Below are 72,089 nucleotides of genomic sequence, written 5' to 3'. Positions count from 1 at the left end.
ATTCCAACAAGCCTACGATGGAATTACTCATGCACGATGGTGAGCATCATAAATTAGGGATGGAGGAAGGTTGATGATGACGATGGCGACGGATTCCCCTCTCCGGAGCCCCGAACGGACTCCACATCAGCCCTCCAGAGAGAGATTAGGGCTTGGCGGTGGCTCCGTATTGTAAAGCGTGATGAATCCTTCTCCTTGATATTTTCTCCCTGAACATGAATATATAGAGTTGGAGTTGAAGTCGGTGGAGCCTCAGGGGGCGCACCCCAGGGTGGTGGGCGTGCCCCCCACCCTCGTGGACAAGGTGTGGGCCCCCTGATGTTGATTCTTTCACTAGTGTTCTTTATATATTCCAAAAATATTCTCCGTGAAGTTTCATGTCATTCCGAGAGCTTTCATTTCTTCAGAAAAATAATACCATGGCAAATTCTGCTGAAAACAACGTCAGTACAGGTTAGTTCCATTCAAATCATGCAAGTTAGAGTCCAAAACCAGGTCAAAAGTGGATGGAAAAGTAGATACGATGGAGATGTATCATTTATCCAAATCCAACGAAACCAATGCCACATTCTTTGTTATGTTCTCCTCTGTCTAGATAATCAACATGAACATGTTTTTGAAAATCTAAAATTTGCTTTCATACAGATTTGAATTTGAATTTATTTTGATCATAACTTGAGTTTCGTATCTCCGATTTGATTGATTCTTTTTGCAAATCAGTGCTCTTCACTTGAACTTTCGGTTAGATCTTTTTATTTGGTTTTACCTTTGCATGTTATTCTTGAGAGCTTATGTATGCTATTGTTTGTCTATGATAGATTTTTTCGGAGTGCGAAGCTTGCTACTACGAATATCTAGGGTTTTCCGATTGTCAGCAAGGCAAGTTACACTTTGATCATATCCCTGTGTTACCCAGTTTTTATGCATTAGTTTCAACCCTCAAACATTGCATGAGTAGGATTGGGAAACATGTGGTTGTTGCTAAGTAGTTGATGAGGTAGGAACCTAATACCTTTTATCACCCCGGGAATATACGTTATGCTCATATTGCTTAGCCATGGTCGTAGACGGGGATTGGTATGTGTGATTCATGAAAGTTGCGAGAGTAATAACTAAGGGAAACTTATTGTGGCTACTTTAATACACATCTGGGTGGATTGGTTGCGGGCATCTGGAGAATCCAGTATTGTCCTAGGATATCCCGGAGTACCCGTGTGATCATCCTATGGAATGCGACCCAGGCTCAAAGGTGTCATGAGATAATTCTTGCTAGAAACTTCCGTGTGCAGCCACAAGCCATTATGGGCTCTAGCATAGTTGAGTAAGTTGTGTGACCTCTTTTAGTGGTAGGCTAGCAGATGTAGGGGAAAGTCGGTGTAACTGTCTACCCAGAGTAAAGAGTTAATGCTTCAGAAAGACTATGTCTCAATCTTCCGATCATGGATGTGGTCGAGTCTTGTGGGGAAAGTGCGCAAACCTCTGCAGAGTGTATAAACTAATCATGGTTAGCCGTATCCCTAGTTATGGACATCTTGAGTATCTTGTATTTGAATTATTGGTTGATCTCATCACTTTAGTTAATGAATTTGTTGGGTTATTAATATTATTTTGGGATTGAGTTGGGGGGAACCTTCTCAATAATGGCATAAACTTGGTAGTTAAATAAAAAATCTATTCCTTTTGTTGTAGGAAAAAAATATCTTTATGCAAATATTAAACTTAGAGACTCCACCAGCCAAATATGCATGTAGTGGTAGCCATTATTTTATCATTTTCTCTATAGTGTGATCTTGCCAGCATATTCCATGTGCTGACCTACACGGCTACAACGTATCATGTTGCAGAATTTTCAGACGAAGAGTAAGGTGCAATAGGTCATTGTCATCCACTCAGTTTTCCCGTGGAGTTGGATGGACTCATTTATCTTCGAAGCTTCCATAGTTGTTTAGATGGCCTTCAGCCATATTATTGTAATAAGTACTCTTTATGAGACACTCGATGTAATAAGTGTGTGATTGAACTTTGTTATAAATCCTTGACTACTGTGTGTCAGCAATACTGATCCAGGGATGACACTTAAGCACTGAGACTTCGATCCATTCGGGTCAGGTCGCTACACATAGCATATTTTGTAAAAATTTCATAATTTTATCATGTTCTGACTTTCCAGAAGAATTCAGACAATTATAGCAAACTTTCTATTTTTAAAGAGCAACATGTAGGCTTGCAAAATAAGCATGGAAAAGGCTATAATTGACAGTTTTATTGAAATAAAAGATACAGAACATTATTCTAAATAACAGAAAGAAAATCCTAGCAAAATAAAATGATGCTCCAAGAAAAACACATATCATGTGACGAATGAAAATATAGCTCCAATTGAGGTTACTGATAATGTTGAACATGGAAGACGGGATGCCTTCCGGGGCATCCCCAAGCTTAGTTGCTTGGATTTTCCATGAATATTACCTTGGGGTGCCTTGGGCATCCCCAAACTTAGGGTCTTTTCACTCATTATTCTCCTGATTCCGATGTCTCACCCAAAACATGAAAACTTCAATCACACAAAACTTAACGGAACTTCGTGGGATACGTTAGTATGATAAAGAGCAAACCATTCACTTTTGGTACTATCAAAGACAGGATTCATAATTGTTCTTACACAATGCCTATTGTATCTTATCATTTCTACAATTTATATTCAGCAATATAAGCCATAGACACTAGAAAACAAGCAAACTATGCATTGAAAATGAAATCTGTCAAAAACAGAACAGTCTGTAATGATTTGGACAACGGTCATACTTCTATGAATCCAAAAATTCTGAAAAATTAGGACGATTTAGTATATCAATCATACGTAAACAATTCAGAAGCTTTCGTCACTTCTGTGATTTTTTAAAATTGTTTTACTGGATGCAAAAGTTTCTGTTTTCCAACAAGATCAAATCAACTATCACCAAACATAATCCCAAAGGCTGTACTTGGCACTTAAGTCAAACAAAAGATATAAAACATGATTACTCAAGTAGCCTAATCATGTGAACACAGAAAAATAGTAGGTATAAATATTGGGTTGTCTCCCAACAACTGCTTTTCTTTAATGCCTTTTATCTAGGCATGATGATTTCAATGATGCTCACATAAAAGTAAAGATTTGAAACATAACAAGAGCATCATGAAACACATGACAAGCACATTTAAGCCTAACCCACTTCTTGTGCATAGGGATTTTGTGAGCAAACAATTATGGGAACAAGAATCAGCTAGCATTGGAAGGCAAAACAAGTGTAACTTCAAAACTTTCAACACGTAGAGAGGGAGCTTGATATTATTGCAATATGTAAAAGCATATGTTCCTCTCTCATAGTAATTTTCAGTAGCATCATGAATGAATTCCACAATATAACTATCACATAAAGCATTATTTTCATGATCCACAAGCATAGAAATTTTATTATTCTCCACATAAGCAAATTTATTCTCATGAATAGTAGTGGGAGCAAACTCAACAAAATAACTATCATGGGATTGAAAATTAAAATCATGATGACAAGTTTCATGGTTATCATTATTCATTATAGCATAGCAACTTTGTTGTCATAATCAATTGTAACCTCTTCCAAAATAGTAGATTCATCACTAAATAAAGTTTTGAACTCTCCAAATCCACTTTCATAATTATTAAAATAAGATTCAACACCCTCCAAAATAGTGGGATCATTAATACCTAGAGTTGACACTCTTCCAAACCAACTTTCATCATTGTAATCATCATAAATAGGAGGCATGCAATCATCATAATAAATATTCTGAACAAAACTTGGGGGAGTAAAAATATCATCTTCATCAAACTTAGCATCCCCAAGCTTATGGATTTGCATATCATTAGCATCATGGATATTCAAAGAATTCATAATAACAATATTGCAATCATGCTCATCATTCAAACATTCAATGCCAAACATTTTATTGAATTCTTCTTCTATCAATTGAGCACAATTTCCTTTCCATCATTTTTACGAAAGACACTATAATTGGATCCTATAATATGATGCAACCTCAATTCCATTTTTAGTTTTCTTTTATAAACCAAACTAGTGATAAGACAAGAAACTAAAAGATTCAATTGCAAGATCTACAGATATACCTTCAAGCACTCACCTCCCCAGCAACGGCACCAGAAAAGAGCTTGATGTCTACTACACAACTTTATTCTTGTAGACTCGTGTTGGGCCTCCAAGCGCAGATTTTTGTTGGACAGTAGCAATTTTCCCTCAAGTGAATGACCTAAGGTTTATCAATCTGTGGGAGGTGTAGGATGAAGATGGTCTCTCTCAAACAACCATACAACCAAATAGCAAAAAGTCTCTTGTGTCCCCAACACACCAAATACAATGGTAAATTGTATAGGTGCACTAGTTCGGCGAAGAGATGGTGATACAAGTGTAGTAATGATAGTAGATATTGATTTTTGTAATGGTAAAAATAAAGAAAGCAAGGTAACGGGTAGAAAAAGAGAGCACAAACGGTATTGCAATGCTTGAAAATGAGGCCTAGCTAGGGTTTGTACTTTCGCTACTGCAATCAACAATGCTAATCTAATTGGATCATATAACCATCCTTCGACGTGCGATGAAGAATCACTCCAAAGTTCCTATCTAGCGGAGAACATAAGACAAAATTGTCTGTAGGGTACGAAACCACCTCAAATCTATTCTTTCTGATCAATATATCTTAGACTTCATACTAAAATAACACCAAGCTATTCTTTCTGATCGATTTATCCAAAAGTTCATGCTAAAATAACACCATATGATACACATCAGCCAACTCTAATGTCACCTAGATACTCCAATGTCACTGTGAGTATCCTTGAGTTGATTATACGATATAAATCGAACAATTTCAGATTTATAATATTGAATCCAACACAAAGAACCTCAAAGAGTGCCCCAAGATTTCTACCAGAGAAACAAAGACGAGAACGTTCATCAACCCCTATGCATAGATTACCCCAATGTACCTCGGGGATCCGCGAGTTGAGTGCCAAAACACATATCAAGTGAATCAATATGATACCCCATTGTCACCATGGGTATTCATAGCAAGAGATACATCAAGTGTTCTCAGATCCATAAAAGTATTCAATCCGATAAAACGAAATCTTAAAGGGAAAACTCAATTCATCACAAAAAGATAGAGGGGGGGGGGACACCATATGATCCAACTATATTAACAAAGCCCGCGATACATCAAGATCATACCATCTCAAGAACACGAGAGAGGGGGAGAGAGATTAAACACATAGCTACTGGTACAAACCCTCCACCCGAGGGTGGACTACTCCATCCTCATCATGATGGGCATAGGGATGATGAAGATGGCCACTGATGATGATTTCCCCCTCCGACGGAGTGCCAGAACGGGGTCTAGATTGGTTTTACGTGGCTACAAAGGCTTGCGGTGGCTGAACTTGTGACCTATCTACTCCCCTAGTGTTTTTGGGATATTTGCGAATTTATAGGGCGAAGAGGCGGTGCGGGAGGCCATCGCGGTGGGCACAACCTGCCAGGGCACGCCTGGGCCCCCAAGGGCGCCCAGGTGGGTTGTGCCCCCCTCGGGGCACCCCTCTGGTACTTCTTTGGCCCAAGTTTTGTCTTCTGGTCCATAAAGAGAAAGGCATAACACTAACACAAGCTCGTAAATCACATAAAGCAGTTTTGACATAATTTCTTTTAATAGAGCATGGTATAGTTGGTATTCCGGGATCTCCAAGTTTTTTAGGTACTCCATCCTTCAAAGAATAATTATCAAGCATGGTGGAGATTTCATCTTCAAGTATTTTTCTTTTATTAGTAACAATTTCTTTCATATATTTAGCATAAGGGGCCATCATTAAAATATCAGTTAGACGGGTACGCAAAAAGATTCACCTAAGCATTTCAGTAAAGCGTTCAAATTCTTCAGCATCTTTTTCTTAGATGGTTTAGGTGGAAATGGCATGGGTTTATGAACCCACGGTTCTCTTTCTTTACCATGTTTTCTAGCAACAAAGTCTCTTTTATTATATCGTTTATTTTTAGGTTGTGGGTTATCGAGATCAACAACAGGTTCAATCTAAACATCATTGTCTGGTTCTTTTTCATTTTTTGATTGAGCATCTTCATGAACATCATCATTGTCATTTTCATTATCACTATGTGAATGTTCAATACAGATTGAGTTTCAGCATCTGAGATAGAGACATCATTGTTATCTTCAGAAGGATTTTCAATTTCAGGTTCACGAGAGGTTTTTCCTATTAGAGGGACTAGGTACATCAGAATTAATTGTTTGAGAGTCTTATTTAATCCTTTTAGGGTGTCCCTTAGGATAAAGAGGTTCCTGAGTCATTCTACCTCCTCTAGTCATTACTCTAACACCATGATCATTCACATTATTGTTCATTTCACTAAGCAATTATCTTTGAGATTTAGCAACTTGTTCTAACTGGGTTTGAACCATAAATGCATGTTTTCCTACACCTCGAACATCATTACCGATTCTAAATAACAATTCACTCAAACAAGCAATCATATCAGAATTTTGTCTCAATTGTTTTGTAACATTTGCATTGAAGTTATCTTCCTTCATTACATAATTATCAAATTCATATATGCATCAACTAGGATGTTTATTATAAGGGGTGTCACCTTCATCAAACTTTAATAAATAATTTAGCTGTACCACCTATTGTGGTGGTGTGTCAAGTCCATGTATCTCTTCAATAGGTGGTAATTCTAACATCTTCACCTTTAATACCTTTTCCTTCATACATTTCTTTACCTCTTGCATATCTTCAGGACTGAGAAATAAGATACGCCTCTTCTTCGGAGTGTGTTTAGGCAGTGGTTCATGACGAGTTCAATCATCATAATTCTTTAATATGTTATTCAATAATTCATCGGCTTGTTCAACAGTTCGATCGTTCCCTTAAAACACAACTAACATAACTATCTAGGAAATCCCTAGAAGCATCGGTTAGTCCATTATAGAAGATATCAGGTATTTCATTTTTCTTGAGAGGATGATCAGGCAAAGCATTAAGTAATTGGGGAAGCCTCCCCCATGCTTGTGGAAGATGGTCTCTTCTTCAATTTGCACAATGTTAAATATTTCTTGTAAGGCATCTTGTTTCTTATGAGCAGGAAAATATTTTTTAGAGAAGCAATAAATCATATCCTGGGGATTACATACACAACCAGGAGTAAGAGTATTTTACCATATCTTAGCATCACCCTTTAATGAGAACTGAAATAACTTAAGAATATAGTAGTAGCGAATTTTCTCATCATGAGAAAATAGGGAGGTTATATCATTTAGTTTAGTAAGATGTGCCACAATAATTTGAGTTTCATAGCCATGGAAAGGATCAGATTCTACCAAAGTAATTAACTCTGGCCGACAGAGAAGTCATAATCCATATATGCATTGACGAGCAATCATATCAGAATTTTGTTTCAATTGTTTCGTAACATTTGCACCGAAGTGATCTTGCTTCATAACATAATTATCAAATTCATATATGCATTGAATTGGATGTTTATTATAAGGGGTGTGACCTTCATCAAACTTTAATAAAGAATTTACCTCTACCACCTATTGTGGTGGTGTGTCAATTCCATGTATTTCTTCAATAGGTGGTAATTCTTAACATCTTCACCTTTAATACCTTTTTCCTTCATACATTTCTTTGCCTCTTGCATATCTTCAGGTCCGAGAAATAAGATACGCCTCTTCTTAGGAGTGGGTTTAGGCGGTGGTTCATGAAGAGTTCAATCATCATAATTCTTCAATATGTTATTCAATAATTCCTCGACTTGTTCGACAGTTTGATCGTTCCCTTAAAACACAACTAGTACAACTATCTAGGAAATCCCTAGAAGCATCGGTTAGTCCATTATAGAAGATATCAAGTATTTCATTTTTCTTGAGTGGATGATCAGGAAAAGCATTAAGTAATTGGGGAAGACTCCCCCAAGCTTGTAGGAGATGATCTCTTCTTCAATTTGCACAGAGTTAAATATTTCCTATAAGGCAGCTTGTTTCTTATGAGCAGGAACATATTTTTTACAGAAGTAATAAATCATATCCTGGAGACTACGTACACAACCAGGAGTAAGAGTATTGTACCATATCTTAGCATCACCCTTTAATGAGAACAGAAATAACTTAAGAATATAGTAGTAGCAAATTTTCTCATCTTGACAAAATAGGGAGGCTATATCATTTAGTTTAGTAAGATGTGGGAGAGTATTGTGCCATATCTTAGCATCACCCTTTAATGAGAACGGAAATAACGTTAGAATATAGTAGTATCGAATTTTCTCATCATGAGAAAATAGGGTGGCTATATCACTTGGTTTAGTAAGATGTGAAACAACAGTTTCAGTTTCATAGCCATGGAAAGGATCAGATTTAACCGAAGTAATTAACTCTGGGTCGATGAAGAATTCATAATCCTTATCAACAATAAAGATAGGTGAAGTACCAAACATAGGATCACATTTCATTTGAGCATTTATAGATTTTTCTTTCAACTTGCATAATTATTTCCTAAGATCTTATCTATCCTTACAAGCAAGCACTACAAAAAAAGACACATCCGTGACATTTTGGGCCGAATGAAATTTTTTTCTGTCATACATATGACACTTATCATAGATGTGGTGGGCTCCTACTTCTATGACAAAAAATCATGACAAAAATGGGCATTTCGTCCTGGGCGGGCCAGAGACACAGCTGCATGACATTCTTTGGGCCGTCCATGACGGAAAAAACCGTGGTAGAAGGGAGGGTGAGGAAAATTTCGGGGAGTTCCCTGTTACGGTGGAAGGTCGGGGGCCGAGCGATGCGCGTTTCTCTCGTACATGTACGCGCATGTATGCGAGGCGTTGGCTCTAACTGAACCCGAGCGAGGCGTTGGGCTCTAACTGAACCCGAGCGATTGCATTGCAGGCTACGCGTTACTGAACCCAAGCGATCGATCGATGGCTGTTAACTAAACCCGATCGAGCGATTCCTTCGCTACTGCTACTAACTGAAGCCGATCGATTGGATGAACAGTGAGAATTGCACGCGGGGGGGGGGGGGGCTGGCTGAACAGTGAGCGGTGGCGTTGCCTCTGGATGAACAGGACCCCGTGGTGTGGAGGGCTGGATGAATAGTAGACGGTGGAGGGGTGTCCGTGGAGGGGTGGTTGAACAGGACCCCTTGGTGTGGAGGGCTAGATGAACAGTAGACGGTGGATGGATGGTTGAACAGTAGCCGGTGGAGTAGCGTGTGGTGGAGGCTGGATGAACAGGAGCCCGTGGAGGCTGGAGGAGGTCGACGGTGGAGATGAACAGTATCCCGTGGAGTCCCGTTTTGCGGTACGCCACACCCCTCCCGATGAACAGGACCCCCGTTTCGACCGTAGCGCTCCAACACAAGTCCGTTTCGTCCGTTTTGCGGTACGCCACACTCCTCCCGATCAACAGGACCCCCGTTTCGACCGTAGGAGGTCCGTTTCGTCCGTTCTGAAGTACACCACACCCCCCCGATCAATAGGACCCCCGTTTCGACCGTAGGAGGTCCGTTTCCTCCATTTTGTGGTACGCCTCACCCCTCCCGATCAACAAGACCCCCGTTTTGACCGTAGGAGGTCCGTTTCCTCCGTTTTGCGGTGCGCCACACTCCTCCCGATCAACAGGACCTCCGTTTCGACCGTAGGTGGTCCGTTTCCTCCATTTTGCGGTACGCCACACCCCTCCCCATGAACACGAGGCATTCCGTTGCCTCCCCATGAACACGACGCATTCCGTTGCCTCCCCATGAACACGACGCCGACGTTGTTTCTCCGTTCCCACACAGTCATGTACACGAGCCCTCGCCATACGTATGCGCGAGTAGGCGTTCGAGACCCTGCCCGTATGTACGTACATCGCCGTATTTTCTTTCTTGCACCCTGGCCGATGTACGTACGTGTACATGCTATGTGCGCGCCTCTACTACGACACGTACGCGCCTCTACTACGACACATGCGCGCCTCTACATCGACCAGTATATATGTACGTACACGTTCGCGACCAGAATGACAAGGCTACGTACGCTTCGACCAGGTGGGTCCCGACTGTCAGGCACTTCCTTGCCTGCGAAGATGTAGCTGGTGGGTCCCAGCAGTCAGGGGGGCGAATCGTTTTGGTTTTTTTTGCCCGGATGCACTTCCTTGCATGCGAAGATGTAGCTGGTGGGTCCCAGTAGTCAGGGGGGCGAATCATTTTTTTGCCCGAACACACTTCCTTGCGTGCGAAGGTGTAGCTGGTGGGTCCCAGCAGTCAGGGCGAAACGTTTTTTCACGAAATATGGTGGCCCGTCCAGTGGGTCCCTGCTGTCAGGTGGAGGAATCATTATTTTCCGCATAATAAGGAGGCACTTCCTTGCTGCCGCTGTGGACCCAGTTGTCAGCCTCTCCACGTACAGTCCACGTCCGATGGACGTCGTTCCTTGACCACGTTGACCACGCCGCGCCGAGAGCACCAGGGCGGTGGATGACTGCGAGGCCTGGGAAGGGGATGACACGGAGCCGGTGAAGACGCGACAGTGGATGCCCACGCGGAGAGGAGTATGAGGGTTCACTCGTTCGGCTGCGGTGTGAGGCCGTCGTCGCCGCAGGGCCTGGCCAGCAGTGGGAATAGTAGGGGGCGGTGAGGCCTCCACCGCAGCACAGCCGGCCACGGGAGGCAGGAGCAGGCGACAAGACCGGTGCTGCTTTGGGCAGCTCAAGGAAGAAGACCAGAGGTTCAAGAAGCACTACGGCCGTTGGATGGACATCGTACAGTCACTGGAGCTAGAATCGTTCATATTGACTAAGTTGACAAAGCCCTCCGTCCCCGTCCACTTAGTAGGCCCACAAGTCAGCCTCCCACCAAGGTGGGTCCCAGCTAGCAGGGGGAGTATTCATTTTTTGTGCGTAATAAGGAGGCACTTCCGGTGGGTCTGAGCTGACAGCGGGGGGAATGTTTTTTTTGCGAAATACGGTGGCCCGTCCGGTGGGTCCCAGCAATCAGGGGGGAAACATTTTTTTCGCGAAATAAGGTGGCCCGTCCGGTGGGTCCCCGCTGTCAGGTGGAGGAATAATTATTTCGTGCGTAATAAGGAGGCACTTTCTTGCGGCCGCCATGGACCCAGCTGTCAGCCTCTCCACGTACAGTACTGTTCCGATGGAAGTCAGTCGTTGACCACGTTGACCATGCCACACCGAGAGAACCAGGCCGGTGGACGATGGCGAGGCCTAGGAAGGGGACGACGCGGAGCCGGGGAAGATGCAACAGTGGAAGCCCGCGTGGAGAGAAGTACGAGGGTTCACTGGTTCGGCTGCGGTGTGAGGCTGCCGTCGCCGCAGAATAACAGGGGGTGTGGGTGAGTGGAGGGATGGCCTGGCCAGGGGTGGGAGTAGTATGGGGGCGGTGTGGCCTCCGCGGCAGCACAGCCGGCCACGGGAGGCAGGAGCAGGCGGCATGACCGGCGCTGCTTTGGGCGGCTGGACCAAGAAGACCAGAGGTTGAAGAAGCACTACGGCCGTTGGATGGACATCGTACGGTCAATGAAGCTAGAATCATTTATATTGACTAAGTTGACAAAGCCCTTGGTACAGTCCAACTTAGTAGGCCCACAGGTCAGCCTCCGAAACGGTGCACCCCAGATGTCAGGGGAGGAATCATTTTTTGGGCGGCCGAAGCTAAGAATATCCGAGATTGAAGAAGAAGCACGACATCCGTTGGATAGACATCCAACGGCCACTGCTGCAAGAACCGTCTGTTGACTATAATAAGTTGACAAAGCCTTGCATATGCGTCAAGTTATTTTTTTAGGGGACGCATCACTTAGTAGGCCCACAAGTGTGTGGCAGAGAACTTATAGCCCATTTGAGTTTTGTAAGAATGTACAACCCATTTTTGAATTCTAATGGAATTTACAACAGCCCATTTACAGTTTGTTAAAAGTACAGCCCATTTTCTAGCTAGGACAACGATTAATAATTTCAACCAACCGTTGAAGACAGAATTCAATAAAATTTCCCAAAATTTCTAGTCAGATTAAATATAAATTTGTATTAGGTAAAAATCAAACGAAACATTGCGCGCGCAACAATGAAAATTTAAGATTTTCATAATCCATAAATAATATTTTATAAACTAATTTCGTGTTTGGTGCATTTTTTTATAGTTACTACCCAGTTTTTATAATTACATCCCATTTATTATTTTTAAAGCCCATTTTCCTGTTAAGCCTAATGCATCCCTCCTAGGAAAGATTTGCAGCCCAGCGGGGCGGAGAATAACAAGTTGACCTTGCCTTGGTATTCCTCAAAAAGATGTATAGCTGGGCTAGCCATTTTCATCTTGAAAAAATTTGTATCTGGGCTGGATATCTGGCCTGGGCTAGACGGGCCACAGCCCGCCCAATTAATACCCTGCTCTCCTCTGAACAACAACGAAATCATCGCCAAGAAAAACTCTGCAGTGCTCACACCTCAAAAACACAAATACTGCTCGAGCTGCTTGGTCCCAGCTGTCGGCAGCACCTTGTGCAATTCTCTCGTTTATATTGACTACATAGGTTGACAATGGTGTGGGACTGTGATGTCAGGAAACCAGGAGAAAGCAAAAAAAACAGTTGTACATAATAAGGAGGCACTTGCGTACGTACGGCTATGGCCCTAGTGGGTCCCTAGTGTCATCCAGTCAAAATAAAGTCATCTCCTGAACCCTCATGTTCGTTGACGATGTTAACAATGCTCGGCGCCAAGGCGAGTGCAACAACTCGAAGGACAACAGAGAGGGCCTCGCGGGCCCTACATATGGTCTGATACAGCACCCGCTGCTCATTCAGGAAGCCAGGATCATCGGACACCTATGAGCACCTTCGAGAAACTGAGACGACATGAAACGGTAAGGCCGCACTTGGGAGCTCTGGTTTATTTCAAACCTGTATTAACGTACAAGTGTAATTTACTCATCATCGAAAACAACGCGTAAAATACAGGCGTAATGAAACCGAGGGCCCAAGGTCTGTAAGTAAAACCGGCGGGTTATGCGTGTAATTTGAGAGACCAGTGTATATTTTATGAGCACTGCTATATGGACGACATTACCAGACGATACATGCACGACGTGCGTATCATGACATCCATGGGCAAGGCTGAAACAGCAGCTAACGGCTGGATTAGCAATCGTCCGAGTGTGTTCAGTGTTTTTATCGTGTGTGAAGTACTTCCGATATTTTACTAGTCAAAATCGACCAACCAAGCGCCTTCACCCGAGACCATATGCTTTAATTTACAAGCGTCAGTTTTACAAGCGGTTTTGGTTGGAAAACGACGATCCAATCACGGCCTAATATCATGAGTTGGTCAGAAGATCATATGGTTTCACGTCTAACCTACTCGACTTGTCGTATAGACTATGAATGAAACATCAGACTATTAACTTCTTAAGCACGGAAACAGCAGAAGAGGATGATCTTCTTAACAAGCAAATCACTGGCATTAGATCGACATGCAAAACAATACGAAGCATTATTTTCAGGAGGCAGGGTGAACAACTCGTGATGCCGCATGCCACAACATTCCAAGCTCAACTTTGCAATCAAACACAAGGCCTGGCATTACATAGACAATATTCAGAACAAACTCTTAACACAAGAATATCTCAGTAGAGTAACTATTTACTTCTAAACTGAACACAGGAACAGGAGAAAACACTCGACGCTGCTCACAGCAAGGGCGCCCACTCAAAAATATCAAATGCATGTCCTCTGGCTAACATCAATGAGCAAATTTTGACAAGGTTTTCCAATTCCAATATATTAAACTAACGTCTACTTGCTAACATCAATGATTAAACTTTGAAAAGCTTTTCCCATTCAAAATATGTAATGCCTATGATCGTGGAGTCCTGCCGTAGCTTCTTATACTTGTTTGGGCACTTTTTGCCCAAGGCACTCCACGTGTTGTTAAATTGCCAATGGTCTCTGCAGACTAGTCATGTCACAGGTGTCTAATAATACTCTATAAAGCATCTCAGTCATTCCTTCTGTAATGTAGCGCAAACAGTGACTGCTTCTTTCTGCAAAGTGGAACGACCAACTAGACCCAGTAATGCAGCAGTTTGCCTTACACATTGGCTCCTTTTGTGAAGTTCAACTAAAATCAAAGTCGGAATAAAACCGAGCTTTAATTTTGATATCCCTATAAGAAACAATAGGTATAAAGGAAACAATTACTAAGAGATAACGTTTGATGACTTGTACTCCCAGAAGAAAAGCGTCTACTGATCTACTTTATCTTAATGGGAAACAATGCAGGAGAGTACAATTCTCCATTAGTGTGATTCATTCATATTGACTGAGACATTATCTTAACAATGCTTTGTTTCAACATGTATAAAGAACAACAAAGCAGAAAAGTACCATTCCTAAAACATTGCAACTGATTCATTTTAATAGAGACATTATCTTAACAATACCTTGGTTAAACATGTAGAAAGAACTACAAAGCAGGATAGTACCATTCCTAACAAGTGTTGCAGTTTTGAACTAAGATTCAGTAGTTAATTAATTCTAAGAGTGGAATTGCTTAATTTTACCAGCTGCATTAGATTAACGAAAAGCATAAACAGTTGCAAGGGAGAGTGGGCCCAATAACAGTATGTGCTTCCATCTACTTATAAAGGGGGTGATGTAGAGTTCGTTGTAACAAAGCAACAAGCATCATGTCTGGGTTGGTCCCATTTTTGTTCACTACTTAATGGGAAAAGACAGCAATACAATAGCTTCAATTCAATATTTATTTAAAACAGTACCAATACAAGTAGCACAACATCTCAAAGCACACTGCACAATCATGTGGATGAAGGCCTGTACTGACCTTTCATGAGACGGACAAGATAAAATACGAATCTGCCAACACGGATAGGAGATCCAATCTTGTTTTGTGCAGTTGCACTGAAATCAAGCAAAGTGTTTCGCGTAGCGAAGCAAAATGTCGCAATAGCAACAAGTTGAATAGATATCCCTATTTAAACAGAGACAAAAAAGGAATCAATTACTGGCTAATAAAGGAGGATGAAACATGCGGCCACAAAAATGGTAATCCCGCCAATCCCTAACAAGTGTTGCAGTTTTGAAATAAGATTAAGTAGTTAATTCTGAGAGTGGCATCAATTACTGGCTTATAAAGGGGGTGATGCTGAATATGTTGTAACAAAGCAACAAGCATCATGTCTGGGTTGGTCCCATTTTTGTTCACTACTTAATTGGAAAAGACAGCAATAAAATAGCTTCAATTTAATATTTATTTAAAACAGTACCAAAACAAGTAGCACAACATCTCAAAGCACACTGAACATCATGTGGTTGAGACCAAGATTTGAAACAACTCGCCACGAAGACAGGAAACAAATCTTGATCTCTTTTTATGGAGTTCCACCAAAATTAAGCAAAGTCACCGGTGTGACATTCAAGTTGAACTGCACAAAACACTCGTAAAACATAAGTGTTTCGAGTAGGGAAGCAAAATGTCGCAATAGCAACAAGTTGAATCGATACCCCTGTTTTAACAGAGGCAAAAAGGAAACAATTACTTGCCGATAAAGGAGGATGAAACAAACGGCGACAGAAAGAAGCATCTAACTTATCTTGGATGGAAAACAAAGTAGGACCGTTGCATTTCTAAAATGGTTGCATTGATTCATATTAACAAAGACATTCTCTTGAAACAACATTCGTTAAAAAATGTAATTTACTTTTAACAATGGCATTGCTTCAATTTTCCTGCGGCATTCTTAGATTAACAACAGCAAAATAGTTGTATGGGACATGCCAGCACCATGTGCATCCACACGTATAAATGGGTGATGCAGTGTATGTAGCCAAGCAGCATATATGCGCTGGTCCCATATTTGTTCTCTTTGAACCTTCTTCCTATGTGAGGGCAGCAAATCTAGTCCTGCACAAACTACCCGACCCCCCAGTTTCTTTCCCTTTTCAACAAAGAGATCGGTTCCTTACAGATGTGTGTACTGGGTTACCCCCATTTTCCCTTTTCAACCTACAAAGCGGCTGGATAGCCAGTCTATACTACTTTTCGCCCCTCCATTCCTCATTGAACCACGTCCTAGATTCTTGCTCCAGCCCACCGCACCCTTCTTTCCTCTTTGAACCAAGACCTAGATTCGACTACAGATCGAACAAGATCCACATGCAGCTAGAGCAACGACAGTTTCAAAGAAACTTATACCTTAGGGTCGTCGGGATGTGGCAAGGCATGCGGTGGGAGGCCGGATCTGCCCACACTATGTACGACAGTGAGGAAGAAGGGGTCGGTGGCCCTCTCGCACAGGCGCTGGGTGAAAGAGAACAGCGCAGCCGGCAGTGGATTGCCTCCCTCGCCGAAGGCGATAGAGTGAACGCTGCACCTCCTCCCCTTCCCGGTGCGACGGGATACGGACGCCTCCTTCACCAGCTGTGAGGGGGGAGAGAGAGACAAGAGGCCAACGCAATCTTGTTTAGATCTGGTGAAGATAGGGTGAGAGACTGTGAATATAGCAAACCCTAGCAAATGAACCCTGAGTCTCCAGCGTGTAACATAAATGTAGTGCGGTGAGCGTGTGAAGAGTGCAATCCCTAGCGAACAAGCGCTGAGGCTCCCGCTTATATATATACTACTATAGTACAGACTGAGCTCCGATGCCTTCACTGCACCTGCTTTTGGCTGTATGATAGGTGAGCCAGCCACATTTTGGTCCCACCTTTCGTGAATCCAAAGGCAGGTGCACTAAGTCAATGAAGCTGCGTCCATATAGTACTCTCGTGTATACGACTAATATATAGTGGAGTGGTTTTCTTATTATCTCCATAACAATCGTTTTAAATTGTGTAAGTACAAAACGAAACTCTTTATTTAATGTACAAACTGATTTTCTAATGTACCAAGAAAGAAAACTCGATCAAAAACACGCCCCTGCTTCTAGGTCGCGAGAGTCATCGCGCACACAGACATAGACAAAGACATGCATATCCGTGTTTACGTAAAATTCCATTTCCATCTCCATCTCCAATCATATTTGTCCGATTGGAACATTATTTACGTTGTTAATTATATACGCAGCAATATTAACGTACATCATCTCTTGTTTGCGCATGTCCGGACTGCTGCCACGGCCGGTCCTGACCAACCCGAACCGTCTTCATCACCCGCGCGTGCTTCCCACCCGAAACGGCCAGTGCCGCATTCATGCCCGGCCAGAGCGGATGCGACCTCTCACTGGCGCCGGCATTGAAGCGGCGCGCCGGATGAGAGAGCATCGCCTACACCGCTTCCGGGTGGACGCGGCTGCTCCACGTTCAAACGTCGCAATAGCCGGCTACAACATGCATGTAAAAAGTTCTTGGGAGTCCGTGCTACAGCTAGCTGTCCTCCCCCAACTCGTTAATCTCTTCCAGTAGTGCTAGTACTCGATGGCGCGATCCATTGACAAGCAGGCGGGAAAGTTATCGTACCCTCAGTTTGCGGTGAGTGGCATGCCGAGCGACCATGTCGGGTCGAGCCGTGGAGGAGGGTGAGACACGAACACGACATGCGTGATTTAAATGTTGGTTTTGCTCGATGGCGCGATCCAATGAAACGAAACGTTGGTTTCTCTCCGTTTCCAATTTTTCTCTGGAAAAACGGAAACTTTCCACTCCATTTTCATTCCTATTCCAAGGTTGCCCCGTTACAACATTCCATCAAATGCAAAGGAAAACTAACACGCATGCTGATGCATCTCAATGATTCACAGATCATAGCCAATATTTACTTCATAACTAAAGAAAAAAGTTCTGAGAGCGTGTACGAAAGAAAAACTACTGATGGGGTCACTACGACTTAAACCCTAAACCGTAAACATGATTTAATTTCCTGGCCAGGTAGAACCTGTCAAAGGAAAGATGGATGGCACCCTCGGATCATATGATGCTTTTGTGCAGTTCCACTAAAATCGACCTGAGCATACCTGATGGCAAAGATATTGAAGAAGTGTGATTAGAATAATAGTACTGGAACTAGTTCATGAGACATAAACTCATCACAAGTAGAAGCCGGTAGAAGTAGAGAAAGATCGACATGGAGATGGAGCTACGGCAGTGGAGAAAGCCGGCTCCAAAAGGAAGATGGACTACCTAGGACGTCGGGCTGTAGCTAGAAGGGCGGTTGGGACGCGGCATCGGCCCATACCGCGGTGACCCCCGATTGGGACGCACCGACTGTGGGTTTTCTCCCTCGCCGATGTCGTCCACGTCTACGCAGAACATTGTTCCCTTCCCCCAGCTCCGGGATCAGGCCCGTCGTTCTATGCTTGTGAAGAGAGCAACCTAAGAAAGTAGGCTTGTAGCTTAGGCTCCTGCTAGTGTATATATAGTGGTTTTATTTTTTTCTCCATATCAACCATTTTATATTGCGTACGTGTCATTCAAGAGTGAAATGATGGTTGCTTCTTCCGACTAACTTACTGTGTGATTTGACTGCTCCTTAGTGGCCCCTACACGTACTCCCCCTACGTGTATGCAATAGTCACACGTACACATGGACGCAAAAACGCGTGCGACGCCCTAATGCATGCATGTCCGAGCACACGACGGAACACACACTGTCACGCTCAAGTGCTCATCCTACACGTGCCTGCACACACATACTCAGTCAGGGTGAGCTAGTGACCATATAAACGCCGGAAAATATATATATATTGAGCGCAATGAGCATATTATGAAGTCCACTAACCGTATTTTTACAAATATATAGTGACAGACAGTGTATTTATCTCGTTTGAAATTAAGCCATATTAACCGGAGAGGAGGCAATATGAACTAGCATTACTTTGCTGTGTCCCGTCAACTTGCCGAACGAGGAGAAGGTTGCAGGACGGGACAAGCTTGCGCGTGGTGGCTCGTAGGACAAGGAAAACTTTTGACTAATGCAAGCTCTCCCTCGCTCAGGCGGTGGACGTGCAACAGTTAATTCGGTGTCAGATTGCCTGAAGCATACACTATACTACTAGTGCTATTATTGTTCGACTTCCCGAATAGGCGAACAGCCAAGCACAAAGTTTACTAGTACTACTACTATAGTCTATAAAGGTACATACTATACTAGTACTAGGAACCGTATGGAGGAGTGTAGGATCAAAAGTATGTCTAGAGGGGGGTGATTATACTACTTGACCAAATAAAAATCTAGCCTTTTCCCAATTTTAGTTCTTGGCAGATTTTAGCTATCTTAGCACAAGTCAAGCAATCTCCACACAAGTCAAGCAAGCATGCAAAAGAGTATATGAGCAGCGGAAAGTAAAGCATGCAACTTGCAAGAATGTAAAGGGAATGGTTTGGAGGATTCAAACGCAATTGGAGAAACAGATGTTTTTGTCGTGGTTCCGATAGGTGGTGCTATCGTACATCCACGTTGATGGAGACTTCAACGCACGGAGGGTAACGGTTGCACGAGTCCACGGAGGGCTCCACCCACGAAGGGTCCACGAAGAAGCAACCTTGTCTATTCCATCACGGCCGTCGCCCACGAAGGACTTGCCTCACTAGCGGTAGATCTTCACGAAGTAGGCGATCTCCTTGCCCTTACAAACTCCTTGGTTCAACTCCACAATCTTGCCGGAGGCTCCCAAGTGACACCTAGCCAATCTAGGAGACACCACTCTGTAAGAAGTAACAAATGGTGTGTTGATGATGAACTCCTTGCTCTTGTGCTTCAAATGATAGTCTCCCCAACACTTAACTCTCTCTCACAGGATTTGGATTTGGTGGAAAGAAGATTTGAGTGGAAAGCAATTTGGGGAAGGCTAGAGATCAAGATTCATATGGTTGGAATGGAATATCTTGACCTCAACACAATTGTAGGTGGTTCTCTCTCAGAAAATGTGTATTGGAAGTGTAGTTATGTTCTGATGGCTCTCTCCACAAATGAAGAGTGGGTGGAGGGGTATATATAGCTTCCACACAAAATCTAACTGTTACACACAATTTTCCAAACTCGGCGGGACCGAATGGTTAAACTCGGTCGGACCGATTCAGCAAACCTAGTGACCGTTAGGATTTTCGGTGGGACTAAGATGCAAATCGGTAGGACCGATATGGTTAGGGTTAGGGCATAACGTAATCTCGGTGTGACCGATTACACAAACTCGGTAGGACCGATTTTGGTAATAAGCTAACCAGAGAGTTGGTCAGGTAAACTCGGTGGGACCGATTCGCTCATCTCGGTGAGACCGAAATGTTACAAAAGGGAAACAGAGAGTTTACATTGCAATCTCGGTGGGACCGATCGCTCATCTCGGTAAGACCGAAACATTACGAAGGGAAACAGAGAGATTACTATCCCATCTCGGTGAGACCGAGATCCCTATGGGTGAGGCCGATTTGCCTAGGATTTGTGGTAGTGGCTATGACATTTGAAACTCGGTGGCGCCGGATAGAAAGAATCGGTGGGTCCGAGTTTGACTTTTGGTTTAGGTCATATGTGGGTGTGGGAAGGTAGTTGAGGGTTTTGGAGCATATCACTAAGCATTTTGAGCAAGCAAGCCATTAAGCAACACCTCTTCCCTCCTTGATAGTATCGGCTTTTCCTATAGACTCAATGTGATCTTGGATCACTAAAATACAAAATGTAGAGTCTTGAGCTTCAAGCTTGAGCCAAACTTTTTGTCCTTAGAATTTTGAGGGATCCACTTTCCTCATCTATGCCACGCCATTCATTGAGCTTTTCCTGAAATATTAATCTTGGAATAATGTTAGCTCAATGAGCTATATGTTGTTAGGAATTACCAAAACCACCCAGGGATAGTTGCACTTTCAATCTCCCCCTTTTTGGTAATTGATGACAACATATAGATCAAAGCTTCGACAAATGATAATAAGAGTGAAAGATATTGTCGCTTTGAGAAGTATGTGAAAGCAAGAGCTCCCCCTAAATTTGTGCATATATTAAGATTTGCTTTGGACTGCAAATGCACAATGAGTTAGGATCATGGGTTACTCTTCCATGTCACATACATCTTGGTGGAGCGCTCAAAATGATAAGAATTAAGTACATGCACTCATCACCAAGAAAATTGAATGATCATATAAGTATAAGTAAGATAATATCATCTAACAAGCATAAGTGTAGCTTATGATCAACCATATGATCATCAAAGTCTCACAGATAATAGCATAGTATCTCAAGCAATCAAAAGACAAACAAAGTTCAACCAAAAAGACAAGAGAGAACAAAAGCAAACTCTCTCTCTCTCGAAGCCTATGATCTATACATTTTTCTCCCCCTTTGGCAACAAGTTACCAAAAAGTTCATAGAAAATGCATAGCACTAAAATGTCTCTCAGGCTTGGTCTTCAGGTGGTGGTGTCCGGAGAACGCCAAGGACGAAGACTTCAGTCGAAGTAGATGGAGCTGCTGGGGTAGGTGCTGGAGCTGGTGGCACTGAAGCTGTTGCTGGTGCAGATGAAGTGGCTCTGGTGTCTGTTACTGGCACTGCAGTTGATCTCTGAGCTCGAGGCACTCTGGCAAATGCATCAGTGGTTGTTCTGCCCTTCCTCTCCTGCATATCATCTTGTAGCTGCTCCACAACTGACTGAATCTCAGTTACTTTGACATCTAAATCATAGAATTTTTGCTCCATGATTATTTCCAAGCTCTCCTGGTTTTGAGTCAGGGTGGCCAACCCCTTCTCGATCCTCAGAGTTGATGCTATCAAATAACCAAGCTGGTCCTGCTTGCTTTTCAAAAAGTACCTAGATGCCTCCTCTTGAGTTGGCATCTTGGCAGCCTTCTCTTTCTTTGCTTTCTCCTTCTTCTCTTGAGCTTGTACTGATGATGGTTCATTCTCATTCATCACAACTTGATTGTCCTCGAAGCCTGGGTAGATAGGCAAGTGTTCCTTATCCAACAAGTATGTGCCTGTGCCCATCTTTGAGTTTATCAACTCCTGGATTTGTGGGGCATATCCACAACTTCTTTTCTGGTCTGCTGCAGTCCTCTTGATAGTCTTAACTATAAGGCTCATGACCTTGAACTTTCGTGGCACATCAAATATATGTAGCACGTTAATCGCATGGCCTCTGATCATTCTGTGATCACCAGACTTGGGCAAGAGAGTGTGCCTAAGGATCCAATTGATTGTAGGCAGCACTGACAGCAAGTGTTTTACTGACCCAAACTGGTGAGTCTCAGGATCATCTTCAGGAATCTCCTTGTACATGTTTGCCATAGAGTTGTGATCCATCTTCTTCTTGGCATAGAAATCCAAGTCATTTTCTTCTTCCTTAGGAGCATTGATCAGATTTGCCCATTCCTCAATAGTTGAGTGGTACCTTGTACCTTCAGACATCCATACTATTCTGCCATCTGGATAGAAGTGTGCTGTGGAGTAGAATTGCATTATGAGCTCCTCATTCCACTTTGTGAGCTTCTGCCCAACAAAGTTTGCAACTCCACAAGCACTGAGCTGTCAAACACACCAGGATAGTGTTCCTCATTTTCCTTGATATACTTCCAGTCGACCCACCTCATTTCACACACTATAGGCTTCTTGTCCAACAACACTGTTTCATAGAAGTCCTGCTCTTCCTTTGTGTGGAACCTGTAATCAACAACAGTCCTTCTCCTGGTAGCATATGGATCTGTCTCTCTCCATAGCCTCAACCCTGAGTCTCTCCTGATATTCATGTTCTCAGCCACAGGATGAGCATCATTGTGGTCTGGAATCTTGGGTTTGAGCTTTCTCAGGACTTGTCCTTCATCATCTTCATCAGCAGCAACTTCAGGCACTAGGGCCTTGTTCTTCTCAGTAGCTGGTATACTCCTGGTATTCCTCTTAGGTGCACTCTTGGGCTTGGAGGCTGCTTTGGGTGCTTCTTTGGGCTTTGATGAAGCATCCCCTGTCCTGATAGCATCACCCATAAGCTTCTGGGCCTTAGGTGCTGGTGCAACAACCTCTTCTTCCTCTTCCTCTTCAGAATCTCTCATGATTGAGGATCTCCCAAGCACTCTAGCAGTGGTCTTTTTGATCCTATCCTTCCTCTTCTTCCCTTCTGCAGCAGCCTCTTTGGGTTCATGTAACGCCCTTGATGCGACTATATCTCCTACGTGTCGAAGCACGACTTAGAGGCATAACCGCATTGAAAGCAATGTCGCAAGTAAGGTAATCTTCACAACAACCCATGTAAATAGATAATAGGGGAAAAAGGTACATAGTTGGCTTACACTCGCCACGTCACACAAATACATGAATAACATTACAATCATCCAATACACTCATGGTCCGACTACGGTACCAAAATAAAAGATCAACCCCAACATTGCGACATGGTCCCCGATCGCCCCTACTGGGCACCACTACTGATCATCAGGGAAAGACACATAGTAACGGTGTGAGTCTTCGTCGAACTCCCACTTGAGCTCAAGCGCGTCATCTGGAACGGAATCATCGGTCCCTGCATCTGGTTTGGAAATAATCTGTGAGTCACGGGGACTCAGCAATCTCGCACCCTCGCGATCAAGACTATTTAAGCTTATAGGTAAGGCAAGGTAATATGTGGAGCTGCAGCAAGCGACTAGCATATATGGTCGCTAACTTATTTGCAAAAGAGAGCGAGAAGAGAAGGCAAAGCACGAACGAAGAACTATAGAACACCCTACGGCAAACATTACTCCAACACCGTGTTCACTTCACGGACTCCGCCGAGAAGAGATCATCACGGCAACACACGCGATTGATTCATTTTAATTGAGTTAAGGTTCATGTTATCTACAACCGGACATTAAAAAATTCCCATCTGCCCATAACCGTGGGCATGGCTTTCGAAAGTTCAAATCCCTACTGGGGAGTCCCAACTTAGACCATCACAAGCTCTCACGGTCAACGAAGGATATTCCTTCTCCCGAGACATTCCGATCAGACTCGGTATCCCGATTCTACAAGATAACTTCGACAATGGTAAAACAAGTCCAACAACACCGCCCGAATGTGCCGACAAATTCCGATAGGAGATGCACATATCTCGTTCTTAGGGCACACTTAGATGAGACATCCTACGAGTAAAACCAACCCTCAAGTTGCCCCGAGGTGGCCCCGCAGTCTGCTCGGTCGGACCAACACTCAGAGGAGCACTGGCCCAGGGGGGTTTAAATAAAGATGACCCTCGGGCTCCGGAAACCCAAGGGAAAAAGAGGCTAGGTGGCAAATGGTAAACCAAGGTTGGGCATTGCTGGAGGAGTTTTATTCAAGGCGAACTATTGAGGGGTTCCCATTATCACCCAACCGCGTAAGGAACGCAAAATCCGGGAAAATAACACCGATATGATGGAAACTAGGGCGGCAAGAGTGGAACAAAACACTAGGCAAAAGGCCGAGCCTTCCACCCTTTACCAAGTATATAGGTGCATTAAGATAACAAGATAATATGGTGATATCCCAACACTAAACAATGTTCCAACAAGGAACGATCTCCAATCTTCACCTGCAACTAGCAACGCTATAAGAGGGGCTGAGCAAAGCGGAAACATAGCCAATCAACGGTTTGCTAGGACATGGTGGGTTAGAGGTTTGACATGGCAATTTAGGAGGCATGATAAGCAAGTGGTAGGCATCGTAGCATAGGCATAGCAAAAGAGCGAGCATCTAGCAAGCAAAGATAGAAGTGATTTCGAGGGTATTATCATCTTGCCTGCAAAGTTGTTAGAGTTGACTTGATCCTCGTAAGCAAACTCAACGGGCTCCTCGTTAGCGAAATCGTCTCCCGGCTCTACCCAAACAAGACAAACAAGAAAAAGGAACACAATCAACCACGTGCAAAGCTCAAACAAACATGATGCAAACATGGTATGCTATGCGGGATGCGATACGTGATGCATATGCAAGATTTGACAATGAATGATTGAACCTGGCCTTAACTTGGAAATCCAAGAGTGGCACTGGAAAGGTGAGGTGATTTCAGTTGAAATTGATATAAAGATCACCGGAATCGGATGCACGGTTTGGAAATGGCAAGCAAAACAAATGTGGCACCGGTCTGCGATAATCAGCAAGTAGCCATCTAAATGCATCAAGATAATTATGCTACAACACTCAAACATGAAAACAAAATACATGGCAGGGATCCACTCATGATGCTTGACAAAAAATGAACACTGAGCTATGGCCAATTCATCCATTAACAGGTTCAAACAAGCATGGCAAAAATGCAAATGATAAATAGGTTTCAGACTTAGTGAAATTAACACAAGTCTGGAATTTTACATCAGGTAGCACACTTTGGGGGTACGAAAACTATATGCTACAGGAACTTAACATGGCAAAGCAAGGCACGGAAAGAAGATACTCAAAGCACTTAACAAAAGTCCCTTAGTGACCTAGAGTCAAAGGGGATCAGAAAATACAAATGCAAGCATGTGAACATGGCAAAAACATAATCAGATTACAGACTTAGTGAAAAACTAGAGCATGCAAATCTTTTAACGAGTAGTCATGTTCACGAGCTCGATGCACTCACTACAGAGCATGGCATGACAAACTAAGCATACACCCATCAAGAATACATATCATAGAAGCTAGACATGGCAAGAACAACAACATAGCATGCACGGATCACTAGCAACATCCTCGGCAAAATCGCTAACAAGTCAATAATCTGCCAGGAATCACGAAATAGCAAAAGTAGAGATCGATAGACTCAAGCTAGGTTGCTCCATAATTACAAACAAAGACATGGATGGATAGAGCACCACAATATTAACAAAACATCCTTACTGATCATCCTCAAAAGAGGGACGGATCACTAGGAAACAACATGAACATATGGCATATTGATAAAATCAGATCAAGGACTTGGTGAAATTCTAAGTCCCTGAAATCAGCATTAACGAATGCACTACTTTGCAAGCTTGTGCTAGTCACCACACATATCACAAAAATACATGGTAAGCACCTCTGTAAAGATGGCATGGCATATCACAAAACTCATGTAGAACTCAGGAGCATATCATGCACACATTAATCATGGCAAAAATGACAAATAGCTAATTCATGCAGCAGAATTGCCAAATATCTCATATAGCTCTCTTCCAACAGCATTTCGTCTATCAAGATGAGCTCAAATGCAAATGATGTAATGAGATGAAATGATGTACTCTTTGAGACGAACATTTTGGTATGCTACATGCGCAAAACGGAGCTACGGATACGGAGTTACGGCATGATGAAAAATGCAAATAAATTAGGGTTTCGGGGAAAGTCAACCCTTCGAATTCCAGATCCAGATCTGGATCACTGTAGCTGCACGGTCGCCAAAGTTCGCCGGGGAATTCCTGTTCGCCGGAGTGTCGCCGGACTTGACGAGGGGAGGCGCGGTTAACGGATCCGAGCGGAGGGGCGATGGAGGAGCGCGGCGGAGGTCGGAGGAGGCGCGGGCCGGCCGCGGCGGAGCTCACCTCCGGCCGGCGAGGAGCGAGGCGGAGGCAGCCAGCGCACGGAACAATGACGGCGGCACGGCGAGGTCCTCTCGGGCGCGGGCGGCGCTCTGGAAGAGGAGGCGGGGCCCGGACGCGGGGGCGGAGAGGGCCGGCCTTGGGCCCGGCGGGCCTTGGCGGCGGCGGCGGGACGAGTGCCACGTGGCAGCTCACCAGTGGTTGCGGGGCGGCGGCGCGAGACGTCCAGCGCGGACCGGACATGTCCGGCGCGTGGATGAAGCGGGGCTAGGGTTTGGGGTTGGATTGGATCCGGGATTTTCAGGGGAGATGCCTATTTATACATAGGAGGAGCTAGGAGAGTCCAAATGAGGTGTGGTTTGCGGCCACGCGATCGTGATCGAACACTCTAGTTGATGGAGAGGGTTTTGGGCCAAATTGGAAGGGTGTTGGGCTGCAACACACATGAGGCCTTCTCGATCCCTCGGTTAACTGTTGGAGTATCAAACGAAGTCCAAATGACACGAAACTTGACAGGCGGTCTACCGGTAGTAAACCAAGGCCGCATGGCAAGTCTCGGTCCAATCTGGAAATGTTTAGCCCCCACACACGAAAATAGGTACAAAGGACCACCGGAGGAGATAGGAGCGCCGGAATGGAAAACGGACAACGGGGAAAATGCTCGGATGCATGAGATGAACGCGTATGCAAATGCAATGCACATGATGACATCATATGAGATGCACGACACAGGCAACAACCCACGGAGACAAAAACCCGAACCCGAGGAAAAATAAAGTAACTTAGCGCCGGAAGCGGCAAGAGTTGGGATACATATAAGGTAAATTACATCCGGAGTGTTACAACACTCCACCACTACGAAAGGATCTCTTCCCGAGATCTAGGACTGGAAAAACGCCGGGTACTCAGAACGGAGGTGATCCTCGCGTTCCCAGGTGGATTCATGGTTGGAATGGTGTGACTAGTTGACTTTGAGGAATTTGATTGACTTATTGCGAGTCTTGCGTTCAGTCTTTTCAAGAATAGAAACTAGGTGCTCACGATAAGAGAGGTCTTCTTGGAGATCAATTTCTTCGAAGTTGATGGTGCGGTCAGGGGTCTTGAAGCACTTGCGGAGCTGAGAGACATGGAACACGTCGTGCACATTTGCAAAGTTTGAAGGAAGCTCGAGTTGATAGGCGAGATCCCCTCTCTTGATGACTATTTTGAAAGGACCCACGTATCTAGGAGCAAGCTTCCCTTTGATACCGACGAGTGCCTTTCATTGGAGAGACGCGGAGGTAAACATGGTCTCCGATCTCGAAAGTCAAATCACGATGCCTACTATCATAGTAGCTCTTCTGACGCGATTGCGCTGCTTTGAGGTTATCACGAATGACCTTGCACATTTCCTCTGCCTCTGTGATCAAGTCATTTCCAAGAAGTTGACGTTCACCGGTCTCTGACCAGTTAAGAGGAGTACGACACTTCCTGCCATAGAGAATTTCAAATGGGGCTTGCCCGAACTTGCTTGAAAACTGTTGTTGTAGGAGAATTCGGCATATGGAAGACAATCCTCCCACTTCATACCGAAAGAGATAATGCAAGCCCTGAGCATATCTTCAAGAATCTGATTGACACGCTCGACTTGACCGCTAGTTTGAGGATGGAAAGCTGTGCTGAAGCGGATGTTGGTGCCCATGGCCTTCTGAAAAGAATCCCAAAACTTGGAGGTAAAGATGCTGCCATGGTCTAAAGAGATCAACTGTGGAATGCCGTGCAGAGAGACAATCCGAGAGGTATATAGCTCCGCCAATTGAGCTGCAGTGATAGACTCTTTGATAGGCACAAAGTGAGCCACTTTAGTGAGTTTGTCGATGACAACGAATATAGCATCATTGCCACACTTGGAATTTGGAAACCCAGTCACGAAGTCCATCTCAGTGTGGTCAAACTTCCATTCTGGAATGGCAAGAGGTTGGAGGAGACCAGCTGGTCGTTGGTGTTCTACCTTCACTCTTCTGCAGACATGACATTCATTCATGAACTGAGCAATCTCGCGCTTCATTCGAGTCCACCCATAAGCCTGCTTGAGGTCCTGATACATCTTAGTACTCCCAGGGTGGATGGAGAGGAGTGAATTGTGAGCCTCGTTCATGATGACTTTATGAAGGTCACCTTTAGGCACACCAATACGATCCTCGAAGAAGAGAGTATCCTTGTCATCAAGGCGATAGCACTTGTACTTGGATTGACTCTTGGCAATCCCAATCTTCACCTTCTTCACCATAGCATCAAGAAGTTGAACCTCGCGAATCTGATCTTCCAAAGTAGGAGAGACTTGAAGGTTGGCGAGTAAACCTTGAGGAACAACTTGCAGATTGAGTTTGCGGAAAGCTTCACAAAGCTCGGGTTGGTAAGGCTTGAGAATCAGACTGTTGCAGTAAGCCTTCCTGCTCAATGCGTCAGCAATCACATTGGCCTTGCCTGGAGTATACTCAATACTCGGATTGTACTCTTGAATCATTTCGACCCAACGAGTCTGCCTGAGGTTAAGATTAGGCTGAGTGAAGATGTATCTGAGACTCTTGTGGTCAGTGAAGATGTCCACTTTTCTTCCCAATAAGAGATGTCTCCAAGTCAAAAGAGCATGCACAACTGCCGCCAACTCGAGGTCATGAGTGGGGTAGTTCTTCTCGTTGGGCTTCAACTGGCGAGAGGTATAAGCCACAACTTTCTTCTCTTGCATCAACACTGCACCAAGACCTTGAAGAGAGGCATCGCAGAAGACCTCAAATGGTTTGGATTCATCAGGAGGAGTCAGAACTGGAGCAGTGACCAATTTCTCTTTCAAAGTGTTGAAAGCGATGTCACATTCCAGAGAGCAAACGTACTTGACGTGCTTCTGGAGAAGGTTTGAAAGAGGCTTCACGATCTTTGAAAAGTTCTCAATGAACCTTCGACAGTAGCTTGCGAGACCTAGGAAGCTGCGGAGTTGCTTCACGTTCTGAGGTGGTTCCCAATTCACAATTGCAGACACCTTCTAAGGATTCACCGATATGCCCTTGGCAGAGATGATATGTCCAAGATAAAGAACCTCATCGAGCCAAAACTCGCACTTTGAGAACTTGGCATAGAACTGATGATCCCTGAGCTTATCAAGCACCAAACGCAAGTGCTTGGCATGATCTTCCTTGTTCTTCGAAAAGACCAGAATGTCGTCGAGGTACGCCAAAACAAAGTCATTTGTATAGGGGTTGAAGATGAAGTTCATCATGCGAGAGAAAGTCGGAAGAGCGCTGACGAGGCCAAAAGACATGACAGTGTATTCATATGAACCATAGCTTGTTCTGAAAGTCGTCTTGGGAATATCTTGCTCACGGATTCGAATCTGGTGATAGCCCATACGGAGATCAAGCTTGGAGAATACTTGGGCACCTTTGATTTGTTCGAACAGCTCATTGATGTTGGGAAGTGGGTACTTGTTCTTGATAGTCTTCTTGTTCAATGGACGGTAGTCAACACAAAGTCGGTCCGTTCCATCCTTCTTCTTCACAAAAAGAACTCCAAAACCCCACGGAGATGAACTAGGTCGGATGAGACCCATTTTCTCTTGAATATCGAGTTGCTTCTTCATCTCCTTCAACTCTTCAGGTCCGAGCTTGTAAGGACGTTTGCAAACAGGTTCCGTGCCAAGCTCAAGATCGATGACGAATTCAACTGGCCGGTGCGGAGGCATTCCTAGAAGCTCTTCTGGAAAAACGTCTTGATATTCGCAAACGACTGGAATTTGAGAGATGGCATCCAGTTCACCCTTCTCATTGAGAGAAAACAAACGGATTGTATCATCACAAGCGGCAAAGACAATTACATCCTCAGACGAATGCGTCAATTGAATCTACCTGGCTGCACAATCAAGATGCGCCTTGTGCTTAGAAAGCCAATCCATTCCGAGAATAAGATCAATATCCGAGTTTCCAAGAACCACCAGAGAGGACAGAAACTTGTAGTCGCCCAACGTGATAGAGACATCGGGAGAAACCAAACTAGAAGTCAAAAGCTTGCTGGGAGAAACAACTTGCATGACTTTGGGCATAACCTCGGTATCAACATTGTGCTTCGATGCAACTGGGAATGACAAGAAAGAATGTGATGCACCAGTGTCAAAAAGTACTTTTGTAGGAACATCGTTAACAAGAAGGTTACCCATGATGACATCTGACGAGTCCTCTGCCTGAGCTGCATTCAGCAAGTTGACCTTGGCGTGCTTAATTGGGGTTATGCTTGACCACAGTTGTACTTGCCGATCTCACATGAGGAGGAGGAGGAGGAGGGAGACGCCTCTGATTGAAGCATTTGTTGGCATAGTGACCCTTTTGTTGGCACTTGTTGGACGTGACCTCTGAAAGCGGACGGTGATACGGAGCACTCGATCTTGGAGCTTGAGACGAAGTCTTGTTCTGAAAGCCAGGGTTGGGTGGGTGGGAAGATCCACTGCCACCTTTGCTCTTCTGCTGATAAGGCTGACGGAACGGAGGAGGAGGAAGCCAATACTTCTGCTGCTTAGCCACTTGAGTTGAGGAAGAAGGAGTAGCATCTCTGACTCGCTTCTTGGAAGCATCACACTTCAGTTGAGCAGTCTCTTGCTTCAATGCCATGTTGTAAAACTCATCGTATCTCATGGGCTCAAAGAGAACAAGAGCTAGCTGGATTTCTTCTCTGAGACCACCCCTGAACTGGTATATCATGCTCTTCTCGTCAGGGACGTCTTGCTTAGCAAAGCGGGCGAGCTTCTGAAACATCTTGTTGTACTCATAGACAGACATAGAGCCTTGCTTCAGGTTGCGGAATTCCTCACGCTTGCTTTCAACCACGCTCTGAGGAATATGATGAGCTTTGAAGTCTTGACGGAATTCATCCCAGGTAATCACACGGCCTCCTCTGGAATCTTTGTACCGCTGAAACCATTCTGCAGCTTGGTCTTTGAGGTGGAAGGAAGCGAACTTGACAAAGTCCTCAGGCCAGACGTTACTACACTCGAAATGCTTGCATAAGTCCATGAGCCAATCATCAGCGTTAGTTGCCTCAACGCAATTGCTGAAGGTCTTTGGCTGGTTAGCATGGAACTGGTTGAGTGTAGCAAAGTGATTCTGATTGTTGCCTTGGTTGCCTTGGTTGCCTTGGTTGCGCTCTTGAAGAAGTTGCATGATCAGCTGCGTGTTTGCATTGGTAGTGGCCATCACAGCTTGCCATGCCTCCGGAGGTGGAGGTGGTGGTGGCGGATCAGGATTCGGAGTCGTGCGTGTTGGAGGAGCCATCCTGAAGAGGTTGACATCCATTAGCACATTGACAGATAAATATTGAAGCTGAATCAAACGGGTAGAAATTGGAACATATAGTCTTCACATCCGAACAAAATGAACGAATGCATTCCAATTGAAATGGTCACATATCCATAAATTGAGAAGCCATTTAGAATTGAGATAGAAGAAAAACAGCAACAAGGTACGGAACAAGAACGAATACTCGGTAAGGATCACCCAATCTCAAACCAAATATCCGTGGAAGAAGAGCTAGAGCTACAAGAATTCCCACCTATGAAACTCTCGAACCTTTCCGGTTATGCAATCAGGTGTTGGGGATACAGGGGAAGCATAATATCTCACCCAAATCTAGCAAATCCTACATCCAGCTGTATCCATCCTTCAACACATAACTGAGAAAAACTTCGGAAATCGTCTACCTCAACCTTCGAAAAGCATCCGTTATACAAGTCATGGCAATACTCCTGAACTCCCGCCCCAGTACTGGGTGGCATCGAGGTTATCTCCCCAACAACTGCATAAAAGAGATTTTCGATGTCGGCGAAACTAAACTCAGGTATTCTAGAACTGCAACGATAAAATTGTGACGACAACACCTCGGAGCTCAACTCCCTGGGACACTGCCACAACCCCTAAATGACAGGAGGCACCAAGAACAATGTTCTTGTCACAAATCGATCGGAACGATTCCAAGATACCCGCGTGATCCTAAAATTTTTTTAGTGAAATTTGAGAAGAGAAGAGTCAAAACTCTACGTCAGGATGCCTTACTAGAGCGATGAAGGGACTGGGGAGTAAAAAGAATTCCTAAATGACTCAAAACATTTTTCTAGACTCAACAACGCCAGCTAATTCGATCAAGCAGGGGGCTCCTAAGGTCGGGGAAGGCTCTGATTACCAATTTGTAACGCCCTCGATGCGGCTATATCTCCTACGTGTCGAAGCACGACTTAGAGGCATAACCGCATTGAAAGCAATGTCGCAAGTAAGGTAATCTTCACAACAACCCACGTAAATAGATAATAGGGGAAAAAGGAACATAGTTGGCTTACACTCGCCACGTCACACAAATACATGAATAACATTACAATCATCCAATAAACTCATGGTCCGACTACGGTACCAAAATAAAAGATCAACCCCAACATTGCGACATGGTCCCCGATCGCCCCAATTGGGCACCACTACTGATCATCAGGGAAAGACACATAGTAACGGCGTGAGTCTCCGTCAAACTCCCACTTGAGCTCAAGTGCGTCATCTGGAACGGAATCATCGGTCCCTACATCTGGTTTGGAAATAATCTGTGAGTCACGGGGACTCAGCAATCTCGCACCCTCGCGATCAAGACTATTTAAGCTTATAGGTAAGGAAAGGTAATATGTGGAGCTGCAGCAAGCGACTAGCATATATGGTGGCTAACATGTTCGCAAAAGAGAGCGAGAAGAGAAGGCGAAGCACGTACGAAGAACTATAGAACACCCTACAGCAAACATTACTCCAACACCGTGTTCACTTCCCGGACTCCGCCGAGAAGAGACCATCACGGCAACACACGCGATTGATTCATTTTAATTGAGTTAAGGTTCATGTTATCTACAACCGGACATTAACAAATTCCCATCTACCCATAACCGCGGGCGCGGCTTTTGAAAGTTCAAATCCCTGCAGGGGAGTCCCAACTTAGCCCATCACAAGCTCTCATGGTCAACGAAGGATATTCCTTCTCCCGAGACATTCCGATCAGACTCGGTATCCCTGTTCTACAAGACAACTTCGACAATGGTAAAACAAGTCCAGCAACACCGCCCGAATGTGCCGACAAATCTCGATAAGAGCTGCACATATCTCGTTCTCAGGGCACACTCAGATGAGACATCCTACGAGTAAAACCAACCCTCAAGTTTCCCTGAGGTGTCCCCGCAGTCTGCTCGGTCGGACCAACACTTAGAGGAGCACTGGCCCAGGGGGGTTTAAATAAAGATGACCCTCGGGCTCCGGAAACCCAAGGGAAAAAGAGGCTAGGTGGCAAATGGTAAAACCAAGGTTGGGCATTGCTGGAGGAGTTTTATTCAAGTTGAACTGTCGAGGGGTTCCCATTATCACCCAACCACGTAAGGAACGCAAAATCCGGGAACATAACACCGATATGACGGAAACTAGGGCGGCAAGAGTGGAACAAAACATTAGGCAAAAGGCCGAGCCTTCCATCCTTTACCAAGTATATAGGTGCATTAAGATAACAAGATAATATGGTGATATCCCAACACTAAACAATGTTCCAACAAGGAAGGATCTCCAATCTTCACCTGCAACTAGCAACGCTATAAGAGGGGCTGAGCAAAGCAGAAACATAGCCAATCAACAGTTTGCTAGGACATGGTGGGTTAGAGGTTTGACATGGCAATTTGGGAGGCATGATAAGCAAGTGGTAGGCATCGTAGCATAGGCATAGCAAAAGAGCGAGCATCTAGCAAGCAAAGATAGAAGTGATTTCGAGGGTATGATCATCTTGCCTGCAAAGTTGTCATAGTTGACTTGATCCTCGTAAGCAAACTCAACGGGCTCCTCGTTAGCGAACTCGTCTCCCGGCTCTAACCAAACAAGACAAACAAGAAAAAGGAACACAATCAACCACGTGCAAAGCTCAAACAAACATGATCAAACATGGTATGCTACACGGGATGCAATATGTGATGCATATGCAAGATATGACAAGGAATGATTGAACCTGGCCTCAACTTGGAAATCCAAGAGTGCCACTGGAAGGATGAGGTGATTTCGGTTGAAATCGATATAAAGATCACCGGAATCGAATGCACGGTTTGGAAATGGCAAGCAAATCAAATATGGCACCGGCCTGCGATAATCAGCAAGTAGCCATCTAAATGCATCAAGATAATTATGCTACAACACTCAAACATGACAATAAAATACATGGCAGGGATCCACTCATGATGCTTGACAAAAAATGAACACTGAGCTACGTCGAATTAATCCGTTAACAGGTTCAAACAAGCATGGAAAAAATGCAAATGATAAATAAGTTTCAGACTTAGTGAAATGAACACAAGTCTGGAATTTTACATCAGGTAGCACAATTTGGGGTATGAAAACTATATGCTACAAGAACTTAACATGGCAAAGCAAGGCATGGCATGAAGCTACTCAAAGCACTTAACAAAAGTCCCTTAGTGACCTAGAGTCAAAGGGGATCAGAATATACAAATGCAAGCATGTGAACATGGCAAAAACATAATCAGATTACAGACTTGGTGAAAAACTAGAGCATGCAAATCTGTTAACGAGTAGTCATGTTCACAAGCTCGATGCACTCACTACAGAGCATGGCATGACAAAATAAGCATACACCCATCAAGAATACATATCATAGAAGCTAGAGATGGCAAGAACAACAACATAGCATGCACGGATCACTAGTAACATCCTCGGCAAAATCGCTAACAAGTCAACAATCTGCCAGGAATCACAAAATAGCAAAAGTAGAGCTCGATAGACTCAAGCTAGGGTGCCCCATAATTGCAAACAAAGACATGGATGGATAGAGCACCACAATGTTAACAAAACATCCTTACTGATCATCCTCAAAAGAGGCACGGATCACTAGGAAACAACATGAACATATGGCATATTGATAAAATCAGATAAAGGACTTAGTGAAATTCTAAGTCCCTGAAATCAGCATTAACGAATGCACTACTTTGCAAGCTTGTGCTAGTCACCACACATATCACAAAAATACATGGTAAGCACCTCTGTAAAGATGGCATGGCATATCACAAAACTCATGTAGAACTCAGGAGCATATCATGCACACATTAATCATGGCAAAAATGACAAATAGCTAATTGATGCAGCAGATCTGACAAATATCTCATATAGCTCTCTTCCAACACCATTTTGGGCATCAAGATGAGCTCAGATGCAAATGATGCAGTGAGATGAAATGATGTACTCTCTGACGAAAACATTTTGATATGCTACACGTGAAAAACGGAGCTACAGATGCGGAGTTACGGCATGATGAAAAACACAAATAAATTAGGGTTTCGGGGAAAGTCAACCCTTCGAATTCCAGATCCAGATCTAGATCACTGTAGCTGCACGGCCGCCGAGGTTCGCCGGGGAAGTCCTGTTCGCCGAAGTGTCGCCGGACTTGACGAGGGGAGGCGCGGTGACCGGATCCGAGTGGAGGGGCGGTGGAGGAGCGCGACGGAGGTCGGAGGAGGCGCGGGCCGGCCGCGGCGGAGCTCGGCTCCGGCCGGCGAGGTGCGAGGCGGAGGCGTCCGGTGCACGGAACGATGAGGGCGGCGCAGCGAGGTCCTCTCGGGCGCGGGCGGCGCTCGGGAAGAGGTGGCGGGGCCCGGACGCGGGGGCAGAGAGGGCCGGCCTTGGGCCCGGCGGGCCTTGGCGGCGACGGCGGGACGAGTGCCACGTGGCGGCTCACCAGTGGCTGCGGGGCGGCGACGCGAGACGTCCGGCGCGGACCGGACGTGTCCGGCGCGCGGATGGAGCGCGGCTAGGGTTTGGGGTTGGATTGGATCCGGGATTTTCGGGGGAGATGCCTATTTATACATAGGAGGAGCTAGGAGAGTCCAAATGAGGTGCGGTTTGTGGCCACGCGATCGTGATCGAATGCTCTAGATGATGGAGAGGGTTTTGGTGGGTTTTGGGCCAAATTGGAAGGGTGCTGGGCTGCAACACACACGAGGCCTTCTTGGTCCCTCGGTTAACCGTTGTAGTATCAAACGAAGTCCGAATGACACGAAACTTGACAGGCGGTCTACCGGTAGTAAACCAAGGCCACATGGCAAGTCTCAGTCCAATCCGGAAATGTTTAACCCCCACACACGAAAATACGTATAAAGGACTACCGGAGGAGATAGGAGCGCTAGAATGCAAAACGAACAACGGGGAAAATGCTCGGATGCATGAGACGAACGCGTATGCAAATGCAATGCACATGATGACATGATATGAGATGCACGACATAGGCAACAACCCACGGAGACAAAAACCCGAAACCGAGGAAAAATAAAATAACTTAGCGCCGGAAGCGGCAAGAGTTGGGATACATATAAGGTAAATTACATCCGGGGTGTTATAGTTCAGATCCCAAAGGGACTTGAGTAGATGCTCTGGCCTTAGACATTGGAATTCTCTTTGCAGGAACCTTTTTCTTCATGCCTGGCTTGGTGGCAGCAGCAGTGCTATATTCCTTCTTAACCACTTTCTTCTTGGAAGTGGCCTCATCCTCAACTGCCACATAGTCTTCATCCTCAGACTCTGAAGTTCTCTTCTTCCTTGTTCTGGTGGCAGCTTTGGGCATGTTGCTAGGAGTGCTCCTGCTACCATCATCTGAACTGCTAGAGGGACTAGTGCCCTCACTCAGGTGAACCTGCTCCGCTGACCTGGTCTAGCTGTCACTCTGATCAGACATATTACAAACACTGACAACAGACCCTGTGAATAGATATAGATGAGATAGAGTGGATGAGCATCACAAAATGCAGAGGTTTTTGCAAAAGAATGAGTCAAAAACTTAGTTTTAGTTTTCCACAGAAAGCATTTCGGATCAACCGATTTGTAAACTCGGTGATACCGAAGCAGCTGTTGGAACCTAAACTAGTGAACTCGGTCAGACCGAGTCACAGTTCGGTGGCACCGAGACTGCTAGGGTTTCACAAAGTCCTGAAATCGGTCACACCGATTTGCAATTCTCGGTCAGACCAAAAATTACATGTGCAATGGCCTGAGCCGAATCGGTGGTACCGAGTTCCACAACTCGGATGGTCCGAGATGGTTTTGGCGGAAACCTAACCCTAAATTTTCAATTCAACTCTAATCTACGGAGTGTTTTGACTGGATAGAAGCGTTTCAATCGTGGTAAGAATCATAGTGAACACAATGTGCTAGGAATCGGACGGGGATAGCACTGTGATCGAGTCCATACCCTAGTTCGGCGATGAACTCGCTACGGCGGCAACGGCGGGGAAGAATTCCATTGACGGCGGCGGAGACCAGCGACAGGAGGCGGCTGGCGATGAGGAGGACGATCCGGAGACCTAGGAGGCAGAGCGAGCTATGCGCGGGCGAAGGGGTTTCGGAGAAATTTCCAAAACTTTGACCGTGAGTACATATAGCCCGACCCTGTCGGTGTGACCGAGTGGAACAACTTGGTGGCACCGAGATTCATAACTGCAAGCATTTACTGACACTCGGTGTGACCGAAAGGTTCAAATCGGTTTCACCAAGATTGAAAACCTAGATCGACTTAGTGATCTCGGTATGACCGAAATGGATGAATCGGTCAGACCAAAACGCACAGAGAAGTTTTGGAAGTTTATGTCTTTGACGAATCGGGGACTCCGAGTGCTCCTCACACACAGTGGTTCGAATCTGACTTGATCAAATTTTGTGATGTAGCATGAATAGAGTTTGAGACGAGAAAAGAATAGATAGCTATAGAGGGTTCTTAGGCATTCTTGTCCATCCACTTGGCAAAAGAAAAGAAAAACAATCAATCAAAACAACAAGTGGATGTCCTCGAATGAGTGAAATATGCAATCAACATGCTCACACAATAAAATGGCAATCAAAATATGTGGCAAAGCATGCACAACCAATTCTAGCATCTATCAAACAATTTGCGATGACTAGGTCATCTATATATGAGTATATTGACTTAGGAGTCAAATGAGAACATTTGATCATAGGTCATACTCATCGTTTAAGCACAAGTGGGGTTACCACTTTTACATAAAGCATTGTTGTGTTCACACCATTAGAGTTGCTTTAGCTCAATTCTTAGAGTAAAGCCCCCCCTAGATGTGAGACCCCCCCTAAGAGGGATGAACTAACCTTGGGTTTTGTCGATGATGACTTCATGTAGATGTTGAATATGTGGATGCTCAATGTTGATGTAGATCATTTGGAGCTATCCATTGGAGTGAGTTGCAATTTCAATACCTACACGGGTTAGTCCCACAAGGAACAAACAAGGATATCCATAGACATAGAGTGATGCACAAACAAGATGATGTCTATGAAAGCTTTTAGGTTACCTTGTCCCTTGTCTTACCAACAAGAGGGTTTGTGACTCCTTGAACTAGTGCAAGATGTGGAAGTTGATTGCACTTGTTCTTGCCAAGATGATAAGAGTGAAGTATGTTGGCGGAGTCACCCTCAAGAACTCTCTAGTTCTTCTTCTTCGGGATCCACGCCATCTTGATGGGAATCCTCGGTGTTGTAGTTGTACTTGATGAAGTGGAACTTGAAGTAGTATTGGGAACCCACTTGACCAAGCCCTTAGGAGCTTCTTCAAATGCATCAATTTTCTCTTGAAGCTTGCCCTTGCCTTTTTGCTTGTGGTCTTGTGGTCGAAGATCATCTTGAGCTTGTGTCCCTTTGAGAGAAGTAGGATCATAATTGTAGTGACCCGACCCGAATGGGTCACGTCTCTGTGCTTAAGTGTCATCCCTGGATCGGTATACTTGACATGACTCAGATCCTTCCTGGAATCCAATCTACTTCTCTTTCTGGACTTTTCCATTCCCATCAGAGCTTCTATTTCCAGTGGGTCATACTCTACTTCCTCTGTCGGGAATTCTACTAAATCCCCATTCAAACAATTCTGGGAGATGTGTCCTTCTTCTCCACATGAATAGCAAGACTTAGTGCAGGGTTTACTCGAGTCCTCTTTAGGTGTGTCCTCCACCTCTTCCTTCATCACAGTTTCTTCTAAAATTTCCATGAGGGCTCCTTTCATTACTTCTTTCTTCTGCTGGATGGTTCGTTGTACCATGGGGTAAATGTGACACTGAGCAGGATAGTGGGTAGTCCCTTCACACAAGAAACAAGTAATCTGCCTAACTGGGCATTCTTCAACTGGGTGACTTCCTTCACAATTAGGGCATTCATCCTTGTGTTCTTTATGGTTGTGTCCTATTTCTCCACAAAGCTTGCATGCATAAGTTTTTTTCATATCCTTTCCATAAAGCTTCAATTTCTGGGACACAAACTGAGACTTTGGCAGATTCAACTTAAATTCTTTCTAAGTGGTTACTCCTTGCCATCCATTGATGGTTTGGTACATCCTCCACCAAGTAGCTTTATGTTGGGTCATATCATGTCCAACTATAGGGTTATTCTTCATGTGATCCTCCATATTCTGAATCCATCAGTCCGTCTCCAACTGACTCATCGGTCCAGAAAATACAAGCTCATCTTCATTCATCCTCTATTGGGTCCATGGGTTTGGGGTAAGATAAGAGAGAGGGAGAGGGATACACACAATGCAAACAATAGTTTTGAAAAAGACAGATTTTTGTTGTGGCTGTCGAAAAACATCAAACAAATGACATCTCACAATCGTCGCATCTAACGTAGGTATATAACAGGGGTTTGGTCTTCTAGAGGTCAATAAATCTTCAACGTCTCCAAACTGTTCAAGCCTTGTTCAAGCCTCCAATGGCTTCTTCCAATCATGCTTGTCCTTCTCAAGTTCTTTTGCCAGATCAACTCTTATGACGCGAAGTCTCTCATGACGTCCTTTAATATTCTGAAGTTGCGTTCCAAACTTCTGGTTTCAACATCCTTCACATGAACCATGTTCATACTGTCCTTCAGTTCTTGAAAATTCTCCGGTATCTCGAGGTTGTAGCTCCTCCAGCTTGGCTACTCTCATCTTTAGGATCCTGAGTTCCTCATGAAATACTTCCTTGTCTAATACGACTTACTGAAGCTCCATTTTAAATTTATTGATGTACTACTCCAGATCTTGGTGATACACCAGCTAAGTTTAAAACTGCATCCTTTGCTAATAGATGCTCCATCAGCCTTCTACCATCCAATCCTTCCGAAGGAATGCATGCTTAGCTCATCTCGGTGACAATAGCATCAGCGACAATGACATCACGGATAATCGTGTTTCTGCCCTTGTCATTGCCATGAACTATCTTCCATAGTTGATATCTCCTGCCTTAGGGTTTTCTTGACAAAACTTTGAGTTCTTAACTCTGCATGCTCCGGTCTTTCTCCAACACACCTTGATCTCGGGCATTGACAACTTCCATAGTCTGCCAAGTTCCATAAGGGTAGCATTCCTAGGTCATACAAATCTGGGGATTCTTCAGAGCCTCCAATTCTCCTAGTCTTCAGAGTCTTCAACAGCTGTGGTTTCCATTATCATAATCTATGGTAAAATCCTCTTCATTCCGAATGGTCTTACTTGTCTGATATCCTGTACTTCTTGGAGTGGTCTCATCAGTCGAATCTTCGTGTGGTCAAAAGGGGAAAGGGGTATAGTCTCACTAAAAGGAAATTTTTGAATAAGCTCGGAAGAGAAGAGAGGTAAAAGATCTTTTTGAAAGGGAAAGTTGTAGAGAAAAATCTTTGCTATGGGCTTGCCAGTTTCTAGGATCACGTCCTACAGTCAACATGTGCTTTGATACCATCTTGTAGCGACCCGACCCGAATGGGTCACGTCTCTGTGCTTAAGTGTCATCCCTGGATCGGTATGCTGACACACACAGTACTCGAGGATTTATAACAGAGGTAAATCACATGTAAAAGCAACGTAAATACTATTAACTCAAATCCAAAATAGCGGAAGTAACAAGGTTGTGGATTCCCATCAACACCAACGGCAAAGTTGAGTGTAGAAATCGTAACCCTAACGTATCACTTACTCGTCATAAGATAATCCTACAACATGAGACATTGCAGCCATAGAGGGTCAGTACATTGAATGTACTGGCAAATTCACACCATAGAGAATGATGAATAAAGGCTATCACTACATGCATATTTGGCTGGTGGAAAAGCTCTATGGTTATAAGGTTTTTGCGTAAAGCCAATTTTTCCCTACTGCAAAGGAATAAATTTTATTTAACTATCATGGTGGTTGTTGAACATCGAGAATGGTTGACAGCATTCTCAATCCCAATTAAGTAACATCATTAAACCCAACAATATTCATTTAAGGTAACGTGATGAGATCAACAGGATAATCCAAGAACTAGATACTCAAGATGTCCATAACCGGGGACATGGCTAATCATGATTAGTTTATACACTCTACAGAGGTTTGCGCACTTTTCCCCACAAGACCCGATCGCCTCCGTTGGATTTCTCGCACTACATGGTGTTTGAGAAACGGATGACCGAGACACAGTCTTTCAGAAGCGCTAGCACCTTACGTTGGATAGACCAGTACACCTACTTTCCCCTACATCTGCTAGTCTACCCTATAAGAGTTCGCACGACTTAATCAACTATGCCAGAGCCCATAATGGCTTGTGGCTGCACATGGAAGTTTCTAGTATGAATAATCTCATGATCCCTTTGAGCCTGGGTGGCGGTCCAAAATAAAATAGGCAAGTCCTGGAATACCCAGGTGCCTCAATCCACCCAGATGTGTGTTAGGTTGCCACCTTAGATAAACCATTAATTAACAATCTCACATCTGTCATGGATATCACTCACCCAATCCACGTCTACTAGCATAGCATGGCATAAAGCAAACGCAGAAGTAACTCCCAAAGGTTTGATAATAAACAGGTAATAGGTACTACCTCATCTACTTCCCATCCCACAATTTAATTAGATCCTAATCATGCAATGTGTGAGGATTGATCTAATGCAATAAAACTGGATTGTAGAAAAAGGTACGATCAAAGTGTGAACTTACCTGCAATGTTGATGAAGATGATTCGCACTCAAAACTCTTGATAGATCTAGTCGTCACACTCCGGTCAATCTATCGTAAGGAAGCAATAGTAACCACACATAAGCAATCACTCAAAAGATCAGAAAGAACGAAGAAGTCGATTCGGAAAACATCAAAACCAAACAAATAACTCTTGCAACATAAAACAATTTCTAACAGTACCAAAATTATGTGAATTTGGCCTTATCAGAATGTTTAGGTCAAGAGCTTCGATTTGCAAAAAGAATCAACTCAAACGGAGCTACGAAACTCAAGTTATGATCAAACGAAGTTTGAATTCAAATCTGATCTAATTCAAATTTTAAACTTTTTAAAAACATGTTTAAGTTGTTTATCTGGATAGAGGAGATCATAACGAAGACGTGGGCGTTGGGTTCGTTGGATTTGGAATAACGAGCAAAAAGTTATGGCTATTTGAAAAATCAGGGCCAAGCTGTTTTACGGAAGAAAAAAATAGCTACGGGCTAGGGTCTAATGTATAAATACGTAGACTAATTGATAATATAATTATTCTATCGTATTAGTCTAAAAATAATAAACTACGGAAGTATAAGAAGAAAAAAAATAAAGAAAGATACCTTTATAAGGCAGAGAAAAGACAACTTTGGAGAGTGGAGACAACTTCCAGAAGTCGCGCCGGAGAAAAAAAATATTTTTCTTAAATAAATCTAGTCAAACCAAAATATTGATTTAACCCGAATTGGATGATTTTTGGAGGCTCTATGGGTCTATATTTATTGGTGGAAAAGAGGCTTAGGGGTCAAAGGCTAGGCAATGTGGGACTAAACGTAAACGAAAATATACGAAACAGAGAAGAAAAGAGGCGATGGGCCTAAAGGCCTTCGGCCGGGCGGGCGGTGCAGTTTCTTTTTTTTTCGGCCGGCCGCGCGGTTTTTTTTACAGAATGTGATAAACTGAAAAACGAAAATAAAATAAAACTTTATATAGGCATATTATATATCATACATACAAATTCTAATAATTCAAAGAGTGCTACTAGTCTATTAAAATCCAACAAAAATCATTTTTTAAAATACGAAAATGATTTCAAATAAATTTTTCTCCAATTTTCTAATGAAGGGAATCATGTTACCCTATTTTCCATGTATTTTTATTTTGGAGAAAAGTAATTTGAATAAAACTCAAATAATTCCAAATTGAAAATAAATTCAAAAGAACTTTGAATTTAATTCTTTGAAACTCCCAACTCATATTTCATATAATTTGAAGAAGTCATTTTATCTTCTCTCGTGAAAATCATTAAGTTGCATAAAGTTTCAGAATTGAAAATATTTTCAAATGAAATTCAAATATTTTCAACAACCCTTTTCATTTAATTTAAATGGAAGAAGTCATGTCATCTTCTCTCCAGGGTTTTGTGGTTGAAAAGAATTTGAATTCGCGGAGATCGGAAAGCAAATATGAAAGTTTGGGAAAGTCCTTTTATTCCCTCTCATTTAACTTTCAAAAGTTTTGAATTCACTCACTTTCAGTCAATCAATCAAACAATCAATCAAATCTATCTATTTATTATAACATTCAAAAATTTAGAATTTTGGGATGTTACAAACCTACCACCCTTAAAATGAATCTCGTCCTCGAGATTCGGAGAGGCTAGCAAGAAAAAGGTTAGGGTTTGGGGGTCTCCTCAAATTCCATCAATCATCACCGGGGTCTGGGGTGCTACCACCCTTAGAAGCATTGTTACGGTTCTATCAAAACTCATATATTCCATCCTTATTCTTGACGGGGCCGGTCTTCTCAGATTCTCAGCAAATTCCTTCTCTGGGCTCTTCCAGTAGTGGCATAACCTTTTCCTCAATTCTTTTGTCCTCTTGGTAAGGTTATTCTGAGACTGGGTCTTCTTAGCTGACGGGTCTGGCGCCAAAACTAAACAACTATCGTTATCTCATGGTGGTCAACAATTTGTGGTTTCTCCTGCAGGAAATGGGTCTGGGTGATCCTCACCGTCTAACCTACGGTTGGCAAAAGCTGCCTTGTACAAGGGAAAAAAATACCTATACCATTCTAAGGCTTAAACAAGGTTTTGATCGTCGTCTCTCCACTATAGGTAAGTCACTCAAATTTACCATCCCATATAGCAAGGCGAATAATAAGAGTAAGTCGGTATGGTGATCAATCCATCCCGCACCCAAATCATTACCTTGTATACGGTTTAGCGAATCTCGTATTCTAACGCTCGGTCATCCTCACAAGCATTGCAGAATTTCTCTTGTCAATGAACTAAGTTCGGAAAATTCCATGGATTCTGCAAGCCAAAAAAACATCTATCGTTCCTTCACAACTCTCAGGTTTTACATTACTCCTATAAGATTGTCTATCGACAAAGGTATATCCTCTTCCAGGGTTCTTCCTTCAGCAAGAATGTGCTTGCTTCTTGGCAGGTCCTGGGGCCTGTGGGTTATGGCACACCTCATCACTTGTAGTCCTTGAACTTATCATTGGGCAACTGATCATTATTCCAACTTCCAACTTCCTAGTATTCTTAAATCCATCCAATTTTACTATCTTGCTTCCTTCTATTGGCACCAAACTAGGACATGATTACTCGGACTCATCATGGAGTTTCCATTGATCCATATTTCCGACATCATACCTCCTTTATATCCAATAGTAATTCATCTCTTCATCCTCGTGGGATATCCCTCATACCGAGATAAAAACTTATACTTATGAAGTCCATATTCCACTTCGTGGAACATCATTATCCTTTCCGCGGTCAAGCGTCCTTACACGGGAATATTGGCCATCTCTGCATGGCACTTCTTCAACTGGGAACCGTGAAACACATCCTGAACTCCTGATAGTCCTTCGGGTAACTCCAACTTGTTGGCCACTTCTCCCATACGCTCCAAAACTCGGTATGGTCCTACAAATCTCCGTGCTAACTTTCCCTTAACTCCAATCCGTTTAACTCCTCGCAGAGGGATCACGCGAGACATGCTCTGTCTCCAATGTCATAGACTACCTCCTTGCGTTTTTTTAGTCTGCATAACTCTTCTTCCTGGACTGAGTTACCTTCAGTCTATCTCGAATCAACTTAACATTCTCTTTTGACTCCTTGATCACATTTGGTCCAACAACTGACGATCTCCAACTTTATCCTACATACTCTTGGGGCATCACACATATCGAGACAAAACTCGTATTCATTTTGTCCGAAATCCACTCAGTGGAGTATCCTTATCTTTTCCAGGGGTCAATGGTTCTTTATAGGGTACTACCACACTTAAAATGCACAAATCTTCCATAGACCATATTTCTCTTATCCTCAAAAATGGTCAAAATCCTTCTTCATAGAGTAACAACTCATAAAATCCCTATCAGTACCAACGATGCTAACTTTATTTTATTCTCCAATGATTATAATCTCTTGCTCTTCCATTACATGTCTCAACTCAACACCTTGATACAAAATAAAATGTTCTCACTTCTACTGCTCCATTTCTTTTTTGTTGCAAACTCAACTATCTAGCACAAGTTTCCTTCTCCTTGGGGCATTCTCTAGCAAAGTGCCCTGCTCCTTTACAACTAAAACATATTACTTCTGAAAAGTTTCGAGGTTTCATTGTGATTACGTAGCCTACTTGGGTCCTTGGCTTCCTTTTTGGGCAATTGCTGAGGTAGTGCCCTGACTCCTTGCACTTATAACAGGTGACATGACTTAGATCCTTCCTGGAATCCAATCTACTTCTCTTTCTGGACTTTTCCATTCCCATCAGAGCTTCTATTTCCAGTGGGTCATACTCTACTTCCTCTGTCGGGAATTCTACTAAATCCCCATTCAAACAATTCTGGGAGATGTGTCCTTCTTCTCCACATGAATAGCAAGACTTAGTGCAGGGTTTACTCGAGTCCTCTTTAGGTGTGTCCTCCACCTCTTCCTTCATCACAGTTTCTTCTAAAATTTCCATGAGGGCTCCTTTCATTACTTCTTTCTTCTGCTGGATGGTTCGTTGTACCATGGGGTAAATGTGACACTGAGCAGGATAGTGGGTAGTCCCTTCACACAAGAAACAAGTAATCTGCCTAACTGGGCATTCTTCAACTGGGTGACTTCCTTCACAATTAGGGCATTCATCCTTGTGTTCTTTATGGTTGTGTCCTATTTCTCCACAAAGCTTGCATGCACAAGTTTTTTTCATATCCTTTCCATAAAGCTTCAATTTCTGGGACAAAAACTGAGACTTTGGCAGAGTCAACTTAAATTCTTTCCAAGTGGTTACTCCTTGCCATCCATTGATGGTTTGGTACATCCTCCACCAAGTAGCAGCACCTCTTTCAAAGCACTGAACAGCATGTTGGGTCATATCATGTCCAACTATAGGGTTATTCTTCATGTGATCCTCCATGTTCTGAATCCATCAGTCCGTCTCCAACTGACTCATCGGTCCAGAAAATACAAGCTCATCTTCATTCATCCTCTATTGGGTCCACGGGTTTGGGGTAAGATAAGAGAGAGGGAGAGGGATACACACAATGCAAACAACAGTTTTGAAAAAGACAGATTTTTGTTGTGGCTGTCGAAAAACATCAAACAAATGACATCTCACAATCGTCGCATCTAACGTAGGTATATAACAGGGGTTTGGTATTCTAGACGTCAATAAATCTTCAACGTCTCCAAACTCTTCAAGCATTGTTCAAGCCTCCAATGGCTTCTTCCAATCATGCTTGTCCATCTCAAGTTCTTTTGCCAGATCAACTCTTATGACGCGAAGTCTCCCGTGACGTCCTTTAATATTCTGAAGTTGCGTTCCAAACTTCTGGTTTCAACATCCTTCACATGAACCATGGTCATACTGTCCTTCAGTTCTTGACAATTCTCCGGTATCTCGAGGTTGTAGCTCCTCCAGCTTGGCTACTCTCATCTTCAGGATCCTGAGTTCCTCATGAAATACTTCCTTGTCTAATACGACTTACTGAAGCTCCATTTTAAACTTCTTGATGTACTACTCCAGATCTTGGTGATACACCAGCTAAGTTTAAAACTGCATCCTTTGCTGATAGATGCTCCATCAGCCTTCTACCATCCAATCCTTCCGAAGGAATGCATGCTTAGCTCATCTCGGTGACAATAGCATCAGCGACAATGACATCACGGATAACCGTGTTTCTGCCCTTGTCATTGCCATGAGCTATCTTCCATAGTTGATATCTCCTACCTTAGGGTTTTCTTGACAAAACTTTGAGTTCTTAACTCTGCATGCTCCGGTCTTTCTCCAACACACCTTGATCTCGGGCATTGAAAACTTCCATAGTCTGCCAAGTTCCATAAGGGTAGCATTCCTAGGTCATACAAATCTGGGGATTCTTCAGAGCCTCCAATTCTCCTAGTCTTCAGAGTCTTCAACAGCTGTGGTTTCCATTATCATAATCTATGGTAAAATCCTCTTCAATCCGAATGGTCTTACTTGTCTGATATCCTGTACTTCTTGGAGTGGTCTCATCAGTCGAATCTTCGTGTGGTCAAAAGGGGAAAGGGGTATAGTCTCACTAAAAGGAAATTTTTGAATAAGCTCAGAAGAGAAGAGAGGTAAAAGATCTTTTTGAAAGGGAAAGTTGTAGAGAAAAATCTTTGCTATGGGCTTGCCAGTTTCTAGGATCACGTCCTACAGTCAACATGTGCTCTGATACCATCTTGTAGCGACCCGACCCGAATGGGTCACGTCTCTGTGCTTAAGTGTCATCCCTGGATCGGTATGCTGACACACACAGTACTCGAGGATTTATAACAGAGGTAAATCACATGTAAAAGCAACGTAAATACTATTAACTCAAATCCAAAATAGCGGAAGTAACAAGGTTGTGGATTCCCATCAACACCAACGGCAAAGTTGAGTGTAGAAATCGTAACCCTAACGTATCACTTACTCGTCATAAGATAATCCTACAACATGAGACATTGCAGCCATAGAGGGTCAGTACATTGAATGTACTGGCAAATTCACACCATAGAGAATGATGAATAAAGGCTATCACTACATGCATATTTGGCTAGTGGAAAAGCTCTATGGTTATAAGGTTTTTGCGTAAAGCCAATTTTTCCCTACTGCAAAGGAATAAATTTTAATTAACTATCATGGTGGCTGTTGAACATCGAGAATGGTTGACAGCATTCTCAATCCCAATTAAGTAACATCATTAAACCCAACAATATTCATTTAAGGTAACGTGATGAGATCAACAGGATAATCCAAGAACTAGATACTCAAGATGTCCATAACCGGGGACATGGCTAATCATGATTAGTTTATACACTCTGCAGAGGTTTGCGCACTTTTCCCCACAAAACCCGATCGCCTCCGTTGGATTTCTCGCACTACATGGTGTTTGAGAAACGGATGACCGAGACACAGTCTTTCAGAAGCGCTAGCACCTTACGTTGGATAGACCAGTACACCTACTTTCCCCTACATCTGCTAGTCTACCCTGTAAGAGTTCGCACGACTTAATCAACTATGCCAGAGCCCATAATGGCTTGTGGCTGCACATGGAAGTTTCTAGTATGAATAATCTCATGATCCCTTTGAGCCTGGGTGGCGGTCCAAAATAAAATAGGCAAGTCCTGGAATACCCAGGTGCCTCAATCCACCCAGATGTGTGTTAGGTTGCCACCTTAGATAAACCATTAATTAACAATCTCACATCTGTCATGGATATCACTCACCCAATCCACGTCTACTAGCATAGCATGGCATAAAGCAAACGCAGAAGTAACTCCCAAAGGTTTGATAATAAACAGGTAATAGGTACTACCTCATCTACTTCCCATCCCACAATTTAATTAGATCCTAATCATGCAATGTGTGAGGATTGATCTAATGCAATAAAACTAGATTGTAGAAAAAGGTACGATCAAAGTGTGAACTTACCTGCAATGTTGATGAAGATGATTCGCACTCAAAATTCTTGATAGATCTAGTCGTCACACTCCGGTCAATCTATCGTAAGGAAGCAATAGTAACCACACATAAGCAATCACTCAAAAGATCAGAAAGAACGAAGAAGTCGATTCGGAAAACATCAAAACCAAACAAATAACTCTTGCAACATAAAACAATTTCTAACAGTACCAAAATTATGTGAATTTGGCCTTATCAGAATGTTTAGGTCAAGAGCTTCGATTTGCAAAAAGAATCAACTCAAACGGAGCTACGAAACTCAAGTTATGATCAAACGAAGTTTGAATTCAAATCTGATCTAATTCAAATTTTAAACTTTTTAAAAACATGTTTAAGTTGTTTATCTGGATAGAGGAGATCATAACGAAGACGTGGGCGTTGGTTTCGTTGGATTTGGAATAACGAGCAAAAAGTTATGGCTATTTGAAAAATCAGGGCCAAGCTATTTTACGGAAGAAAAAAAATAGCTACGGGCTAGGGTCTAATGTATAAATACGTAGACTAATTGATAATATAATTATTCTATCGTATTAGTCTAAAAATAATAAACTACGGAAGTATAAGAAGAAAAAAAAATAAAGAAAGATACCTTTATAAGGCAGAGAAAAGACAACTTTGGAGAGTGGAGACAACTTCCAGAAGTCGCGCCGGAGAAATAAAAAATATTTTTCTTAAATAAATCTAGTCAAACCAAAATATTGATTTAACCCGAATTGGATGATTTTTGGAGGCTCTATGGGTCTATATTTATTGGTGGAAAAGAGGCTTAGGGGTCAAAGGCTAGGCAATATGGGACTAAACGTAAACGAAAATATACGAAACAGAGAAGAAAAGAGGCGATGGGCCTAAAGGCCTTCGGCCGGCCGGGCGGTGCAGTTTCTTTTTTTTTCGGCCGGCCGCGCGGTTTTTTTTACAGAATGCGATAAACTGAAAAACGAAAATAAAATAAAACTTTATATAGGCATATTATATATCATACATACAAATTCTAATAATTCAAAGAGTGCTACTAGTCTTTTTGGAGAAAAATAATTTGGAGAAAAATAATTTGAATAAAACTCAAATAATTCCAAATTGAAAATAAATTCAAAAGAACTTTGAATTTAATTCTTTGAAACTCCCAACTCATATTTCATATAATTTGAAGAAGTCATTTTATCTTCTCTCGTGAAAATCATTGAGTTCCATAAAGTTTCAGAATTGAAAATATTTTCAAATGAAATTCAAATATTTTCAACAACCCTTTTCATTTATTTTAAATGGAAGAAGTCATGTCATCTTCTCTCCAGGGTTTTGTGGTTGAAAAGAATTTGAATTTGCGGAGATCGAAAAGCAAATATGAAAGTTTGGGAAAGTCCTTTTATTCCCTCTCATTTAACTTTCAAAAGTTTCGAATTCACTCACTTTCAGTCAATCAATCAAACAATCAATCAAATCTATCTATTTATTATAACATTCCAAAATTTAGAATTTTGGGATGTTACAATACTTCTCTTGTTGAGGAACAAACTTCATCTTGGAGTATTGATCTTCTTCCCACTCAACTCCATTGGCATTGAACTTTCGTTCAAAACCAACACCTTGATTCTTCCGGTGCATTCCTTTCTTGCGTACAATTTCCTCGAATTGCTTACTTCCGGCAAGGCTCTTGTAAACACCTTTCTCTATAATTCCCTTCAATAAGCTATTTTCTTGCTCAAGTGTAACTTGGCTAAGAGAATCATTAGTGGAATCAAGAGAACTACTAGAAGCAACAATATTGGATTTAGCATGATTATTGTTACTACTAGAGGAAGAATCTTTCTTGTTCTTGTTACTAGACTTGACTTGAGGCATGTAAGTGGATAAGAGTAAACGCTTGGCAATATAAGAAGAACTTTTCTTGCGAAGATCATCATTGATTGCTTTTAAGAACTCATGCTCTTGCTCAAGGTTGAGCTTTTCAAAGCGTAATTTCTCATGAGTTCTTAAAAGTTCTCGATGATCTCCTAAGATAGTTTCATGAGCTAACTTAAGAGTGTTTAGTTCTTTAGTTAGAGACTCAATCTTCTCCTTATCATTGTCATTCGTTTTATCTTGATTAGCATGATTAATTGACGTTTCATCATAGTATTCATCACTAGAGTTGTCAACAAGTAAATCATCATCACCTAACAAGTCATCTTCATCACTATTGAAATCAACATACTCGGGGTGTGATACCTTTGGGCCTTTAGCCATGAAGCATGTTCCAACTCCTTCATTTGGTGAGTCAAATATGTCGTAGGAGTTGGTTGTCACAAGTGCTAGACCGGCAACACCTTCATCTTGAGTATATTCGGAGTCGGAGTGATAGCTTCTCTCGGAGTGGTTGTCGGAGTCGGAGCCGGATACCCATTCACCAACATGAGCTTGATGTCTTCATTTTGTGTAGCTCCTTGAGGACTTGACCTTTCTTTCCAAATCCTTGCTTCTCCATGAGGGTCTTCGTTCATAACGATCATCTCTACTCCTTCTTTCTCTAGATGGTGATTCTTCTCTTCTACTTATTCTCTTGGGAGAATCTTCTCTTCTCTTGTAGTGGGCCTTACACTCATTGGAATAGTGTCCGGTCCTTCCACAATTGTAGCAATTTCGCTCTCGACTAGAAGATCTTTTGTCATTGTAGGACCTTGACTTGGAGCTTCTCTCTTTGCTTCTATTCTTGTAGAACTTGTTGAAGTTCTTCACCATTAAGCTCAATTCTTCATTGAAGGTTTGTTTCTCACTCGATGATGTGGGGGCTTCACATGAGGCTTTGTAAGCACCACTTGATTTGTTGTGAAGTTCCTCTTTATCCTTGAGTGACATCTCATGAGCAACAATTCTTCCGATGACTTCCGTTGGCTTGAGATCTTTGTAATTGGGCATCATTTGGATCAATGTGCACACGATATCATATTTTCCATCCAAGGATCTTAGGATCTTCTTGATGATGAATCTATCAGTCATCTCTTCACTCCCTAAGCTGGCAATCTCATTTGTGATAAGAGCAAGCCTAGAGTACATTTCAACGACACCTTCACCATCCTTCATTTTGAACTTGTCAAGTTGACTTTGAAGCACATCCAATTTGGATTCCTTGACGGAGTCCGTACCTTCGTGCATATCAATGAAAGTATCCCAAATTTCCTTTGCATTCTCAAGACGACTGATTTTGTTGAATTCTTTGGGGCACAATCCATTGAAGAGGATATCACAAGCTTGAGCGTTGTATTGCAGCATCTTCAACTCTTCCACGGTAGCTTCACGGTTCGGTTCTTTCCCATCAAATAATTAACCTTGCAAGCCAATACACACAATAGCCCAAACGGCGGGGTTTTTTCCAAGAATATTCATTTTCATCTTATGCTTCCAACTAGCAAAATTAGTGCCATCAAAGTAAGGACCTCTACAGTGATAATTTCCCTCGCTAGACGCCATACTCTCCTAGGTTGTGAAACCAAGGCTATGATCACCAAAATCTACGGAAATCAAAGCAAATGGAGACCAAAGCTCTGATACCACTTGTAGGATCGAAAGTATGTCTAGAGGGGGGTGATTATACTACTTGACCAAATAAAAATCTAGCCTTTTCCCAATTTTAGTTCTTGGCAGATTTTAGCTATCTTAGCACAAGTCAAGCAATCTCCACACAATTCAAGCAAGCATGGAAAAGAGTATATGAGCAGCGGAAAGTAAAGCATGCAACTTGCAAGAATGTAAAGGGAAGGGTTTGGAGGATTCAAACGCAATTGGAGACACGAATGTTTTTGTCGTGGTTCCGATAGGTGGTGCTATCGTACATCCACATTGATGGAGACTTCAACCCACGGAGGGTAACGGTTGTGCGAGTCCACGGAGGGCTCCACCCACAAAGGGTCCACGAAGAAGCAACCTTGTCTATTCCATCACGGTCGTCACCCACGAAGGACTTGCCTCACTAGCGGTAGATCTCCACGAAGTAGGCGATCTCCTTGCCCTTACAAACTCCTTGGTTCAACTCCACAATCTTGTCGGAGGCTCCCAAGTGACACCTAGCCAATCTAGGAGACACCACTCTCCAAGAAGTAACAAATGGTGTGTTGATGATGAACTCCTTGCTCTTGTGCTTCAAATGATAGTCTCCCCAACACTCAACTCTCTCTCACAGGATTTGGATTTAGTGGAAAGAAGATTTGAGTGGAAAGCAACTTGGGGAAGGCTAGAGATCAAGATTCATATGGTTGGAATGGAATATCTTGACCTCAACACAAGTGTAGGTGGTTCTCTCTCAAAAAATGTGTATTGGAAGTGTAGGTATGTTCTGATGGCTCTCTCCACGAATGAAGAGTGGGTGGAGGGGTATATATAGCCTCCACACAAAATCTAACTGTTACACACAATTTGCCAAACTCGGTGGGACCGAATGGTTAAACTTGGTCGGACCGATTCAGCAAACCTACTGACCGTTAGGATTTTCCGTGGGACTGAGATGCAACTCGATAGGACCGATATGGTTAGGGTTAGGGCATAACGTAATCCCGGTGTGACCAATTACACAAACTCGGTAGGACAGATTTTGGTAATAAGCTAACCAGAGAGTTGGTCAGGTAAACTCGGTGGGACCGATTCGCTCATCTCGGTGGGACCGAAATGTTACAAAAGGGAAACAGAGAGTTTACATTGCAATCTCGGTGGGACCGATCGCTCATCTCAGTAAGACCGAAACGTTACGAAGGGAAACAGAGAGATTACAATCCCATCTCTGTGAGACCGAGATCCCTATCGGTGAGACCGATTTGCCTAGGGTTTGTGGCAGTGGCTATGACATTTGAAACTCGGTGGCGCCGGATAGAAAGAATCGGTGGGGCCGAGTTTGACTTTTGGTTTAGGTCATGTGTGGGTGTGGGAAGGTAGTTGAGGGTTTTGGAGCATATCACTAAGCATTTTGAGCAAGCAAGCCATTAAGCAACACCTCATCCCTCCTTGATAGTATTGGCTTTTCCTATAGACTCAATGTGATCTTGGATCACTAAAATATAAAATGTAGAGTCTTGAGCATCAAGCTTGAGCCAAAGTTTTTGTCCTTAGAATTTTGAGGGATCCACTTTCCTCATCCATGCCATGCCATTCATTGAGCTTTTCCTAAAATATTAATCTTGGAATAATGTTAGCTCAATGAGCTATATGTTGTTAGGAATTACCAAAACCACCCAGGGATAGTTGCACTTTCAAGGAGCGTCTGCACTCTTATTATAATTTTAAAATGTGATAAAGCAATCTTCAACACAGTTGGTTCTCTTCGAGGGTTCTCGCATGTGATAATGGAAGTTGATTGCATGGAACACTCGCCACAATTTTCGCTTAATTCTGGCTCATATCCTGTTACAAATAGTAGCGCTCGGTAATATTTCCTCTTTTTTTGTTATTCATCATGTAAACAGGTCAGCAAACCTTGCGGCTCATCTTCGTGCGAACCGTGCTTGCTGCACTTTGAATGTGGCCGAGAGCTGGCTTGATGAAACACCTCGCTTCTTACTTTTTTTGCGGGGTACCTCACTTCCTAGTTACCAGTGTCTTGGCTGATCGTCCTAAGAATGCTTATATATGAATAAAGCTCTCTCATTTACCCGCAAAAAAGATTAAGCCATATTAACCGGAAGAGGGAGTATGGACTAGCACTACTTTTTGGTGTGTCCCGTCAACTCGCAGAACGAGGAGAAGCTTGTAGGACAAGGTGAAGCTCTCTCACGCCTTTTGACCAATGCAACCTACCCTCGGTGGACATGCATCAGTCCATTTGGTGTCAGATTGTCAGAGGCATACACTGTAGTACCCAACATGCGGAGTACCATCATTGTTCGACTTCACGAAGAGGCGAAGAGCCAAGCGCAGTAGTACGAGTAGTACTACTACTAGAACCGCATGGTGGAGCGTCTGTACTCTTATTTTTTTATCTCTGATAAAGTACACATTTATTCCGGAGAAGGGCGGAAAACGGCAGCCCAACATGTAATGAATGATATCGATCAAGCAACCATGCTCGAATATAACTTGGCCTCCGTGCGAGCCCGTCCGTGTGGTCTCGCTCCTCGTCTCTCTAGGAACGGCGGGTTGGCTCTTTGCCGTCAATTGAGATCGGCTTGCTCACACTCCCGTCCCACAGATTGGCCATACGCGTACTTGGTTTTGCACCATCATACTACTCCTCCCTCCGTCACAGTTTACAGGGCGCGCTTTCATTATGATGCATTTCTCTCAATGCATTTCCACCACCAGAGAGACTTTAGACGCGTTTGGTTTAATGCTCAATTAATTAGGGCGTGGTAACCGCAATCAAGTCCACAATTTTCTCTCCATGTACTGTACTACTACGGAGTGGAGTAAGTGCATGCATGTGTGTACCCGGGGTGGAAGCACTGCATGCATGTGTGTACTCATTATTCCCTCTAGTAATAGACGTCGTGCTATAACTACCAATGCTATTTTTCTGGCCGATCGCTAGTCGCCTTGGTCCCACAGATTTTTTTTCTTTTTTCTGAAGCGCGTTGTATAAACAGTGATGGATGGAGTAGTAGGAGCGGATTCAAAGAAGGGTGTATTGATGGTTGCTTCTTCAGAGCAACTTATAGTGGGAAAGGTGGGGCTTATGATTTGACTGCTCATTACTCACTATTAATGTGGCGCAATGACCGGGCTGAGTCTCCCATGCGGTTGAGCACTACCCCCTCGGTTCTTAAATATACTCCGGAGTATTTGTCTTTCTAGAGATTTCAACGAGTGACTACTCAAATATTTGTCTTTTTAGAGATTTCAAATGGACTGGCACATACGAATGTATATAGACATATTTTAGAGTGTAGATTCACTCATTTTGCTCCGTATGTAGTCACTTGTTGAAATCTCTAGAAAGATGAATAGAATATTTAGGAACGGATGGAGTACACATACGAAGCAAAATGAGTGAATCCACACTCTAAAATATGCCTGTTTGAAATTTGTAAAAAGACAAATATTTAGGAACGAAGGAGTATAATTTTGTGCATGGCACATGGACCCGGATGATGAAGAGGCTTCTGGCAATGCTATCAAGCTTCCATCATTTGTTTACATAATTGACGTACTATACAAATAATTTTCCAGCGACATGAAATTGTACAATGGTGTGAGCTTTCAGCTTTTGTTTCGCGTGTCTTGCTATCGATGCTCTTTCGGAAACAATAAAAAACTAACTTCCTTGCTAATGCATGTCAATTATTAGCAGATCAGAGCTAATAATTACATCACAACTGAAGACAGAGTTGTGAGAAGGTGTTAAATTAAAATTGATCCATGCTTTCGTTGGCAGCAACGTCCCCCCCAGCTCTGCCTAAATCAACAAGCCATGTTGGGAAAAAAGTAGCTGTCTGTAGCATGCAACATTCCGATCATTTTGTGTAGTTCCACTAAAATAGAGCTGAGCGTCCCTGTTCCAAAGATATTAAGTGTGATTACGATAATAGAGAACTGCCGATCAAACAATAAACACACAAATAGAAGCCGGTCACCTTGCAGTCTCTCTTAAGACTAACTAGTTGGTGAAGATTAGGCTCGGAGTTCGATGATGAGGATAGAGCAAAACCAATATCCCTTTGTGCAGTTGCACTGAAATGTAGAGACGTTTCCCGTGTGACATTTTAGTTAAACTTCACAAAACACTCTTAAGAAAAAAGTGATTTGTGTAGTTCACCAAAAGTTCGCAATATCAACAAGGTGAAATGGATAGCCCCGCTTGCAAAAAAGAGGTAGAAAGGAAACAATTACTGGCCAATAACAGTTGATGACACATGCGACAATAAAAAAGAAGCATATTCCTTGTCCTAAGGGAAGATAACAACACGGTTGTGTTTGTCTAAAACAGTGTGAGGACGAGAATGCAATTTGGAAAGTACGCTGGACGAGCTATGTTTTGGGCAAAGAACTATGGAAGATCCACATGCAGCGACATGGGAAGACGGGCAGTGGAGCAAGGGCGGAGGGGATACCTGGAGGTCGTCAGGATGTAACTAGGTGAGCGGCGGCGGGCGGAATCTGCGAGCAGGTGGCGTAAGCCCTGCCGCGCTGGAGCTTGGTTAGAGAGAACGACGTGTACCGCAGATCGGGACGTGCTGCCTCAGCGTCGTCGAACGGAGAAACAATGCACTTCCTCCCTTTCTCCCGGCAGACGGGATGCGGCCGGATCAGTGACCAATGGTGAGAGAGAGAGGCCACTACACTCCCTTTCCCCTGGCGGACGGGATGTGGCCGGATCAGTGACCAACGGTGACAGAGAGAGAGGCCACCGCAGCCTTGTGTGAGATACTCTGAAGAGTGACAAACCAGGCAGGCAGGCTCCATTGTATATAGTGAGCGGACTACCTTTTTATCCATAAAAATCGTTTTATATTCTGTGTACGTGCCATTGAGCGCTATAACTTTATTTAAAAATAACGCGGCAACACATCAAGTCAAACTTTGTTTTGTGCACATGTGGTACACGACCTCCCTAGGTAAACAACCGCTACAGGCGTTCAAATTAGCACGTGGGCTGCCATTTTGTAAAGAAATGAGCTCCACCGTGTACCCGCGCTGGTGTGGCTGGGCACGAAGCGTGAGTACGTGCACAGTGCACCTATTCTCTTCTTGTATACGTACACCACCTACGTGGGGTTGTGTGAGAGAGATACAAACCTATAGAGATATAGTGTGTGGGTTCTTGAGAGTTTTTTTTGGGGGGGGGGGAGGGGTCAATCAAAAAATGTAACATATGCAATGTGTGTGAAATAGAGTCCTGGATATAACATATATATAGAGGGGGCGATCCACGAGAAGAGAGTGGAGGTATCATCGGCTTGAGGTGTCCATAGAATCGAAGAGAGGGATGATGTGTGTGTCTGTGTGCATGCGCGATCGCTAAAGAGTGCCATCGAATTTGTGTGTGCCCACGTCAAAGATATAGAGTGGCTGGCCTACTGGAACATCATATGGGACATGTGCAGTTTGTCTCTGTGGCATGGATACCTACCTGCAGCGCTCGACTATCGGTGTGTGGTGGGGGAAGAGGGAGGCCCAATTAACTATAAAGGTACAATGGCTGGTATATGTGTGGAGGAGGAGAGAGGCCTACCTCATGTATTAAGGAGATCGATCTGCCTCATGTATTAAGGGAGATCGATCGTCATCCATGCATATGTGCAGGAGAGGAATAAGGTTGGGAGAGAGACAGAGCTAGAGTGTTGGAGGGGGTGGTAGTGGAGTTGCTTCTAACAAATGGTGGGATAGGCTTGCTAGACAAACGGAGGGCGCGCCTGCAATATAAATAAGAGAGGAGATGGCTGCTTGTTGTCTGTGCATGTGTGTGTGAGAGCCGAGCCAGGAGGCATGCACGAATGATGAGGGGGGACGATGTGGCTGTGGTAAGCAGACGTAACTACATAGGAAGATCAATCACCCTTTGTTAGAGAAAGGAGAGACATAACTTGTGAGGTACGTCGATCGATGGGGGGGTAGTTAAAGTCGATCTAGGTATATCTTGGGAGATTGATCGGTATACATGCATGTGTGTGTTAGAAGCAAATGAGGCATGAGGAGAATGATAGAGAGAGAGGGATGCATGTAGGAGGTGGTACGAGAGGCATACTATATCAAGGGGGGAGGAGTGTGCGAGTAAGAGAACGATGAAAAGAGTGGTGGGAGTGACGCATGGACGGTGACAAGAGAAGAGGGGAAGCTTGTGTTTGTGCTAGGCACACCAGGCTGGAGACGCATATCGATCGATGTGTGCCGTAAAGAAGGAGCTGGGGGGCCTACACACACCGTGGTTGAACGACCTAAAGTGAAAATACGAATTTGCGTGATGGAGCTAGAGAATGCTGAGGGAGGGTGAGAGGGATGCGGGCGTGTGCATGCACAAGAGAAAGTTAGCGCTAGCTAAAAAGATAAGAGTGTTGTGTGGGTGTAAAAGATGAATATAGATCATATATACTTGATTATAAAAAGTGAATTCGGATATTTGAAGAATTTATCATAGTGTTTCAAACCGACGCATGTGTGAATATATATAACAGTGATACACATGCTGTGGTTATGAACATGTTATACTACATTTAATATATTTTATCTCTACTCTCATAAAAAACAGAGCTGTTGATGATGGTGTGCCTGCCATCCTGCATTATAGGCCGTCCGATTTATATCTGGCGGATAGCAAGGAATCTATGATGGTTGAAGTTGGCAACAATCATGATTGTAGATTCTTATTGAAATAGAGAAACGAATTCAAATTTAGTTCGAATTGCAGCGGTAGTATAGACATTTGGAATGCACTAAAATGTTGGTATGAGTAGGTTACATGCATTATACAGCAAGCCAAAAAATTTAATCGGACATAACATGGATTCATAATCCCTCCTTCCATCTATATAGGGCGTAATGAGATTTTTAAGACCGCCTTTGACTATTGACAAGATTAATAGTACATGACATGCACAATGTGAAAATTTTATCATTGAAAGAACCTTTCACAGATGAATTTAACGGTGTGCTTTGTGTAAGTTGCATGTCATATATCATTACTCTAATATTTGGTCAAAGTTAGCATCGAAAAATGTATTAGGCCCTATATAGATGGAAGGAGGGAGTAGCTTTGAATAGCATTTGTATAGTAAAACGGGGCAAGACTCTCTCTTTGTATGGTGTGAATAGTTTTATTTTTTCGTTTTCTTTTTGGTTGAGGGAAGTGCGAATTGATTTGGTACATAGAAGTACAATATTACTACACGTTAGGCTTGTCCCTAAATTTCAACCCGCATCTTGTTATATCCCAAAAATTCAGATATTGTGCTCCCAAAACTGGCGCTTTCACAACCCGCACCTTGCTATCCTGAAATTACAACGCACACGAAAACGCCCTCCAGCTGCCAAATCCCGACACGCAAAATCCCCCTTCTAACCCTGAGTCGAAAGGGCCGCTAGTTCAAACCAGTGGGGGGTACTTTTGTAACACACCCTACATTTTGGACAAGCGTGTCCCTAAGTCATCCTTCACCCCCTCCCAGCGCCCCCTTTTCGTCATTCGAAATCCCAGGCCGCCATAACCTCTCGACTCCAGCCGCGAAACCCCACCCTCCTCCGTCCGCCATGTCACCGCTACCCAGCCAGAGACCCTTCCCCGATGACGTCGTCCACCGCAACAGCTCGACGTCCCTCGTCCACCTCCCCGGATGAGGATCCGTCGTCCATCTCGCCGTCCCGCCGGTTCAGCCGCCCCGTCCTCCACCTCCAAGGAGCTGCTCCAATGATCGCCTCGTCTATCGCGGCTGTTCCATCCCCACAGCGCCACCTTAACCTACTCCACCAGAACCGCAACATCCTCACCGACTCCTCGGACGAAGCCGAGGCCTACTCGGCGCCACCAAAGAGGTTCTGCACTCATCACATCGCACCTTCTCCTTAACTCGACCTCCCAGCGCTGACGGTGCTCCATCCCGCACCCCCATGGAGCGGCTACCTTGAAGCCGGCGCCGCGGGCGACATATCCACGGCAGCTCTCCCCCAGTGCAAGTTCCCTTCGGCGGCGGCGTCCATACCAGTCGGATCTGTTGCTGCTGCTCCGGGTCTCGCTCGCTCGCGCTGCTGCTGCTGCTCCGGCTCTCGCTCGATCGCTCGCTCGCCCAGCTGCTGCTGCTGCTGCTGCTCTCCCCCTCGCTCGTGCTACTGCTCTGCTCTGATTAAGCCATACTTCAGTCGACTGAATCGACTTTTGGGTCAGTCGATTTTCAGGGGTTGGGGGGCTCGCCGGAGTTAAGGAAGAACCACCCGCAGCGGGGACGGGGGCTCGCCGGAGAGGTACCCCACTATCTATCTTAGGGTTCAGGGTGGGGCGGGGGGGCTAGAGGGCTGGCCGGGGCGGCGGTGGCGAGTTGTTTCGGGGTGGCGAGGCAGCGTTGGGGCCGGTGGTTCGGCCGGTGGTGGCTGGCAGCTCAGGGGGTGCAGGTTGAAGATGAACTGCAGGCCCTCCCTAAACTACATGTCAAGTGCCTCTCTGCTACCATTGCATTCAGTTTCAACAGTAGCATTCAGATTCCACAGTAAATTTCAGTTTCGACAGTTAAGTTCAGAGTCAACAGTTTTTACCTCATCTGTTGTAGTCAGGTGGTTTTTGGTGATGTTAATTTTACATCCATTTTATATCATCTATTGGAGATGCTATTAGAATCCCACTTGAGATTGACGATGTCTATCTTGTGCTGCTTCAGCCTTGATGTCTTACGGCTCACCGGAGCTGCTCCGATGACAGAACCATCCATCACAACAGAGCAGTGTCCTGAACGCCGTCTAGAGATTCCTCAGATCTTCCTCCACACCTTCGACAGCCACCTCTGCCTCAACTGCTTCAGTGACCAACCCAATGATGCTGAGGTCGACACGGCTACGGCAAAGAGGTTGTACACTTGTTGCATCACCTTATTACTATACATTCACGTCGATCCATTAGGGCTATTTTGGTTCAACGGAAAAACGTCGATCCACTGGTTGTTACCATCACTCGAAATTTTTGCATGCTCTCCTTACATAATCTCACCATATTTTTTTTGTATGCATGTCAGATATTGTACACAGTCATGCTGAACATGTAGAAAAAAAAGAAGAGTTTTGCGCGGCAATAGAATGTCATGCAGAAATCGCTCCATGGTGGGTTCAATGGCAAACCCTCCCCACCCCTCTCCAGATTGTAATCCAGAGGAAGATATCTGTTCTGAGGCGGATTCAGATGCCGCTGACCACTCCTATTTACCCCCAAGGTGTTTGCTCTACCTTGGCATGATGATGTTAGTCATATCATGCATATGTTGCCTTGCAGTGCCTACTTTTGACATCATATATGTGATCTGCTTAGTTTAGACATGTTCTGTAATGCCACCTGTTTAGTTTCTATATCATATATGGGAATTATGCAGTCTCATGTCTGTTAGCGAGCCATAATATATGTGAAATTTGCAATGCCATCCTGTTTAACTAGGCATCGTATATTTGAATGATATCTTGCCCATCCTTTTCTTCATTACATTTCCATTTGTCGACAATGTTTGTACATTAAACTAATCTTCCTGTGAATCAGACATTTGGGTGGGAGATGGAAAAATCTGGAGTGAAAACAAGGCCTTCAGAGAAGACAGTGCTACCTGTCGAAGCAGATCTCTTGTTGGATCCCGATAGCTCCTCGGAGATGGATTCAGAGACAGATGACTAGTCCTGTCCCCCCACTGAGGTGTATGCTCTAACTTGGCACGGTTATACTGCTCATATCATCCATACGGTGTCTTGCATTGTATAGTTTAGACATCATATACACAATATTCAACACCATGTTCTTAGTTCAGACATCATATCGAATGCCCTCTGTTTAGCATATAAATCACATATGTGAATTAAATGATGCGATCCTGATTACTTAGATAACATGTAGGTGAATTATGTCATGCGATCCTGTTTAGTTATTCATCATATCTTTGAATTATGTTATGCTATGCTATCCAGTTTAGATAGACATCATACATGTGAAATTATGTCATGCTATCCATTTTAGTTAAACAATATACATGTCAACTATTTCATGCCCTCTTTTTTCCACACTATCTATTGCATCTGTCTCTCATACAATTTATGTACATTCAACTATGTTTCCTGTTTATCAGCCATTTGAATTGGAGTGGGTGATGCCAGTATCTAGCGGACTAAAAACACGGTCTTCAAATAAAACAGTGCTACCTCTTGGTGGAGATAGCACCCCGGTTGTACATGCACAAGAAGCAGCCCTACCACACATAACCCAAACTCTCGCAGACTGTACCCCTACTGCGATGGACAGAGAACCAGCTTCACCCAATCTAACCCCAACCCCAGCCAATAGTAACCCAGTTCCTATTGACACAGCACCATCTCCACCACAGAGCTCCCAAACAAGAGCAGTTAGTAAGGCAGCTCTAGTGCCCAAAGGGCCAGTACTATCACAGCGAACCCCAACTCCACCAGTTAGTACGCCTATTCCTGTGGAGGAAGCACAACCAGCTAGTCGTAGTTTAGCATCTATCACATTTGATGTTGTTAAATCGTATGTGCGTATGTTCCCATCTTGGAAATATTATACTGAAGATGAAGGAAAATGCCAGTTGCAGGTGTTTGTCCAGGAGTTATGTGTATGTAATGTTATTCATGGCAATTACTTTGCTTCGTCCCATACATCCTACCTCCATGATGGTTATAATACAACAAAATTTCCCATTTTTCTCTATAGAGAAGGAACGATTTGGAAACTAAGGATGAGGTAACCTGTGCTAATACCTCTGCTATCTTCAAGAATGCTTGGTGGCAGTATCGGAATTACCTGAAGAAAACGTACTTCACCGGCAAATAAACTCATCAAATTCCCTTACTTTCTCCTGAGACACATTTACTCGATGATGACTGGGAACGCCTTGTTCTGTACTGGTCCCGAACCAAGAATGTAGTAAGGTCTATGAGCTCATTTTTATTTTTAAGTATTATATTCTTGCGTCTTATTGTACTCTGTTCATGTAGAACAAGTGCCTAAACCTGAAGAACAATTGTTCTAATTTAAGATTCCATTGCTATCACAGTTAAAAAAAGCGCTAGGCCTTAATTGTGCGTTTTGCCACCGCCTTGCGCTTTACTGACCAAAGCGCATGCTTATGCGCAGTTATGCACAGATTATGCGTAGTTATGCACAATGCGTTTTGCCAATGCCTAGAGCCTAGGCGCGCCGTTTTTAACTATGATTGTTTTTCTCTTGTATCACTGTATTTACTCATACAAACTTATTTTTAAATTGAAGGATCCAATCGAAACTCCAATGGCATAGCAGGTATGTTCACACATGTTTCTTTAACAGGTTTGCTCTTATCAATAGCTCTGTTGATTTCAATTTCAATTGTGTATACAGTTGACTTTCATATCATGCACATTACTAGCATCACAACAGAGCCAATAGTGTTGTTGTACATGTAGACCCGTGGTACCCATCTGAAATCTTGTTGTGCCGTGTAGTTTCCCACACTTTGTATTCTTTCACTGCTGCTTTGTCTTGAACGGATATGATTTGAACCGTGTCTCTATTTTAATTTGGCAAGACAATGCAGTGACCATAGGACATAGATATATGTTTGTTTGATGCTTTTATTATGTACTAGTACTTGGCAATAGAAGACTTGGTAGTTTAATCCTGTCCACCTTACTAATGAACTGGTTCACCGAAATGAGTTTCATATACTAGTGCATGCTAAACTTGTTATGTGTCTTCTTGTTTCTTCTTTTAGAATGCTGACAGAATATTGGGGAAGAGTGCCTTATTAAGCAATGGTAAAGGAAGTAATGCAGATAAGGTTCAGGATAGCGACACAACCTTGTTGGTCTCCAACAAAGCTGATAAAACAGCTAAGGAAGACTATCTTGAAGACAGTGAGACAACCCTAAAGTCCTGTCTTGGTTTAGTGTTTGAGTTACTGGCCACTACCGCTTGCACAAGCTATTCAAACTCACTGTCTGAATCTGTTCGGTTTCTTGAGTCTCAACACAAGCTGAAAGACATCGATCAGCTATGCTGCGACAAGAAGCGGAAGGACTGCGGAAGTCCCTGGAGCATTCAGATGCATACTTTCTGGTGCAACATCAAGCATTGGAGGATTTTAGCGCCAAACAGGACAAAGCTAATCAGCTTGCTAAGCTTATTGCCAGCATGGTGGATACCCAGGATAACGTTTCTTGAGCTCTTCTGAAGTTGTTTCAATTATGCTCTTGTTTTGCTGCCATGTTTATTTGCATTGGTGGCCAATTTTGATGGCTAGTGTATGTAATGCGCTGCTTTGTTCCCCATATTTGCACTGGTGGCGAACTTTGATGCCTAGTGGATGTAATATGTGTAATAGTGGTAATAGGCTAGCGTTAATTGCATGCTTATTTATTTCCTTATTGTCTTGTTTAGTTGTTTGCTTGTAGTCACTGCAGTTCTTTTTCTGTTTTTTCTAGTGGCCACAATAGCCTATTTTTGGTAACTAGGCCAAAATAATCATGGCAACACACGGACTGTTGTAACCATGGGCCTCCTGCAGGCCGTATGATCCATGGGCCTTCGTCCGGCCGTAGGATCCATCGACCTTCTATACGGGCCTTAGGGTCCATGGGCCTTCTATGGGTCGTAGGGTCCATGGGCCTTCTACGGGCCGTACGATCCATGGTCCTTCTATGGGCCGTACTATCCATGGGCCTCATATGGGCCGTAGGATCCATGGGCCTTCTATGGGGCGTATCATCATTTTTCCAATCATGGGCTGTACTATTCGTGGACCATAATGGGCCGTTAATAGGTCGTATTAGATAACTCTATGAAAACAGCCCAACGGGTATTTTTTTGACATGAAAACGGCCCAACGTATTAACGGCCCGCAAACAGGCCGACTGTAACGACGGGTTGAATTTAGCCCACAAGCAGAAAATGATAGTAACGGGCCGTATGTAACCGAATGCTGCAAATGAGCCCAAGAATCAATGGGCCCCGAGAAGGCCAAAAGATAACTTGGGCTGGAAACGGCCCAATGGAATAACGGGTCGTTAATGGGTATAAAGTGATACACTGTTCATTACAGGCCAGTTTCACCACGAGCTGTTAATGGGCCAAGAGTCACAAAGGTCCTCATATGGGCCGAAAGAAGTCATGGGCCACACATGGGCTGGAAGTTAAAACGGGCTGAATCATATTGGACGGCCCAGATGATGCTACTGGGCCTAATTCGGATAGGGCGTAACGGGCCCTGGGTTAGCGGGCTGTAAATGGGCTATATACGAACAGGCCGTTGACAGGCTTTCCATGGGCCGGCCCGCCACCTGTTGCCAAGTCAAACAGGCCAGCCTTTTCACAGGAATGGGCCTTTGTTGGGCCATGCCACATGTCGCCGTATCATAGGCGCCTTCGATCCAATGAGCGGATGACATCTGTCCTAACGGTGAGCCAACATGTGTTTCCTCCAGCCAATGATGATTTTACACGTGGATAATCCCCATTGGTCGGGGCTGTTAACTGGTTATTGGATCCAAAACCTGACCCGATAGCTTAACGGCGTTTCGTTACGGTGGATGCCACGTGTCGGTCACCCTTGACGAAAGCACTTCTATGACACACGATTTATCGTCATGGAAGTGGAAACTTCCGTGATGATAATTTTGGTAATGTCATGGAACACTTCTACGACAGCACAGGTATGACTATCTTGATTCTGTCATAAAATCATCATGGATGTACATGCATGACAAAAATGCGACCTACTGTGACAAACACGTATCATCACGGAAGTGTATTTTTTTGTAGTGAAGAAAGCCTCAAGCTACCTCTCCGTTCATAAAATAACCCTCGGGTATATTAGGCAATTCAAATCTAGGAGAGCTAGATCTAATAGGTGTTTCATAGCTTTCAGTTTCAAAGACTTCATTAGTTTCAGTAATTTCATCAATTTCGACATTCTCAATATCTTTGGCTCTAGCAATTTGTTCATCAAGAAATTCACCTAGTGGCACATTATCATCAAGAAAGGTACCAGCATCATCAATAGCATCATTCATAGCAAAAGTAGCATCATCAATAACTTGCAACATATCAGGAGCAATAGCATGTGGTGGGGTTGCAAGCTTACTCAAAACAGAAGGTGAATCAAGTACAGAGCTAGATGGCAGTACCTTACCCCCCCTCCTCGTCTTAGAGGGAAAATCTTGGTTCTAGTATCTTTTAGAATCTTCATAGTGATCAGTAAATATAAATCCCAAGTGACTCAACAAATATAGTTATGCTCCCCGGCAACGGTGCCAGAAAAAAGTCTTGGTAACCCACAAGTATAGAGGATCACAACAGTTTTTGAGGGTAGAGTATTCAACCCAAATTTATATATTCGACACTAGGGGAGCCAAAGAATATTTTTAAGTATTAGTAGTTTAGTTGTCAATTCAACCACACCTAGAGATTAAATATCTGTAGCAAAGTGATCAGTAGCATAGTAATATGATTGTTTGATAGTGATAGCAATAGTAGTAGCACTAACGGTAATAGTAACGGTAGTAGTGATAATTTGGTAACAGTTGTAACAACAGTAGTAGCAGTAGTAGTAACTTAGCAAGAACAATATGTGAAGAACTTGTAGTCATTGGATCGATGATTTTGTTGGATGATATTCATCATATATGAGTCATAACCTAGGGTGATACAAAACTAGCTCCAGTTCATAAATATAATGTAGGCATGTATTCCATAAATAGTCATACGTGCTTATGGAAAAGAACCTGCATGACATCTTTTATCCTACCCTCCCGTGGCAGCGAGGTCCCTAAGGAAATTAAGGGATATTAAGGCCTCCTTTTAATAGATAAGTAGAACAAATCATTAACACATAGTGAATACATGAACTCCTAAAACTACGGTCATCACCGGAAAGTATCCCAATTTTTGTCACCTTGGGGTTTACGGATCATAACACATAATAGTTGCATATGACTTGCAAGATCGTATCAAGAACATAGATATAATGGTGAAAACATAAATGGTTCAGATCTGAAATCATGACACTTGGGCCCTACTATGAAGCATTAAGCATAGCAAAGTAACAGCAACATCAATCTCAAAACATAGTGGATACTAGGGATCAAGCCCTAACAAAACTAACTAGATTACATGATGAATCTCATCCAACCAACCACCGTCCAGCAAGCCTATGAAGGAATACTCACTCCAGTGGTGAGCATCATGAAATTGGTGATGGAGGATGGTTGGTGATGACGAAGACCAAAGATCCCCCTCTCCGGAGCCCCGAACGGGCTCCGGATTTGGCCTCCCGATGAAGAACAAGAGGTGGCGGCCGCTCCCTATTGTAAAATGCAATGAAACTTCCTCTCCTATTTTTCTGGAAAATAGGATTTATAGCATCGGAATTAGGGTTAGTAGGGCCTCATGGTCCCCACCAACCACTAGGGCACGCTAGAGGGGGGTGGCGTGCCTTGGTGTCTTGTGGACTACTGGGGCCCCCGCCAGTGGGTCTTGATTCCAATATTTTTTTATTCCAAAAATATCTCCAAAAAGTTTCACCTAAATCCGAGAACTTTTATTTCTGCATAAAAACAACACCATGGTAGTTCTGCTGAAAAAAGCGTCAGTCCAGGTTAGTTTCACCCAAATCATGCAAATTAAAGTCCAAAACAAGAGAAAAAGCATTAGGAAAAGTAGATACGATGGAGACGTATCAACTCCCCCAAGACTAACCCATTGCTTGTTCTCAAGAAATTCAGTTGGCAAACTGAGAGTGATATAGAAAAACTTTCATGAACTCTTTTGTTCTTGCTTACATATATACGCTTAAATAGCACCTAGGTTTTCAGCAAATATCATGACTAACCATGCAGGCAATAACTCTTAGAAATTATATGAGCTCATATCAATGGCATAATCAACTAGCGAGCAATAATAAAGTATTTCAAATGCCAACACTTTGTCAAAACAATCATAGTATAATATGACAATAGTGGTATCTTGCTAGCCCTTTCTGAGACCACAAAACATAAATGTAGAGCACCCCCAAAGTTCAAGCAGCGACTAAACATTGTAATTCATGGTAGAAGAGATCAAGTCATGATGCATTCAACATTAACTATACACAATTCATGAGGATTACAACAATGCTCTCAGGTCTGGTGCTTGTTTGGGAAGGTGATGACTCAACATAAAAGTAAAATAACATAAAAAATAGATAGGCCCTTCTTAGAGGGAAGCAGCGATTTGCAGAGGTGCCAGAGCTCAAAGCTTAAATCAGAGATAAATATAGTTTTGGGAGGTATACCCTTCCTGTCAACTTTACGACCGATTTTTCAATATCTTCCATGCTAAACAAATCGGCGGCGGTTCCCAAGCAACAAACGTAAAGTTTACACCCCCTCCACCAACAAAAACAAGCCATGGCTAACCGAATCCACGGGTGCCTTCCATACCAACAACAGTCCTGGGGGATTTTTTTAAATTATTTACAATTTTTTATTTCAGGACTGGGCATCCCTATTAGCAGCCCCTCTCATGCAAGGACAAGTGAATAAACACTCATCATGAGAATGACCCGCTTAGCATGGAAGATACTGACCACCCCCTATCACTCCATGAGTGGTCCAGGCACACAAAACAGATGTTCATTTGAAATTTTAGAGGTGGCACATGCAAATTTACTTGGAATGTCAGGGTAATGCCGCATATAGGTAGATATAGTTGACTCATCTGGAATAACTTTGGTTTAACGGTTTTGATGCATAAGCAGTATTCCCGCTTAGCTCAGGCGAAGGCTATCAAATAGGTTGAGAAGCGACCGGCTAGAGAGAGAAAATGGTCATGAACATGCATTATGAACAATCAACATTGAATACTAGCATGAGTAGGATATAAACACCATGAACATAAATATGATGGAGGCTATGTTGGTTTTGATTCAACTACATGCATGAACATGTGCCAAGTCAAGCCACTTGAAACATTCAGAGGAGGATACCATATCAACATACCACATCACAATTATTTTAATGCATGTTGACACCCAAGATAAATCATTATCCACTCCTAACTACTTAAACATGGCATGAGCAACTATAATCTCTAATTGTCATTGCAAACATGTTTAACAATAACATGCTAAATCATGGATACTAAGTTAAACATATTTTCAAAAACAAGATGAGTTCATACCCGCTTTTCCCTACCACAACCACTTCATCAAATATCATCATTATTGCCTTTCACTTGCCGAGCGAATGATATGAAAATAATAATAGTGCAATACTATCGTGGACTAATCTGTAATCTGCAACATTTTATTCAGAGGATAAGGCGAAATAATATGGGCTCTTCGTTAGATCAACAATAATGCATATGAGAGCCACTCAACATTTTCATCGTGGTCTTCTCAGTACGACTCAACAAAAGGAAAGAAAAGAATTTCAGAGAAACACACTGAAATATTTTTGGAGTTTTTTTGGAGAAAGCACAATAAAGAAAAAAAAGAAAAACTATTTACAAGGGAAAACTCCCAACAAACAAAACAAGAATTGAAAAATCTTTTTGGGGTTCCTTTTAATACTACAACTAAATTAAACTAGAAAGAAAAACTGAAAAGAAGTAAGAAATATTTTTGGATTTTCTCAAAGTTTTTCGAACACAAGAAGAAAGCGAGAAAATAAATCTAGCATGGATAATACAATGAAAAAGTGTGAACACCGACAAATGGAATGAAATGTGTGAACATGAATTTAATGTCAGTGGAAATACGTACCCCCCCAAGCTTAGGCTTTTGGCCTAGCTTGGTAATCACCACCCGTAGCCTGGATAATAGTCAGAGTCATAGCTCACAGGGGCTCTTCATGCGCCATCAACAACTCGTCGAGCTGTCTCGACCGCCACATTGTACTCGCGGACCTCGCTCTCAAGAATGTAATATCTTCCTTTGCTGCGATAATCAAAGAGAGCAGGTGTAGGGAAAATAACATGCATAATGGGGTTTTTATTGAACATCAAGTTGTAGCTATAGTTAGTGGTTGTGGCCTTAATGAACTTATGGCACTTCATAGCCTCAAGTTCTAAGTATTAAGTAGGTAGAATGGGGTCGTTAGGCCAAGGTGGCACACCCATCTCCTTAGCTACACGGGAGGCATAAAATCCCACCATAAAAGTGACAACTGTCAGTGTTGCATTTCAACCTTCGTGCAATGATCGCTCCAAGATTATAATGTTTAATTCCTATCAAAGTAGTGTGTATGAGGCTCGGGTCAGGGGCACACAGTGTGCTGCTATCCTGTTTGCCCATGATGCATTTGTCATTGAAGAGTGCAAAGTAATGAATTGAAGGAAAATGTATACTCTTTGTACTATCTTGTGTCACTCCTATATCCTCACCATAACAGAGACTAGCCAAAAATGACTCATACTCCGATTTTGGTGGTTCGCCTAGTGAACCCCAAGATGGAATCTTACATGCAACACGGAACACTGCTAGAGGCATAGTGAAAGCATTATCATAAAGGCTAAATGAATCTCTAGACTCACGAGGATGATATTTAAATTTCTTAGTGGACGGATTTGTGAGTTTGGGATGTTGGATGCACTTATCTACGATGAAGGGAGCGAGCTCGGTGTTGTGAACATACTGCTCAAACTCTTCCTTAATACATGTACCAACCATGAGCTTTTCACACAACCATAGGCATGATTTGGTGTTGGCGTCTCGCATCGAGCATGCACTTGGCTCAACATAGGATTGTCATATCGAGCTCCTGCTTGATGATGCCTCCTAGGACCTCCTCCTCGAAGAGCTACTAAAGAGGTGCACTTTATTCACGAACAATTTTCTAAAAACTTTGGGTCCAAAAATTTTGTCAACAAAACTTCACAAGATTGATAGCAACTACTCATATGGATGTCTAGACGCTATATTAAGCATTCAAACTACTTATAACTCTAAGAATTCAACATGCAAGCT

Source organism: Triticum urartu, chromosome 1A, assembly GCF_056163025.1.
Source record: "Triticum urartu cultivar PI428250 chromosome 1A, HENAU_Tu73, whole genome shotgun sequence".
NCBI lineage: Eukaryota > Viridiplantae > Streptophyta > Magnoliopsida > Poales > Poaceae > Triticum > Triticum urartu.
This window is presented reverse-complemented; position numbering follows the sequence as displayed.